General features: G+C 43.0%; 1 protein-coding gene across 1 annotated transcript; it reads right to left on the bottom strand.

Annotated features, from left to right (window-relative positions):
* Positions 1–20,531: 20,531 nt before the first annotated feature.
* On the bottom strand, positions 20,532–38,815 carry FOSL1 (FOS like 1, AP-1 transcription factor subunit). Its single transcript, XM_040328907.1, has 4 exons — positions 38,609–38,815; positions 26,760–26,954; positions 23,149–23,256; positions 20,532–21,489 (listed from the first exon to the last, which is right to left on the bottom strand). Exons 1-4 carry the CDS (start codon positions 38,762–38,764, stop codon positions 21,049–21,051), a joined length of 900 nt encoding a protein of 299 aa, XP_040184841.1. The 5' UTR covers positions 38,765–38,815; the 3' UTR covers positions 20,532–21,048.
* Between the last annotated feature and the right edge of the window lie 33,274 nt (positions 38,816–72,089).

Genomic DNA, 72,089 nt, shown 5'->3' on the forward strand with positions numbered 1-72,089 from the left:
AAGAGAGTTCATACCACCCAAGGGTAGCTTTTGTCTGCTCTTAATCAGCCTAAAAGTGATTCAGAGATTAAGTTTTAAGTCTACAAACTCCACCCAGTTTTGGAAGCAACAAATCCTTGAATATTTTATACAAGCACTGATTTTCAGAGTTGTAAACTGTAACAAGTTTTTATCTCTAAACTAAGTGCACTCCTGTGACTCACAGGGGAAGTGTGACCAAAAGACTTTTGGCCATACTTCTCCCTTAAAGGAGTTGTAAAGGAAACATTTTGTTTTGCTCAAATTACTGTTTACAGGGTATAGAGACATAATAGTTAACTGATTCCTTTAAAAACGATTAAAAATTGATAAAAAAAACAATCATATAATGTACCTTTAGTTTCAGTTTCGTTTTTGCATGTTATGCTGCCTCTGTGCTGTATAGAGCCATAGAGAAGTGAGGGTTTTGAAAACGAAACTAGAAGCTCCCAGTACTGTGGTCCAAAGGAAACAGACAACCAGGAAGTGTCCAGAACAGAGCAGAATTACAGCAACATCAGAGCAAAAACGAACAATGAGTACATGAAACCAGGACTGCAGTAGGGTAAAGGAAGCTATTTAGCTAAAAAAAAAATCCTTTAGTGACCCTTTAAGCTAAAACACACTTTACTACAGCTTAAAGATGTGAATTAGGCACACAAAAAAAAACCTGAAAATGTATTATTAGCACTTATGCCCTGTACACACGATCAGTTTGTCTGATGAAAACGGTCTGATGGATTTTTCCATCAGATATCCGATGAAGCTGACTGATGATCAGTCGTGCCTACACACCATCAGTTAAAAAACCGATCGTGTCAGAACGCGGTGACGTAAAACACAACGATGTGCTGAAAAAAATGAAGCTCAATGCTTCCAAGCATGCGTCGACTTGATTCTGAGCATGCATGGATTTTTAACAGATGGATTTTTTTTTCTATAGGTTTTTTATCCATCAGATAATTTTAAAACAAGTTCCTATTTTTTTGACTGATGGATAAAAAAACGATGGGGCCCACACACGATAGGTTAGTCTGATGAAAACAGTCCATCAGACCGTTTTCATCAGACGAACTGGTCGCGTGTACGCAGCATTAGACCCCATTCAGTTTTGCAGGCGGACCCGATGGGACCATCTATGGAGTGTGTCCGTTGACACCTGCTGACATCCGATCCTATCTGCTAAAAAGGAAAGATGGGGTTCTGTGAATTGTTCAGGCTCATGAGAAGTATGCCTAAACAGAAACTATTATTGCAAACAAGTGGCTCAGTAGTAAAATTGCCCAGATCCTTTTTCTAGTAGTTTTCTCGCTTGCAAACTCAGGCCTCGTACACACGACCGAGGAACTCGTTGTAAATGAAACATCGTTTTCCTCGACGAGTTTCTTGTCAGGCTTGTGGAGAAACTTGACAAGCTTTCTTTGCGTACACACTGTCAAGACCAAATCTCCCGTTCTCAAACGGGGTGACGTACAACACATACAACGGCAGGGGAAGTTCGATTCCACTGGCACAACCCTTGGGGCTGCTTTTGCTAATCTCATGTTACTGTGTGTTAAGTAAAAGTTTGGTAAGAGACAATTTGCACTTTTCAGACTGTTACAGCGTGACAAATGTGCTATCTCCATTACAAACGCTACTTTTACCGAAGGTGCGCTCCGGTCTCATACTTTATTCTGAGCATGAGTGAGTTTCTTAGCATACACACGATCGTGTTTCTCATCGAAAACCAGCCCGACGAGAAACACGACGAGGAAATTGAGACTCCCGTTGAGGAAAAAGAGAACTTGTTCTCTTTTTTTCTCGTCGAGTTCCTCAACAGTTTTCTTGATGAAAAACATACACACGACCATTTTCCTCGGCAAAAAAGCTCTGCCACCAAGTTTCTTGATAGATTCTGTCGAGGAAAACAGTCATGTGTACGAGGCCTTACAGTTCCAGTCATTCTTTAGGCTCATTGACAAGTCTAGAGGTATTTTTTTTATGCTTTATTAGGAATTTGGATAGGTAGTGTGTAATTGTAGGACACTCCAATAACCCGTAGTAACGATTAGAGGACACTGAACTTTCTCTTGTAGAACTCTGAGGCCTCGTACACACGACCGTTTTCCTCGACAGAATCCATCAAGAAACTTGGTGGCAGAGCGTTTTTGTCGAGGAAAATGGTCGTGTGTATGTTTTTCATCGAGAAAACTGCCGTGGAACTCGATGAGAAAAAAAAAAACAAGTTCTCTTTTTCCTCGTCGGGAGTCTTAATTCCCTCGTCGTGTTCCTCGTCGGGCTGGTTTTAGACAAGAAACACGTTCGTGTGTATGCTTAGAAACCTGCACATGATCTGAAGGGTGGTGCCAGTGGAATCAAACTTCCCCTTTTATAGTGCCGTCGTGCGTATTTTACGTCACCGCGCTTGAGAACGACGAGATTTTGTCTTGACAGTGTGTACGCAAAGAAAGCTTGTCAAGATTCTCGACAAGCCTAACAAGGAACTCGTCGAGGAAAACGATGTTTCATTTACGACGAGTTCCTCGGTCATGTGTACGAGGCCTGAGCCAAGTCCTTGCTCAAGAAAAGGATGGATTGAGCTTTGTAGTCGCAACTTGAGGAGACTTATCTTCCTCTCTGGACAATCCAAACATCACTTCCGCCCAATTCTTTTAAATGGACTTTTTTTTATTTATTCTTAAATTACATTAAATTATTATTATTATTATTATTATTATTATTATTATTATTTGCATTTTACTGTAAATATGAGATCTGAGGTCTTTTTGACCCCAGGACTCATATTTAAGAGGTCCTGTCATGCTTTTTTTCTATTGTAATAGGAATAAATGTGACCCAATTTTTTTTTTTAAAAGAACAGTGTAAAAATGTAAAATAAAAGGTAAAATAAATAAGAAAAACATTTTGTTTTTAGATTGCCCCGTCCTGCTTTCTAACTGTGTGTGGGATGCTTTGACTAAAGGAAAACAGTGATCCATGTTTCTGGCTTGTTTAGCAGAAACACAATATCTCCATTTTCCTCTCTGGCAGAACGGCGGTCTGCCTTGTTTATATAGGCAGACCACGTTCTGCCTCTGTACAAACAATCGCCGTGCTCCCCACGAACATCGCTGATTATGTCCAATCGCAGCGGGAGCAGTGTTCCGGGGGGGGGGGGGGTGCACACAGAGCTGAAGAAGTAGATCACATTGCAAGGATTTTAACAACCTTTATTACAGATTTCTACCTTTTGTTATTCTGAATAAATACTTGTATGTTCCTCTGTGCCTCTGTGCTAAGTGGGTCTAATGGGAATGGTTTCATAATTATCTAGGAGTAGGGATGGTTCCGATGTTCAAATGAAGCGTAAGTCCGACTTGAATATCAGGTGTTCGTTTGAGCACCGTGGAGCGCCCCATAATGCACTGTGAGATCGCAGTGCATTGACGGCTGCTGATTGGCTAAAACATGTACCTGACCTGCATACTTTGACCAATCACAGTGCGAACTGATGGGAAAACCATGATTGGCCAATCACGGCTCAGGGGGCTAAGTCCACGCCCCACACTATATAAGGCTGCGTACATGGCGGCCATATGTAGTGTGATAACATGGAGATATTGAGAGAACTTGAGCTAGATTAGGCAGGTTACTTAGTGACGTGCAGGCAGCTTAGTATATATATGGGGTAAAGGTGTAGCGTTAATAGTTGGTAATAATAAACAAAGTTCACGTAAACAAATTCGGTAGAGTAAACAATGCCAGAAAGTTCATAGCAGAATCCACATATGAAGAGATCCAGTGAAAAGAAAGGGATAAGAAGCCGTCACCACACCCGATATATATAACCCTTACCTAAGAAAATAAATCAAGGCAGCATCCACGATTCCTCCTGTTCAATAAGCAGACCAATCCAATGGAGAGAATCTTGGTGTCAATGGCCCAACAGATAAGCTTGGATGTAACCCCAGCAGACTTAAGCCCTATACACGATCGGTTTGTCCGATGAAAACAGACCAATGGATCGTGTGTGGGCCCCATCGGTTTGTTTTCCATCGGTGAAAAAAAATTAGATTATGTTTTAAATAAAAAAACGATAGAAAAAACGTTCGTCTGTGTGGAAGTCCATCGATCAAAAATCCACGCATGCTCAGAATCAAGTCGACACATGCTCGGAAGCTTAATTTTTTTTCAGCACGTCGTAGTGTTTTACATCACTGCGTTTTGACACGGTCGGATTTTTGACTGATGGTGTGTAGGCAAGACTGATGAAAGTCCGCTTCATCGGATACCTGACGAAAAAATCCATCGGATTAGATTCCATCAGATATCCGATCGTGTGTACGAGGCTTTAGGCTTAAACAGCATAGAGGGTTCTTTACTGTAAGAGCAGCAAGGATGTGGAATTCCCTTCCACAGGCAGTGGTTTCAGTGGGGAGCATCGATAGTTTAAAAAAACTTTTAGATAAGCACCCTACACAAGGAGTAGTAGCAGCAATGACCAGTCTTTTTTATAGGAATCCCCTGCACAGAGGCAACATTTCATGCTGGAGGGTTTGGCTCTAGCCATATAGTTACCACGCAACAAATCTGTCTTTTCATTTAGCTTAGTATATATATATATACAGTGCAGTCAGTGCAGAGTAAATAATACAGTGCATTGAACTGGTTAAGGGGAACCCTGTGACAGGATTAAGAAAAAAACGGCATGGGGGTCCTCCCCCCTAAAATCCATACTAGGCCCTTTGGGTCTGGAATGGATTTAAAGGGGAACTCCACGCTAAAATTTTAAAATAAAAACAGCGGTTGGTACCCCCCAAAATCCATACCAGGCCCTAAAAAAATTGGCATGGGGTTCCCCCAAAATCCATACCAGACCCTTGTCCGAGCAAGCAGCCTGGCAGGCCAGAAAAGGGGGGGACAAGTGAGTGCCCCCTCCCTCCTGAACCATACCAGGCCGCTTGTCCTCAACATTTGGAGGGTGCTTTGGGGTCCCCTCCAAAGCACCTTGTCCCTATGTTGATGGTGACAAGGGCCTCTTCCCGACAACCCTGGCCATTGGTTGTCGGGGTCTGCAGGCAGGGCCTTATTGGAATCTGGAAGCCCCCTTTAACAAGGGGTCCCCCAGATCCCGGCCCCCCTATGTGAATGGGTATCGGGTACATTGTACCCCTACCCATTCACCAAAAAAAGTGTCAATAAGTAAAAACCACAACAGACAGTTTTTAAAAACTCCTTTTAATAAAAAAAAGTGTCCCACAATGTCCATCCATCTTCAATCACGCCGCCCGATGGACCTGAAAAATAGAAGAAGAAAAAAAGCTCTGCCTCGATGGTAGGCCTCCCATGTGACATCAGATGGGGGCGGAGTTAACCCGGTTACATCAGCGGGTGGCCCCCCAAAGACAGCAGTCCATGGAGTCCACCATGGAGGCAGAGTTTTTTTGTCTTTTTTCCTATTTTTTCAAGTCCATCTGGCAGCTTGATTGGCGATGGATGTATATCGCACAACACTTTTTTTTTTTTTTTAATAAAGGAATAGTCAAAAACTGTCTATTTTGGTTTTTACCTTTTGACACTTTTTTGGCGAAATTTTCCGATACCCATTCACGGGGGGGGGGGGGGGCGGCGGGATCTGGGGGCCCCCTTATTAAACAGGGCTTCCAGATTCCGATAATCCCCCCACACACAGACCCCAACAACCAGAGACCAGGGTTGTTGGGACCCCAAAGCACCCTCCCCATGTTGAGGGCAACCTATTGTGGTTCAGGAGGGGGGCGCTCGCCCCCCCCTTTTCTGGCCTGCCAGGCTGCTTGCTCGGATAAGGATCTGGTATGGATTTTGGGGGGACCTCACGCAAATTTGTTTTAAAATTTTTTAAAATTATCCGAGCAAGCCAGGCTGCTTGCTCGGATAAGGGCCTGGTATGGAGTTTGGGGGGTACCCTGCACTGTTTTAAAAAAAAAATTGGTGTGGAATTCCCTTTAAAATTCATACCAGACCCAAAGAGCCTGGTATGGCCTTGGGGTAGGAACCCAGGCTAATTTATTCCTTGATTTTTCATCTACATTGTCAGCAGTCAGCAATACATTACAACCGCAAGAAGGTTTAAATGACATTTTGCTGCGGTACTGTACTACACATTGCACAGATGCGTCACTTTACAGGCAGACTAGGGGGACCCCCAGGCACGATATTTAAAGGAATCTTTCATTTTTATTGTTTCACGTTAAGCATTTTTAAAATCACTGCTCCTGCAAAAACAGTTCTTTTACAAACTTTGTTTGCATTGATACATGTCCCCTAGGGCAGTACAATTGTCCTCATACACTTTTTATGGCAATAACTTGCCTATAAGCCTTTAAAATTAGCACTTTTGTTTTTCTGCAATTGTCATCCATCACTAACCCCCCTCCTTGTGTGGGCCCCCCTGTGTGCTCAGGCCCCCTACAAGAGGACTGGTGGCCCCCCCTATTAGCAGCCCTGGGTGTGAACCTTACCTTAGTTTCCAGTTCCCACAAAGTTACAGAGTTGCAGTCTGATCACTTGAGAGTCTGAGAAAATGCTTTTTACGGCCTGAAGCCGACTGATGACATCAACTCAGCCTAGGTGTTGCTGTGTATAGTGACATGTCAAGACATATTTATACAGACTTGTCATATTTACTGAGAGGTCACATTAAAGAGCAATTTCATTTTCTTTCTTTTAAAAAATAGCCTTTTCAGGCTTTTTGGACATAAAAATGCATCTGTCACCTGGGTTTACAGAACAATACAGAGGGCCTTGACGTTAGAATGTGGTGCCACTCTACAGTATAGAAGACCATCCACCACCGATATCAGAAGAGAATCCAGGATGTCACATAACTGACCAAATGACTACTGAGAAAAATATATATTTAGGGTGAATTAAAAAAAAATCCACATAGGATACTTTGGAAAGTATACCTTTACTTTTTAACCACTTAAGCCCCGGACCATTTGGCTGGCCAAAGACCAGAGCACTTTTTGCAATTTGGCACTGTGTCGCTTTAACTGACAATTGCGCGGTTGTGTGACGTGGCTCCCAAACCAAATTGACGTCCTTTTTTTCCACAAATAGAACTTTCTTTTGGTGGTATTTGATCATCTCTGCAGTTTTTATTTTTTACGCTATAAACAAAAATAGAGCAACAATTTTGAAAAAAAATAAATAAATAATTTGTAATTTTCGAAATAATAAATATCCCCAATTTTATTTTATTTTTTGCAAATTTTTTCTCAGTTTAGGCCGATATGTATTCTTCTACATATTCCAGGTAAAAAATCGCAATAGGCGTATATTGATTGGTTTGTGCAAAAGTTATAGCGTCTACAAAATAGGGGATAGTTTTATGGCATTTTTAGTATATATTTTTCTTACTAGTGATGGCGGCGATCTGTGATCTTTATAGAGACTGCGACTTTGATGGCGGACACATCGGACACTTTTGACACATTTTTGGGACCATTGTCATTTTTACAGCGAACAGTGCTACAAAAATGCAATGATTACTGTGAAAATGACACTGGCAGTAAAGGGGTTAACCACTACGTGGCGCTGAAGGGGTTAAGAGTATCCTAGGAAGTAATTCTAACTGTTAGGGGGAGGAGCTACCAGTGACACGTTACTGATCATCGTTCCCAATCACAGGGAACATTTGATCAGTGACACGTCACTGGGCAGAACAGGGGAATGCCTTGTTTACAAAGGCATCCCCCTGTTCTGCTTTGCTGACCGCAATCACGGGCCGTCCAGAAACATCAGGTTCCCGGGACCCGTGAGCGCACTCATGAGGCAGGCGGCAAATTTAAGGGGACGTACAGGTACGCCCATTTGCCTGCCCGCGCCATTGTGTCGACGTATATCGTCGTGCGCCGGTCGCTTAGCGGTTAAAGTGTCCATTAATGAAACTGCGAACAGCAGTGATCCCGAGGATCTCAGCTCATAAACAGTTTATGAAACAGAGATGATCGGGGGAAAACATGTTCTCTGCCTATTATCTCCGCACACTGAGAATCTGTCATTGTCTGACACAGAAACAGACAGTTTATGAAGCTGCGATCTCAGCACTTCACTGGCGATCTGTGTCAGAATTAGGGTTGCCACCTCATCCCTTTACACCCGAACACATGAATTACACAGGTTCTGAGGCTAATTTAATGCAGATAAGGCACCAAGTGAGTTTAATTACCACCTTTATTAACCTGTGTAATTATTATGTGTTCGGTTTTCAAGGGATGAGGTGGCAACACTAGTCAGAATTCATCCTGCAGGATTTACCAGTTCAGAGGTGGTGAATCAGGAAGTGGAGAGAATCCCGGTGTAACTGAGGAGGAAGATTACTGACTTCCTTCTTCCTCGATCAGAACCCCAAGACAGTAATCATGTCCCCCTGTCATATTTATGTGTATAATGTATAATGTGTGTGTGTATATATATATATATATATAGTTAAAAAATGTGTGCTTGTGTATATATATATTAGGGCTGTTACTGATTAAAATTCTTGTGTTCGATTAATCGTTTTTTTTTTAATCGATTAATCGATTAATTATAATGCACATACAGATCCAACTACTTTTAGCTGATCTCCTTGCAGGCTGATTCCCAGTGCAGCTACCAACCACTGAAAAAATGGATAGCAGGATACAAAAAAAAACACACAAAGGCAGCGCTCAATGGCAATAGCATTACAACTTTTATAGTCTTCAAGTAGGTAACAAAATAAATATTGCACTGGAGATAAAATCGATGTAGCTACATAAACTGTAAAAATGGTTTGCATAATACCAAACGGTAGCAAAAGCAGTCATAAAAACATGTAGCTAAGTATGATACTGGTATAAAAATGTGTACAATGATACCACTGCTGAATCAAGATGAGGAGAGGTTAACATCAGATGTCCCGTGAAGGGAACTATCACAACTCCCAGTGGATGGCTATAGAATCCCAGGTTGATAGAGGGAAGTGATAGAGGGAAGTGTAACAGCCCTTGTGTGTGGCAGATAGTGAGGTCCCGCCGGCATTAAGATATGAAGGCACAGCAAAGGAGCCCTTCAGATGGACACGGCAAGCCCTGCTGGTGTCCGTGACGTCACCAGATCTCCGACGGAACTCCCTAAAGGCCCGGAAGCCGGCGGAGAGGTGAGTACCAATCAAAAGAATTTTGATCAATCAAAAAAATTAAAGATTAATCGAGGAATTAATAGTTAATTTCCACAGCCCTAATATATATATATATATATGTAAAGGGCAAATAACCAAAAAAAGAAGAAAAGGTTAATTAAATCCACAAGTTTTTTACCACTACTATTCCTTTTTATTGGCTTTTAAAATTGACAAATGCAGCAATTTAGGTTGAAAGACTTAGCACTCGGAAACACTTTTTGAAAGATAAAAAGTGCATTTTATTGTAGCACTACCCCCGGAGGAGCTGCTGGATTGTTTTGGGCGGCATATTACCTCGATTTCCTCGCCGTCTAGGGTATCAGATGAGAGTTAAGAAAAAGTTCAATGTCCACACTTTAGACTTCTTTTTCTTTGCTTTATTTGCTGAACTTGGTAAAATAATAAAATAAGTACCGTAGTTGAAGAGGTGGAAGGGTAACGGGTAAGAGGTTCAGGTGCACAACTTCTGCATGGAAACACTCCTGCTTCCAGCAACTCAGCCTTTCATCGCCACTCTAGCCAGAGTGGGTATTGCGCACCCGGATAGGCCTCTCTCACTAACCTAGTAGCCAAGATGGCGCACGGAAATTTGGTGAAGTCTCTGCCACAGGCCTTCTCACAGATGGAGGTATGTTCGGTCCAAAATCCTCTCAACACAGGATTAAGCACCCGGATCTCTCCTGATTACCTTCTTGTGAAACTTCTAATGAAAACCTAGGACTGACAGGCGACCATCATTCAGCTTTTCAGTAATGGTGCGTCCTTCGATGAAGTTCAGGGCCTCTCCTGAGATACCAGCCTTCTGCTTGGTGCTCTCCAAGATAGGTTCTTCATCAAGTGGCTTCCTTCCTCCAGGACAGACAGCGCAGGACCACTCTGCAAACGTAGACCCATTTTGACTACCGGGCCTACTTAGTAGATCACAACCCCGGACCAACGTGGTCCCGGAGCCAGGAACACTTGAACACGCACCCCCGGCCAGGAGGGCCACTCACGGGGGGTGTGGGGAAGACAGACCCAGGTTTGATGACCCTGGTCCAATGGCGTCTGTCCCTTAAGTACTCCTCCCCAGCATGCACAGTGGGATGATCAACTCCCACTGATTGGCTGCCAAAGGGGAACACCCAAACACATTGACTTGACTGCTGCCACCCTTGGCCTGGGGTGGTAATGGCACCCCAGACAACAATAGTGGTCACTCACAATACAGCCATGGCTGGAACAGAGGCCCAAATTTGGAAAAATCATGCGGTCTGAGTAAACTAACTCTCAGACTACCCTCTAAATTGAAAGCAGCGCCGGCTAAAAAGTGACATATATATATATATATATATATATATATATATATATAAATATACAATATATAGATCAGACCAAAATGAGGGACAAATGAGGAGGACAGAGGGACACCTAATATAGTTTGTAGATCGCTTCATTTCACAAAAGGAGAAGCTATCTACACCGCTTCATAAACTGGCACTTAGAGGAGAGAGATCTCCTCTGGGAATGGAGCAGTGAATATTTTCCACTGCTGCATAAACGGACAACTTAGCTTAGTAAATAAGGTGAAGCTGAATTCACTTTGAATAATAAATGATGTGAAAGGTATTAAAGTGGACTCAGCTTTATCAAATTGAGTAGGGTAGTAAATGTACACTTTTCAAAGGCTCATGCCAGTCTTCTGGAGAAAAAAGCTGACAAAGTTGCAATCCGAGGTGGATCACCTTTCAGAGGGCGGTAGAGCGACGGCATCAAGGCGTTCAGGAAGCATTACTCTCTCCTCCTGAACCCCTTTTGGCTTGTATTTCTTTTGCTGTAAGGGGATTTTACATGTGATGTAGGTGTCCCTCGTTCTCACCTCAAATAGTTGGGAGGTATGTGATTACCATGGATCAACCCCGAGCCAGGCGTTTGCAGCGCGGTCATCTTGACTTCAGTGGGCGTGTTTGAGAGACAGTGCCACATGTCAAACTCCACAGGCAGAGATTCATTTGCAACGGCCTCAAAACAAAGCATCAAGCCCCTCTGGCTGCATGTTATGTTTAACCTCCCTGGCGGTATGATTCTGTCAGAAAAAACATGCTAAAAGCGGTACCATTATTTGCAAGGAAATTTGGCGTTTTATATTGTAGGTCTGTAATTTTTAGAAATAACTCACTTAAATCTGACCAAACAAGAATCTAATAGGCATCCCGGGTATGACATTTTTTTAAAAACAAAATTATAAATTATAATATAATAAATAATTATAAATAATTATAACAAATAATAATATAATTATAATAAAAATTATTCAATAATGTAATCAAATCAAAATCACTGAAATTTGCTCAGTTGCAGAATTGTTGCTGTCATTATTTTTTTTTTTTTTTATGACGAATTTCCCCACAAATCGCTATCGCACAATTCTGCAAGTGATTATAATTTATTATCGCTGTTTTTTAGCTGATCTAAAACTATTTTTGACATAAAGGGACACTTTTGGTTGCTATGGACAATCTACAGTTTGCAGGGAGAAAGAAACGTTTTTATTATATAAAATGACATGCATGACACAGGACAGACCACTAGGGACAAGGGGGGGGTGTTTTTTTTACATACAGTACTGTAATCTATAAGATTACAGTATACTGTATGTAAAGTGTTTGTTTACTTTTTTGAATTTGGCGCCGTTCTCCGTCCCCGTGCGTCGTAACGTCGCAGGGAACGGAGATCGGCGTCACACGGAGGCACTGTGTGAATCGAGCGAGGTCCCACTCGCTCACACAGCGCGGTGGCATCGCTGGATCCAGGGACAAGGTAAGTAACTTGTGCCTGTGGATCTAGCGAGGCAAGCCCGAGTCTGACACGGGGTTTCCGCTCGCAGCAGGAAAATCTAACCCCGTGTCAGACTCGGGAAGACCGCCAGGCAGGTTAAGGTAGACTGTCAAGGAGTGATAAAACCGCTCCCCAACCACATGTTTTTTTTTGCATGAAACATTCTCCTTAGTGCTAGGTAGGGTTGCCACCTTTTCTTCAAGTCAAACCCGAACACTTTAGCAGCGCACAGCAATTTTTTTTTTATAGTATAAACTATACATATATTTTGATATTAAATAACATTTCTAATTATATGAAGTTAATAACAAGAGTTCCCCCTTTACATCTGGATCCACAGAGTTCCCCCCTTTACATCTGGATCCACAGAGTTCCCCCCTTTACATCTGGAGCCACAGAGTTCCCCCCTTTACATCTGGATCCACAGAGTTCTCCCTTTACATCTGGAGGGTTTCCCCTTTTACATCTGGGTCCGAAGAGTTCCCCTCTTTACATCTGGAGCCACAGAGTTTCCCCTTTTACATCTGGGTCCACAGAGTTCCCCCTTTACATCTGGGTCCACAGAGTTCCCCTTTTACATCTGGAGCCACAGAGTTTCCCCTTTTACATCTGGGTCCACATAGTTCCCCCTTTACATCTGGATCCACAGAGTTCCCCCTTTACATCTGGATCCACAGAGTTCCCCCTTTACATCTGGATCCACAGAGTTCCCCCTTTACATCTGGATCCACAGAGTTCTCCCTTTACATCTGGAGCCACAGAGTTTCCCCTTTTACATCTGGGTCCGAAGAGTTTCCCTCTTTACATCTGGAGCCACAGAGTTTCCCCTTTTACATCTGGGTCCACAGAGTTCCCCCTTTACATCTGGGTCCACAGAATTCCCCTTTTACATCTGGAGCCACAGAGTTTCCCCTTTTACATCTGGGTCCACAGAGTTCCCCCCTTTACATCTGGGTCCGAAGAGTTCCCCTCTTTCCATCTGGGTCTGCAGAGTTCCCCCCCTTTACATCTGGGTCCGCAAAGTTCCCCCCCTTTACATCTGGGTCTGCAGAGTTCCCCCCCCCATTACATCTGGGTCCACAGTGTTCCCTCCCTTTACATCTGGGTCCGCAGAGTTCCCCCCCTTAACTTCTGGGTCCGCAGAGTTCCCCCCCCCTTAACATCTGGGTCCTCGGAGTCCCCCCCTTTAACATCTGGATCTGCAGAGTTCCCCCCCTTTACATCTGGGTCTGCAGAGTTCCCCCCCCCCCATTACATCTGAGTCCACAGTGTTCCCTCCCTTTACATCTGGGTCCGCAGAGTTCCCCCCCTTAACATCTGGGTCCGCAGAGTTCCCCCCCTTAACATCTGGGTCCGCGGAGTTCTCCCCCATTAACATCTGGATCCTCGGAGTCCCCCCCCTTTAACATCTGGATCTGCAGAGTTCCCCCCTTTAACATCTGGATTCGCAGAGTAAAGGGGAACTCTGATGTAAGGGGTGCTCTGAGAACCCTGATGTGCCTTATTGTACTTACTCAGAGGCAGGAGAGAGAAGGGGTGGGGGAAAGAGGTGCAGATTGAGCCCTCTCTCCTCTCCTGTCTGTGTGTGTTTGGGGGGGGGGGGGTGTGTTAATGTTGGCTCTAGGCACTGTGAAAGAGCAACAGACACTCTCAGCTTAGACAACTGCAGCCAGCAACCCTGCTAGGAAGCCATAGTCCAGTCTAAATAATGTGTCCGGGTTTCAGGCAGTCTGAAACCTGGACACATTATTCCAAACCCGAACTGTCCAGGTGAATCCCAGACAGGTGACAACCCTAGTGCTAGGCCTAATTTATGTTGCAGGTTGAAACTAAGTTCAGACTTTCTAAATGACAGCACATGAATATGTCTCAGCATGATTGGAAGACACTATCTATGGAGCCATATAGTATTCATTCTGATTGCTATGTCTCATTTTGATGTGAGTGGCTGGGAAGGCAGCATTACAAATTCTGTACTTTGTACTTATTCCCAGTGCTGGAGTATCTCCAGTATTGTGAGTCATTAACGTTCACTGTACATTCATCTGCCACTTTACAACCACTTTTGGCATCTATTTGTTATAATGACAGTTTTTTTTTTAAACTTGACCAAGCTTCTTTAGAGATTACTTCAAAAAAAAAGTTCAGGTTTGTATTTGTAGTATTGATCAGTTTCTTTACTAATCCCTATTGTTTGTTGTAATATGCACATTCTGCACGGAAACAAGCTGTAACTGGCTACAAGAAGCAGAGACAGAAAGGTTGTGGTTTAGGGCCTGTTCCTACTACTCACATTTCCAAGCATTTTGCAGCTATTTGAAAATATGGCTTGTACATGTAGCACTCACCCCCACATGAAAGTCCAACACAGTGTTGCCAACCGTCCGTATTTTTATGTAAATGTCCGTGGTTACAGAAATGTGGCAGTAAAAATAGCTGAGATCGGTTCGGCTTGGAACTGCGCATGGAGATTGGAGGCAGGGGGTGATGGTGGCTGCAGTGGCACCGCAGAGGGGGATGGAGGCAGGGTGCAATGGAGGCAGGGGGAGATTGGAGGCAGGAGGTGTTAATGGCAGGGGGTGATTGGAGGCAGGGGGTGTAGGTGGCACCGCAGAGGGTGGGGGATGGAGACAGGGGTTGTTGGTGGCACCGCAGAGGGGGATGGAGGCAGAGGACGATGGAGGCAGGGGGTGATTGGAGGCAGGGGGCCTGGGGGAGATTGGAGGCAGATGAAGATTGGGGGCAGAGGGAGATTGGAGGCAGGGGGAGATTGTGGCACCGCAGAGGGGGGTAAGGGCAGGGGGTGTTGGTGGCAGAGGGGGATGGAGGCAGGGGGTGATGTGACTAAATAATTTGCCCTTATTATATCGAAAATAACAAAAATATATTTTTTACCTTAACCTCCCTGGCGGTATGATTCTTTCAGAAAAAAGATGCTGAAAGCGGTACCATTATTTGCAAGGAAATTTGGCGTTTTATACTGTAGGCTTGTAATTCTTAGGAATAACTCACTTAAATCTGACCAAACAAGAGTCTAGTAGGCATCCCGGGTATGACATTTTTTTTAAAACAAAATTATAAATTATAATATAATAAATAATTATAACAAATAATAATATAATTCTAATAAAAATTATTCAATAATGTAATCAACTCAAAATCACTGAAATTTGCTCAGTTGCAGAATTGTCGCTGTCATTATTTTTATTTTTTTTATGACGAATTTCCCCACAAATCGCTATCGCTCAATTCTGCAAGTGATTATAATTTATTATCGCTGTTTTCTAGCTGATCTAAAACCATTTTTGACATAAAAAGACACTTTTGGTTGCTATGGACAATCTACAGTTTGCAGTGAGAAAGAACCGTTTTTATTATATAAAAGAACATGCAGGGCACTGGGCAGACCACTAGGGACAAGGGGGGGGGGTGTATTTATTACATACAGTACTGTAATCTATAAGATTACAGTATACTGTATGTATAGTGTTTGTTTACCTTTTTGAATTTGGCGCCGATCTCCGCCCCCGTGCGTCGTAACGTCGCAGGGAACGGAGATCGGCGGCACAGGAGGACACTGTGTGAATCGAGCAAGGTCCCGCTCACTCACACAGCGCGGTGGCATCGCTGGATCCAGGAACAAGGTAAGCCAGCGCGCGCTGCAGGCTCTGCATAGCTACCCCGAGCGTGACTCGGGGTTACCGATTTTGGCACAAAAAATCAACCCCGAGTCACGCTCGGGGATACCGCCAGGAGGGTTAATACCTACCTTAAATCACATTGCTATTTGCCTAGCGTACTTGTTTGTAGCCTAAATACTGCAATTTGCACCTAAAAATGTAATTTAGTAACTATTGTCAAATGCCAGTAAAAACGTGGCTGCGCCAGTAAATTTCGGGTGTCGTGCCAGTAAATTTCAATCTGGTAGGTTGGCAACACTGGTCCAACATCAGGTCTTAGGCCCCTTTCAGACCTGCGGACCGTATGTCCGCTTTTTCATCCATCCGTGTACGGATGAAAAAGGGACATACATGTATCCCTATAGGATAGCGGGTGTCAGCGGATGAACATCAGTGACTTATTATAGACACCGGATTGTGGATATTATTGAAAATTCAATTTTTGTGGTTTCAAATTTATTTTATGCACTTTATATTTGTTATAATTTAATATTGATTATTTTGATTGAGACATTTATTTTTAAGAGAGTTGCGCTACACTATATTCTATTGGATTAAGCTGTTTCACACTGTAGATGAAATCACTGTTTAACGTTTTAGCGAACAACTTGGAGTAAGGATAATTTGTAGACAATAATTGCAGTATTTATCGGCGTATAACACGCACCCTAACTTTAAGAGGGAAGTTTCAGGAAAAAAAATTCCACAGCCCCCTGCATATAACACGCAGGTAAAGTTTACCCTCTATTTTCAGTGTAAAAAAGTGAGTGTTATACGCCAATAAATACAGTATTTACTTTGATTGCGCTGATTGATTCTGTTCACTTAAAACCTATAGATCACTGCTTCGTTCACTACAGTGAAGTCTAAATTTAGCCTTGCAGCTTGATTGGGGAGGGCGCTGCATACACAAGGAATCGTATTGTTTTTAATTGTGAGTCTTCACACTAGTGTGTTATACCTGATTGGGTTCATAAAAATCCTCTGCATGCAGCAATTTTCTAGCACAGTGTTTTCAGCTCCAGTAAAATGCTTCTTATATACCTATAAACTCTTGTTACAAGTGTTTTAATAAGGCAAAACACCATAATAAACTTCAAAATGCTTTGAAACATGCTTAATATGTTCCTTTGACTCTCATTAATGGCGCAAAAGCTCTAAAATATTCATACATGCCCTTAACTCAGTGTTAGTGTATATTTAGCATTTTCAAGTGTTGTTGCCTAAAAATGTTTCCTAAACTTACTATACCATTTTTTTTTAAATATAGGGACAGTTAAGAGGGACGGAAAAAAAAAAAAAAAAAAAAAAAAGAAAAAGAAAAGAAGAAAAAAAAAAAGAAAAAAAAAAAGAAAAAGAAAAGAACAGAAAAAATAAGAAAGAGAAAAAAAAGAAAAAAAGAAAAAGAAAAAAAAAAAAAAAAAAAAGAGGGACGGGATAAAGAAAAGGATTCTCAATTTTGATTGGCTGTCTCCATTTGTGGTGACAGAGAACTTTTAGGCTGCATTCACACCTGGGCATTTTGAATCGCAGGCAGAATCACCACGATATTCAAAACTAAAAAAGAAAAGTTTTGGTTATAAATACACTTTTAGGCTGGATTCACACCTGGGTGTTTTAAATCGTGGGCCTAATCACCGTGATTCTGCCCACAATTTCAAAACGCTCTGCTAAAATGACAAATCACACGATGAAAATTTAAAGCGGAGGTCCGGTGAAAAAAAAAAAGTCAGCAACTACTAACACTGTAGCTGCTGACTTTTACTAAGGAGACTTACCTGTCCAGGATGCCCGCGATGACGGTAGCCGAAGCCGAGCAAACGCTCGGGTCTCGGCTGCCCCGCCGCCATCCTCGGTCAGGGAATCAGGAAGTGAAGCCTTGCGGCTTCACCGCCCGATTCCCTACTGCGCATGCGCGAGCCGCGCGGCGCGCCGTGAATGGATGATGTCTCCTGGGACACAGAAGACACCGCTCCACCATTCCACAGGAGGCAGCTGAGGAACAGAAGACTGAAGACGGACCGCGGATCAGGAAGTGGCAGATTAGGACGATCTGCCTAGCAACAGGCACTCAGGTATGTATATAATTTTTATTTTTATTTTTAGCATTTAAAAAAAATAAGTTTTCCTTGGTGGAGCTCCGCTTTAATATGCAATTCATTTTATTGGCACCTAAAAAAAGCGGTGCGGTTCTGCCACGTGATAAATCGCACAAAAAACGCATTACGTAAAGCTTGTCGCCCGAAAGAAGCTTCTGATCCATTTTTGGGCTACAAACTCCACGCAATGCTGTTTACTGTGATTGCAGCGCGATTTATCCCACGACAATCACGGACGAACCGCCATTAAGGTGCCATTAAAATTAATAGCATCTCAAATTCGCATTGTGTAATTTGTCATTTTAGCAGAGCGTTTTGAAATTGTGGGCAGAATCACGGTGATTAAGCCCAGGATTTAAAACACCCAGGTGTGAATCCAGCCTAAAAGTGTATTTATAGCCAAAACTTTGTTTTTTAGTTTTGAATATAGAGGGGAAGGCTTAGCACCCTTGTCATGTTTTACTGCTGTCTAGGGCTCCATTAGAAAAATTTCCCAATTTCCCCAAATTTTCCCCAGATAGGAAGTGAAGGAAACTCTTCAATAGCAACGCAGGCAATTCAGCAAAATGTACCACTTTTAAAGTGTAAAACTAAGTTTATTGTTCAGTACAGCACGGACACTCCACCAAGGATCCTCACTTTAACGCATTTGACCCCTTACTTGTGCTTAATCTTAGTGCTCTAGGGATTCTCAAAAGTGTCTTTGGGCCGAATAACTCCACAAGTAATCCCCAGGCATACTGACCCGACCTAATAGCAGAGTCCTGTGCAAACTGGATGGAAGGGTTTGCCACCACCAACTGCAGGACCATTGCAGAGAGTACACCAGTATGCTTAATAAACTGGAAAAACCTGCACTTGTTGGCTGACTGGAGAGATTTCCAGGATTTTAGGGCCAGATTCACAGAAGAGATACGACGGCGTTTCTCTGAAACGCCGTCGTATCTCTCAGAGTATCTATGCGACTGATTCATAGAATCAGTTACGCATAGATATCCCTAAGATCCGACAGGTGTAATTGTTTTACACTGTCGGATCTTAGGATGCAATACCTCGGCCGCCGCTGGGTGGAGTTTGCGTCGTATTCCAGCGTCGGGTATGCAAATTAGCAGTTACGGCGATCCACAACGGTTTTCGCCGTCGTTACGTCAGCGCAAGTCTTAGTTACCCGTCACAAAGTTAAGCAATCTTTTTCATTGCTTAACTTTACACCAGCCATGTTAAAGTATGGCCGTCGTTCCCGCGTCGATTTTGAAAAAAATAATTTCCGGCGTAAGTAAGTTACGCACGTCGCGATTCACAAACACGTCGCGCCGCCGTAATTTCGCGCAAAGCACGTCGGAAAAATTGCGAACGGAGCATGCGCAGAACGTCCGGCGCGGGAGCGCGCCTAATTTAAATGGTACACGCCCCATTTGAATTGGGCGGGCTTGCGCCGGACGCGTTTACGATACACCGCCGCAAGTTTACAGGTAAGTGCTTTGTGGATCGGGCACTTACACTGAAAACTTGCGGCGGAGTAACGTAAACGGGTTACGTTACACGGACGCAATTCTACGTGAATCTGGCCCTTAGTATCTACCAGTAGCTGTTGATAGTGGAAGTTTTTTCCAAATGAACACAAAACCAGGACAGCTGAAGAAAACACATTCACACTTGTGAGGACGCTGAGCAGGTGCCAGATGGGAGGTGTTACATCCCTAAAGGGGCAAACCTTCAGTTTTCTATGTGCCTAGTACCCATTTCTCCTGTAGGTAGCATTAGAACTCTAGGTTTCTTGCTATTAAGCTGTATCCCTAAATAGATGATAGAGAAAAAAAGATTTGACTATATATACACTTTAAAGGGCTTGTAAAGGCTCGTGTTTTTTCACCTTAATGCATCCTATGCATTAAGGTGAAAAAACACCTGGCAGTCACCAGCCCCCCAGCCCCCCCCCCATTTTACTTACCTTAGCCCCGTCATCTCCTCTGCGCATCCCCGTCCTTCTCTCTATGGACACCATATTAATGACTCAGGAGCGCGCCCGCAAGGTAACCCCCTCGGGAGAACGCTTCTCCTAGGGGGTTATCTAATGCAGGAAGAGGGACCCCAGAAGAGGATGTTCGGGACCACTCTGTGCAAAACGAGCTGCACAGTGGAGATAAGTATGTTTTTTATAAAACAAAGCTTTAGTATGACATTAAGTTCCTTTATGAAATACATTTCAGTTGATGGCTTTTTACAAACATATGTTTTTTTTTGGGGGTGCTTTTTTTTTCTTTTAAAAGCTCTTTGGTGGGTGGTTACCTGGTTTTGACCCCTTCTTCCGCATTCTCGCCTCTTAGGCAACTCTTCCTCTTTACAGTTAGCATCTGCATTAAGTCTCATATCCTGGTTATTCCAGGAGTAATGGCTGCCTCACCCAAGAGTCAACGTATCATTGTATGTGATTACAAAATCACATTGAATGCTAATAATTTCCTGAGATCCAGCAGTACTCAATCTGTATGTCAATCTGTATGTTTATCAAAGGATGAAGTTCGAAACTTCAATATGGCTCTTTGGAAGTATAACCTTACATAAACCAATATTTTGTGTGTCGTTTTTCTGTATCCTGTCTTTCATTGTCCCAAAAACCCATGAAAACCATGCATTACTTTACTAAAATATGTATATTTATTTCCGATATGTGTTGATTATTTTATCCCTAACACATGCTGATTTGAGAATTTACCACCAACAGATTGTACACCAAGTCAAAAATATGAAATAAAAAATGAATTTATTTGGGATGTGCTTTATTACTATTTCATTATCAAAATGTATACACTTTACCCCAAACAATAATCATACAAAAATATACTTTAATAAATACAAAGTAGACCGGCTCTGCCGTTACTTTTTTCCCAAATGCTTACTACGCTGTAACATAGTATAATTTCGGCTCTGCCGCTAACTTTTCTATTGACCATACCACAGTGGACATGCAGTTTTATGTTGGCTCTGCCTTTAACTGTGACCCTGTGCTCTTATATAGCTCTATTTCGGACTAAACTTGTGACCTTATAAAAGAAGGCCACGCATCTAACAAATTATAATGAAACAAATATATTTATAACAAACAAATGTAGGGAAAAGTGATAGCATGCTTTACTGTCAAAGTGAATCTGATCCTATATAGGGGGTCTACAACAATTTTAAGACTGGCATAGGTCTATCTGAAATCAGTTTAGACATAATGTAATACTCCTGAAGGCACCCTTCTCTCTCCAAGATCATTTTAAAGAGTCAATAAAGTCGGCGAGCTAAGGGACCCTGGACTTTGATCCCCGCTGCTATTGCTACTGCTAGTGCTGAGCTTGCGATGAGCTGTGGAACAAGATTCCTGAGGTCCAGGATAAGTGAACATCAAGCTTGGCGTGAAGGGTGTAATTGATGGTGTCTTCATCAAGGTAGGAGTGTGGAGAGCCTCTGGTTCAAGAATCGTGTCGCTAATCTCTATTCTTGGAAGTTTAACTTTGGAACTTCGTGCTGGTTCTTCATGTGGCTCGTCTTTAACAAATTTAGGAGAGCCATCTAGCTGGCTATTTTGTTGAGAGTGGGCCACTTTGCAGATTGGGTGGTGGGCGTCAAGAATCAGTTCAAGCTTATCTTTCTGTTTCTGCAGCTCTGCTATATCCTTTTGTAGAGTTGACTTTTCTTCTTCCAGCTTGTCTGTTTCCTGAAAATGATGAAAAAAATATTGAGTTTGATTTTCTACAATTCCAATTTAAATATCTCTCTCTCTCTCTCTCTCTCTCTCTCTCTCTCTCTCTCTCTCTCTCTCTCTCTCTCTCTCTCTCTCTCTCTCTCTCTCTCTCTCTCTCTCTCTCATTGCTTGTGATGGAGAGTATGACAATTACATAAACTATTTTGCAATTCTGTGATTCTATGATTCTGTGTGTCCAAGACTATAATAATTAATTATATGTGCCAGCATAGGGAACTGGAATGAGTAGGAAGAAATTGCATTTCCAATCAGAGAAAATTTTATTTTTAATGTATTCCTAAATGCATTAGAAAAATCTATTATAATGTACAGTGGTACAGGACCGTAAAGTGAAATAAAGATGGGAGACTTAATTTGGACTTTAGAAACAGCATTTGTCATATCCATATAGGAAAACCACTGTGATACCAAGTCTAGCAGGACTGTAACTTCACCTGTGATTAGGTTTAGAAGAGAGCAAGTGCAAAATCATTTCTCTTACACCCCTAACTCACAGACTGTACTTAGCTTGGAATAACAACTCCACTTTCTGAGGCCTCGTACACACGACCGGGGAACTCGTCGGAAAAGACACATCGTTTTCCTCGACGAGTTCCTTGTTAGGCTTGTCGAGGAACTCAACAAGCTTGCTTTGCGTACACACGCTCAAGACAAAATCCCCTCGTTCTCAATTGTGGTGACAAACAACACATACAATGGCAGGGTAAGTTTGATTCCACTGGCACAACCCTGGGGGCTGCTTTTGCTAATTTCATGTTACTGAGTGTTAAGTAAAAGTTTGGTAAGAGACGATTTGCACTTTTCAGTCTGTTACAGCGTCAAAAATGTGTTATCTCCATTACAAATGCTACTTTTACAGAAGGTGCGCTCCCATCTCATACTTTATTCTGAGCATGCGCGGGTTTCTTAGCATACACACGATCATGTTTCTCATCAAAAACCAGCCCGACGAGGAACACGATGAGGAAATTGAGACTCTGTCCTTGTTCTCTTTTTTCCTCGTCGAGTTCCTTGACAGTTTCCTCGATGAAAAACGTACACACGACCGGTTTCCTCGGCAAAAAAGCTCTCCCACCAAGTCTCTTGATGGATTCTATTGAGGAAAACAGTCGTGTGTACGAGGCCTCATCCATAAGCCAGAGACCGGACAGAAAATAAACAATTTATAAAGCAGTGTTATGGCATAACTGTGGCTATACCAGTGCATTTCTAAAGCACGGATGTGCTTTTTGCTTTGCTTGCTTGAGCGCTCAAAGCAATCAAAGCCCTATGTATTCTTTTGAAAAGGTGGAAAAGTCTCAAGAGGAGGAAACCTGTCATAATACTTTAACAGGTTAGGTAACCAGGCGTTGTGTTTTCTGCCATGATATGCTGAGAACACACCACAGGGCATCAGAGGTACCACGCAGCTCTGCATTTTATAAGTAAAAATATAAAATGCCATCGCAGTATGGGGTAATTGGAGTGATGTCCTGCAGTGTGTGGAGAGCAGATACCAATCTTTGTTTTAAAGGTATGAGTATCTACAGTTCCTGAAAGATGGCTAAAGGGAAAAGAATGACCCAAATGCTGACCACATCGCATTGCCCCAGTCAGGCTCTCTTCGCTTACCGCTTGAAGATAGTCAGTTAGCTCTTTACGACGGTTTCTGCACTTGGCAGCTGCAACCTTATTCCTCTCTCTTCGTACTCTTCTCCTCGCCTCTTCCTCTGGTGATATCTGAATAAAATATCAGTAAAAAACAATGCTCGTGAGTAAAGCATGCACACCTAAAAGTAATTAGGAAAATCAACAAAAAGTAGATAGCTAATTGTCTGAGTAACATCTGATTCATGCATTTATAAAGATATCCTGTTGTGTTGCAATGAGACGATTACTCAGTTTAAATACCTATATTACAGCTGTCCCACTATATTGAAGTATAGTGGTGTCAGAAGCTGGCAGTGCCACTGCTTACCCTGTGCTTTTACTATGTACATAGGTCACAGAGTATTAAGGGATGAATGAAGTGTACTTTCTTTATGAATGGAAGGATTGGCAGTGTGTGTGACCCAATGACTCAGTCATTAATGTTTATCCCGCTCCAATCTGTGGTTTGACACTCACATCCCAGCTTTTTTTCCCCATGACTCACCCCCTACTTCGACTATGAGTCGCCCGTCAACTGTTTCCGCGACATGTGCAATGCTTCTTACTGCAGGCACACACACCATTTTTTAACTCTTCAAGGGCTCGCCCATAGACAACAATACCATCAACTTTGATAGTGAAAAAACCTTGTCAATTTAGCAAAATGGTGAACATTACAAAGGCATGGGCATTTAACAGAGGACTAGCTAAAATGTACCCATTTACTACACTAGAGAAATGTAAGCCGACCTCAATGCACTAATTGGACAACTATGTGGCAGATGAGGTTTTATGTTGATAAATGTAAAGTTATGTATTTGGGGGCTAATAATATGCATGCATCATACATACTAGGAGTACAACTGGGGGAATCCGTAGTGAAGAAGGATCTGAGGGTTTTGGTAGATCATAAGCTCAAAAATGGCATGCAATGCCAAGCTGCAGTTTCCAAAGTGAGCAAAGTCCTTTCTTGTATTAACCTGCCTGGTGGTATCCCCGAGCGTGACTCGGGGTGTTTTTTTCATGCTGCGATCGGTATCCCCGAGTCACGCTCAGGGTAGCTGTGCAGAGTGTGCAGTGGCGCGGCTTACCTGCTCGCAGCATCCACAGACAAGTTACTCACCTTGTCCCTGGATCCTGTGATGCCTCCCCGCTGTGTGAGCGAGCGGGTCCTCCTCGCTCGATTCACAGTGTCCCCGTGTGCCGCCGATCTCCGTTCCCTGCGACGTTACGACGCACAGGGGCGGAGAACGGCGCCAAATTCAAAAAAGTAAATAAACACAATACACACAGTATACTGTAATCTTATAGATTACAGTACTGTATGTAAAAAATACACACACCCCTTGTCCCTAGTGGTCTGCCCAGTGCCCTACATGTTATTTTGTATAATAAAAACGATTCTTTCTGCCTGAAAACTGTAAATTGTCCAAAAGTGTCCCTTTATGTCAAATATGGTTTTAGAGCAGCTAGAAAACAGCGATAATAAATTATAATCACTTGCAGAATTGTGCGATAGCGATTTGTGGGGAAATACGTCATAAGAAAAATAAAAGTAATGACAGCGACAATTCTGCAACCGAGCAAATTTCAGTGATTTTGAGTTGATTACATTATTGAATAATTTTTATTATAATTATATTATTATTTGTTATAATTATTTATAATTATTTAATATATTATAATTTATAATGTTGTTTTAAAAAAAAATCATACCCGGGATGCCTACAAGACTCTTGTTTGGTCAGATTTAAGTGAGTTATTCCTAAAAATTACAGACCTACAGTATAAAACGCCAAATTTCCTTGCAAAATAATTGTACTGCTTTTGGTACGTAATTCCAGACATAATCATACCGCCAGGGAGGTTAAGAGAGGTATGGACTCCAGAGAGAGAGATATAATTTTGCCCCTGTTCAAATCATTAGTAAGACTTCAGCTGGAATATGCAGTTCAGTTTTGGGCACCAGTTCTCAAAAAGGATATCAGGGGGATTGGAGAAAGTACAGAGAAGGGCAACCAAACCGATAAGAGGCACAGAGGAGCTCAGCTATGAGGAAAGATTAGAGGAACTGAATTTATTCTCTCTTGAGAAGAGGAGAATAAGGGGGGATATGATCAACATGAGGTGGTTCTGGCCAGCTCAGTAGATTGCTTTAAGAAAGGCCTGGATACTTTCCTAAATGTACATAACATAACTGAGTACTAACATTTATGGGTAAAGTTGATCCAGGGAAAATCCAATTGCCTCTCGGGGGATCAGGAAGGATTTTTTTCCCCTTCTGTAGCAAATTGGATCATGCTCTGTTGTTTTTTTTGCCTTCCTCTGGATCAACTGTGGGTATATGGGATTGTACGATATTTTTTATTTTATTTTAATTTTTTTATGGTTGAACTGGATGTACTTGTGTCTTTTTTCAACCTGACTAACTATGTAAGTATTCAACTATGTAACTATGTTAGTGAAATTCTATAAAGTACTCTATATAAAAAGGTAAGGCCAATTACAGTATTGCAGTATAAGGTAAGGCATATTACAATATTTTAAAAAAAAAATGTTTTTACAAAATAATCCTCATTTGTAAGTATATATGCATAAAGACTTGGCCTCTTACTTGGAAAAGCGTAACAGGCAAGTACTGACAGCATGTAGGGGGGGGGGGGTAAGCATAAGGGGAATAATGCGGGATAACAGGGTCCTAATATCCCCTCTAATTCAGTCGCACTATGCAATTTCTTGCAAAACCTGGGCACTTCAAGGTACATCTTTTTGTAAAATAGAGTGATTTATAGATGTTGAACTTTCCAGAAATTTTTCATCTGTCATGTTAAAAGTCCAAAACCTGACTCGGATCTTAGTCAACTCTACTCATGGGATTATCCCATATATCTGTACAAAAATGATAATATGCAAAGAATAGTACCCATACCAACAACTACTCAACAAATCAGCCTATAGCCGCTTTTCTCAACCTTTTTTTTTAACTATAGAGTACTTCCCACTCTTGTACTGAATTAATCTAATCAGGCAATTATGTTGTGCTCACATATGCCTAGTGAAGATTTGGCAGTGAAGATGGAGGCTATACCAATTAATGCCTAATTAATGCCCCATTGCAGAAGCACAGGAATGGAAATAGAAATGATACGACTCCAAAAACGCAGCTAAGATTTCAGCTAAACCATTCAGTCAAATGTGGTTTTCTCCAATTTATGCAGCTTCTCCTTAAAATATGCAAGATTGTGCAACCCTTTGAAAGACTGACATCTACACACACAAACCACATTCTGCTGCAATAAGTGATGTGTCAGTGCAAATTTACTATATGAAGATAACTGCACATTTTTAAGAATAATTTACATTTTGTTTTCAGTGCCGTAGAGCTTAACCAATTATATAGAGTTAGTACTTGTTTTGTTACAGCTATACCCACATTTTGCATGTGTCAAAGATGTCACAAGAACATATTACCATAGTGTTAATACAGGAACATATAGATAGAATACATATCTGGTTGTTCATTATCGCAGTGCTATTTTTATTAAGACCACCGTAGGCTTTGCGAAAAAGTTAACAAACAAGAGAATACTTACATGTTCACCGCCACGTCTTCTTGCCATATTCAAGACTCCGCTCATGCTTCTGATGACACCATGACGAGGGCTAGGGTATGGCGGTAAGGCTAATGATCGAACACTAGGCTGGACCATCCAGTTTAGATCTTGATTTGAGGTTATTGCATTTAATGTTGGGATGAAATGACTGGAAGATGTGTGCGTTGTGTATTTCTGTAAATGAGAAAGAAAATATATTATAATAATATATACTGTATATACACATAGAACAAATGCATCAATACAGCTTTGGTAGTGTGAATATAATTCTTAATATGTTGCCGCTACTGACAACCTGTGGCATTGTTAAAGAAACATGGAAGATACCACTGCTGACCATCTCCTTATGAACATGGTAGCTGCCTTGCTGCCAAGCTGATCAAGGGATTTAAAAAAAAATTTAAGTCCTTGTGCAGTTGCAAGTATGCAGACAAGGCATTCTAACTTTATTTGGAATATGCTTGTTCCAGGTCTCTCAGGCCTCGTACACACGGCCGAGGAACTCGACATGCCAAACACATCGAGTTCCTCGGCCAGTTCAGCACTGAAGCCGACGAGGAGCTCGGCGGGGCGAGAGCTCCCATAGAACAACGAGGAAATAGAGAACATGTTCTCTATTTCCTCGCCGAGCTCCTCGTCGGCTTCCTCGGCCGAAAGTGTACACACGGCCAGGTTTCTCGGCAGAATTCAGCCAGAAACTCGGTCGGAAGCTGAATTCTGCCGAGGAAACTGGTCGTGTGTACGAGGCCTCAGAGTACTGAAGCCAGCCAAGAAACTAGCATTTTCAGAATATCAGCAATGGCAACACCCATATTACTCCTTGTTCATGTTATGGAATGATTTAGGTTAATAAGTGGCCTGACTTACTAAAGGAGTTGAGCATCTTCACACAATAAACTGTGAAAATATTCACTTTAATGTTCCCGCAATGTAAAAAGCAAATTCCTGTCTGCTTTTAATAGCCAATCATGTGCAGATGCAAGCAAGAAATTGCTTTTTTTTACATAACTAGATAACTGAAGTGACCCCAAAATCAGTGATATATACTTGTAATCACAGATTTATTGGAAAATGGTCATCCATATTTAGATTTCTGGTCAATAAATCATTAATGAGGGTCCGTGTTTCTACTTTAGTCCTTTTCACAAAAAAATTTGACTATTTTTTCAAAGAAATTCACAATACTCCTCAATCCCCTGACATTTTACAGTTACACAAGAGGTTCACTATGCTGCTCAAATACTTTTCTTAACCTCTAAAACCCCTATTTCTTTTTTTCCTAAACTCCCCACATTTTCCCCTTCCCCTTCTACTAATGTATATCTAATTATTATTTAATGTTTAGGTAAATAGTAGTAATAGTGATTTAGACTTGATATTCGCTAGTAAATGATCCAGTTGTTTTAACATATTGCTATGATTTAGCATTACTTAGTAGCACTGGGCCAGATTCACAAACAGCGGGCGCAACATAACTTTTTCTATTTAAGTTACACCGCCGCAAATTGTCCAAGTTAGTGCCCGATCCACAAAGCACTTACCTGGAAATTTGCGGCGGTGTATCCTAAATCAGTCCGGCGCAAGGCGGGCCAATTCAAATGGGGCGAGTCCCATTTAAATTAGGCGCGCTCCCGCGCCGGACGTACTGCGCATGCTCCCGATGCTATTTTCCCGATGTGCTTTGCGTTACGTTACGTTGCGCCGAGTTTTGTGAATCGCGACGGGTAAAAAAGAGATGCGGCGGGAAAAAAAAAAAAATTTTAAAAAATTTGACAGCGACGCTGGAAAGACGGGTATACTTTTACATGGTGTACTAACTTTACACTTTGTAAAAGCAGCCCTATCTTTGCGACGGCAAACGAACACTTACGGCGACTTCACGAAGGGAAAAACCTTTGTGGATCTCCGTAAGTGCTAATTTGCATACCCGACGCTGGTTTACGACGAGAAATGCCCCCAGCGGCGGCCGCGGTACTGCATCCTAACATCCGACAGTGTAAAACAATTACACTTGTCGGATCTTAGGGATATCTATGCGTAACTGATTCTATGAATCAGCCGCATAGATAGAAACAGGGATACGACGGCGTATCAGCAGATACGCCGTCGTAACCCTTTTGTGGATCTGGCCCATAGTGCCTAAATATGTGACATCATTTTTAATGTGTGTATGGATGTTTGTATGTATGCGTACTTATATTTGTATGTATAAATGTAGATATGGATGTATATATTTTTATGAATCATTTATGAATACATATTATGGATTTATATATTTATATTTTATTATTACTACTAAATGTGTCTTGAATTAGTCCAGATGAATGAAACGCAGATTCCCGAAGCGTGTCGGCTCTTCTGGAACCTTCACTACATATTCCTGCTGTATAAAACTTGTTGTTGTATAGAACATTTCTTTGGACATGGGCATTGCCCATTTTTATGTCGTGGAGCCCTCACATTCCCATTGTATCTCTACATAGTGAGCAGCTTACTATTTCTACTCTAAATTGACTAAGCACCTCATATCATCAAGGTTTTACTATAAACAGTGTAGAAAATCAGAATCCTCACTCTAAACAGAGGGCCAGATTCACATAGAGATACGACGGTGTATCTCCTGATACACCGTCGGATCTCTGAGTTTCGTCGGTCGTATCTATGCGACTGATTCATAGAATCAGTTACGCATAGATATGCCTAAGATCCGACAGGTGTAACTGTGTTACACCGTCGGATCTTAGGCTGCAATTCCAGGCCGGCCGCTAGGTGGCGTTTCGGTTTATTTACGCAACGAATATGCAAATGAGGAGATAAGCCCATTCAGTTTGCGTTCGGCTTTTTCCGGGTCTATGAGGCGCAGCCAATGTTAAGTATGGCCGTCGTTCCCGCGTTGAGATTTATAAAATTTACGTTGTTTGCGTAACTCGTCCGTGAATGGGGCTGGATGCCATTTACGTTAACGTCTAAACCAATGACGTCCTTGCGACGTCATTTAGCGCAATGCACGCTGGGTAAATTTGCAGACGGCGCATGCGCTATTCGATCGGCACAGGAACGCGCCTGATTTGAATAGTACACTCCCCCTAGCCGCGGAATTTGAATAAAGCCGGGGGATTTACGATACGCCGCCGCAAGTTTTGAGGTAAGGGCTTTGTGAATTACCCACTTGCCTCAAAAACTTGCGGCGGCGGATCTTAAATCAGATAGGTTACGCGGATCTAAAGATCCTCTAACCTATGTGAATCTGGCCCAGAGAGTTTGCTATTCATTCTTTCCAATAAAAATGTATTTTCCAAGTTGCTAGGAAAAACGACCCTAAAATGAATCTACAATGATGTAAATGGCTCCTTATGTAATACAAATGTCAAACAGAAAAATGTCATAACTATAAATAGAGATAGAATGTTCTGGGTGAATTTTGCAGTTGTTATATAATGATATCCTTTTATTCTTAAAGTAAACCTTTTCTTTCATTGTACTATATCAGTCTAAATACAATGCCATACTTAGGTGCCTGCAGATACCCTTAAATAGCATATCAAAGGCCCCAGAAGCCTCTAAACCTGGGGCATTCTAACAAGCAAATCTTGACTTTTGCAAGGAAAGACTTTGGCTGCCTTTCCACTCTGACCTCTCATAGCATGTCGCTGAATATTGAGACCGTATATCACATTCAAGGGCCCATAAAGAGCTACTGAAGACTGGAGAGTAAAGACCAGCCGTCAACTTTTTTTAGTAAAGTCAACATTTACAAAGTAGAGTTCCTCTGGGTTGGAGGTTAGGGTGCCCAAAGTGCTGTTTAAAAGTATGTGTAGACACCTGAGGATTTATATTGCATTTCGGTCTCTACAGCAATGTTTCTCAACCTTTTTTCAGTCAAGGTACCCTATAAAATTCTGCACAATATCGAGGCACCCCATTCTAAAATTTTTAAAAACGTAACATTTTACATAATGCAGCAGCATTCACACACGTAGGACACCCAATGTTAGAGGTGATTTATTCTTCCAGAGTAAACACACCTTTGCACACTGGTACTGACTAGTATTCTCGTGTTTCTCTTCTTTTTCAGGCTCTCTCCCTCACTCACCTAATGTGACCATAGTGCTGATGGGGAGGGGCAAACAAGGTAATTGTGCAGGGAACCAACGTCTCCCGTACACACCAATGACATCATTGGTTGTTAGAACACCTGTGGCTAAAAGGTTGTAATGGTACACAATGAAAACCTGTGGCTTTGTGTAACTAACAGGCAGGCTTGATCCACCCACTGGCTCGAATACAATTTTTGGGCAATTTTTAGGCATTATTCCAAAGCACCCCTGTAGAAACCTGAAGGTACCCCAGGGTGCCTGGGCACCCTGATTGAAAAACATTGCTCTTTATTTAGATAAAGTAAAGTTTCATGCTAAACAAAATAAAAAAATTATTAATCTGAGTATATGTTTGTGTGCGTACACCCAAGCTACATTCAGTTTTAGGTCCATTCCCTTATGCTGGTCTTACTTAAAAAAAAAAGATTTGATAAGATAGTGAAACAAGGGTCAGCCTGATGCCTATGTTGCCAATCTGCAAAAAGTTTGGGTATGGTTAATAAAAAAATCATGATTGTACAGTGACCCTTAGTAAATAGGAGAGTTGCATGATTGCCAGAACAGGCCTGAGTATAAAGGCAGGCTTTTTAACGCACCAGATTATGTGTATTAATCTGATTGAGTACTGTGATGGACCCCCGTACTCAAGATGAGTCTGTCCACCGTATCGCTCCTCTGTCCAGTACCTCACAATCCAAGACCCCGTAGCTTTCCCATTCACTAGTCGTAGCTCAGTGTAGGGTCAGTGTAGGGCAAAACATCAGACAGTTTATTAGAACCAGAATACAAGTCTTATATACAGTTAAAGAGAAGGAGGTTCCTACCTCCTGCTCATATTACTCTAACAATACACAGAAACATAAATTAACATGAGCTAATTAACTAATCCATTAAAGCAGCCGATGTGACTCCCTAACTACAATACACAATATCAAACATATCTACACAGAACTCCTTCATACAATTGCAGGGTTAATTGGCACAAGCAACAATGGGTGAAAGACTCTTAGAAACTATCCTAGACTCATTTACATTATAACAGACAACAAACAGACAGGTGGCTGGTCTTGACATCTGCATATTGTAACAGTATGTGTCCCAACATTATGAATCAGTCACTATTTCTAATATGACATAAACATGGTTCCCAGAGTCTGTGTGTCTTGGGGGGACACGGACCTAAATCCAAAGTAACACCACCTCGAGGGTCCCCAGGCTTACAGCTCACAAAGAGCACTGTTCCCCCAAATGCCAGGGCCCATAATCGCAAGGAAAGAGGCTAGCAAGAGCCCCAAAAGCCTCTGTCCCAGGTGAGTCTATCACAAGTACTATATGGCAATCCTGTGTATTGATACTTGGGATGACACCTAAGATCAGCAACAGAAGACATATGGACAATTACTAAAACATACTGAAAATCAAGAACACGTCTTCTGATCGCGTTGTAAACTCTTATTTTGTGAGTCGCATATGTACGCAAATATTGTATTTAGGACATTCTGTACAAAATGTTTATTACGTAAGGAATGAGTCATGAACAGTATCTATCACCTTGGGCTGGGAGGAAGACCCTAGTAATAAGAACATTACACATGAAAGTAATATAGAATCAAGTATTGATCCACCAAATTTATTACAGACCATATTCCAATCAACAATAAAAAAAAAAACAGAAGTATGGCCAAAGCTTTTTTAGCCATACTTCTCCTGTGGGTCACAGGAGTGCACCTAGTTCTGCACTCATGTGACCCAGATTAAGCCAACAGCTGTCTGCTGACTTCACAGAGACAGTCTAAGCTCTGCAGGGATTCCGACAATAATGTCCGGATCCACCCGGTTTCCTGACCAGAATCTATCTCAGCCTCTCAGGTAGCCTCTGGGAACCTGAGCAAGCCATTGCCATTCCCTCAACACAGTGCCGATCCTGACCTCCCTGGGGCCCTAAGCAAAATGACATGGCACATTAAAAATGAGAAGCGGGGGCGCTGACGACAGTGACATGTGACATTAAAGAAAGTTGAGAAGCGGGGGGAGGGGGTGTTCTGCTGTCGGAAATTACATCTTACATTAAATTGAGAATAAGGGGGTGCTGACTTATTACCTCTACTCCCATGCAGCCAGCGAGTTGAGAAGCAGGGTGAGGGGGCGAAAATGACTTCTCACCAGGCGGGGCCTCTAGTAATTTGGGGGGCAGCTATGCGGGGCCCTTAGGCGGATTGCATAGTTAGCCTATAGGGCGGATCGGCCCTGCCTCCACAGCTAGGCACTCCAGTGAGCGCTGGAAAGGGAGGAGTAAAGAGCCAGTGACTGAGGCCCCGTACACACGACCGAGTTTCTCGGCAGAATTCAGCCAGAAACTCGATCGGAGCTGAATTCTGCCAAGAAACCCGGCCGTGTGTACACTTTCGGCCGAGGAAGCCGACGAGTTCCTTGTCAAGCCAAATAGAGAACATGTTCTCTATTTACTCGTTGTTCAATGAGGAAAGTTGGTCGCCGAGATCCTTGGCGGCTTCACACAGAACTCGACGAGCAAAACGATGAATTTTGCCCGTCGAGTTCCTCGGACGTGTGTACGGGGCCTGACAATCACTGCTCTTTGGTCACTGAAGGACAAGAACTGAGTAGTGATAAGCGATCTTTGATTGGGTGGTTCTCAGTCTTAGCCCACTTTCACATTGGGCTGATTTGGAATGCGATTTATGTCAAATAGCATGCCAAATCGGCGGCTATTGCTGGCAATGGCACCAACCAAACACTGACTTTTTAGCGCTGCAGCAATTCACAACAGTAGTTCCTGTACTACTTTTGGTGACTTCGAGGGCAATTTGAATAGATATCTGTGCATGAACCTGCACAGATGTCTGTCAAATCGTACCCAAAGTCAGACTGTGTTGTCGGTCTGAAATCGTGCGAGTTCAGCTGAACTTGCACGATTTCTACCCTGCATCAGTGGGAACCTGAGCTCAGAGGTGGCGGGGGACAAATGCAGCATGGGTCTGAAGCTGCATCTGTCCCCCGCCGCCTCCAAAGCCTCATACACACGGTTCGATTGTTGGAAGAGTATCGTCTGCTTACAGACTGTTGTCCTAAATTCTTACTGTTAGTACGCTCCTTTTGACACACGATCGGTTCATCCGATGAAAACGGACTGATGGATTTTTTCATCAGATATCCGATGAAGCTGACTTTCATCAGTCGTACCTACACACCATCAGTTAAAAAAACGATCGTGTCAAAACGTGGTGACGTAAAACACAACGACCTGCTGAGAAAAATGAAGTTCAATGCTTCCAAGCATGCGTCGACTTGATTCTGAAAATGCGTGGATTTTTAACCGATGGACGTGCCCACAGACGATCGTTTTTTTCTATCGGTTTTTTAACCATCAGATAATTTTAAAACAAGTTCCTAGTTTTTTCACCGATGGATAAAAAACCGATGGGGCCCACACACGATCGGTTTGTCTGACGACAACCGATCGTGTGTACGCGCCATTACACTGTGGAATGATAACAACTTTGTATTAGGAGGGAAGACTTCCTTAAAGAAAATCTGTTCTGTCTAGTAGCAAATGTATCAAGGGTTTAATGGAAGCAGTCGTTATTTATCTACAGTAAAACCTTGGTTTGCAAGCATAATTCGATCCAGAAACATGCTTGTAATCCAAAGCACTTGTATATCAAAGATTTTTTTTTTACAGGGTATAAAAGAGAAGAGAGGCACCTATAAGTGTAGCAATATGTTGCTAAATGTTGTACCTTCATTAAATGTAACCATATTGCTACACTTATGCTGGCCATACACGGGTCGAGTTTCAAAAGAACTTTCTTTCAAAAATCTTATCTAAGAATTTTTGTTCATTTTTCGCATCATCAGTGGGCTGCAGCAACAGCCGATTTTCGGGTGCCCATCGAATTTTAATAATCCAACATGTTGGATATTTTTTTTAAAAACTAATGGTTTTCTAATCAATGATGGGAGAATCGTGCGAGAAATGTAATAAAAAAAAAGATGCGCATGGGCAAGAAACGAGGGTTCCTGGAAAGAAACGAGGGTTCCTGGAAAGAAACGAGGGTTCCCAGACACAAAAAATTTTTTCTGTAGGAACATGAGGTGAAATTGAAGGTTTGGTCGGTCGAATTTAGAAATCAATGGTGGCATCATCGGATCAGAAAAACGTAAAAAATTTCTGTTTTTTAAAAGAAAGTTCTTTCGAAATTCGACCTGTGTATGGCCAGCATTAGAGGTTCCTCTCTTATTTTTTATACTCAGTTGTGACATGACTCTACTCTTATATCAAGACATTGCTTGTATATCAAGGCAAAATGTATTAAAACATTTTTCTTGTCTTCCAAAACGCTCTCAAACCAAGTTACTCTCAAATTGATATGAATGATTTTTATAGTTAAAGTGGAGGTCCGGGAAAAAAAAAATTAAAAGCCAGTAGCTGAACACTTACCTGTCCTGCTGTCCCTCGATGTCGGCACCGCAGCTGATGTTTTCATCAGCTGTCGGGTGCTGCCACCACCATTGCGGGTGAGGGAACCCGTCAGTGTAGCCTTTCGGCTTCACGCTAGAAACCCTACTGCGCATGCTCGAGGCCCCGCTCCTCTCTCCTATTAGCCCGACTTCCAGGGGAGGAGGAGGAGGAGGGAGCCCAGCGGTGAATTCACTGCCGCGTCTCGGCCGAGGCTGGACTCCCCGAAGTGGGAAAGGATACCTGTCAAAGATGCCTGTCAAAAGGTGCCAATTGTGGCACCGGAGGGGGGGAGGAATCCGATGAGCGGAAGTTCCACTTTAGGGTGGAGCTACGCTTTAAGAATGTCTCTATTTATTTCTGTCTAGATGACTGTGACCCAATGGGATTTATTCTGTGGGCCTTAGCTATAATTTAAAGGACAGGTGCAGCTTGATTCTCACTGTATATATACATTTATAATCCCTTACCAATCATAATTAAGTGGCTAACCACATATGTAAATGAGTAACAGTGTTCAGGCGATTGGAGTGTGCATTGTTAATGACACTTCCTTTAGCACTACACAATTATAAGTATACAGATGCTTTTTTATTAGCAAGGCCACCCCACCAACAGCATATTTACAAATTAATTGACTGTAGGAATTAATAAAGGTCAACTCCAACCCCCCCACTTTTTTTGTATTTTGTCATTCACAAAAAAACATGCTCACACACCCAGTGATCCAGAGGTATTCTGTAGATATCTGATATGTTGCTCACACTAATTCTAACAATCTCTTCTCCTTCTGTGATGTCATCAGAGGGCGAGCTGTCTATTCCGGGTTCTTGCAGCTGGCCTCCTGATGACGGGCAAAGGGAAGTTGGCCTTCGGATGACACAGAACATGTGCAGTAGAATAACCTGTGACCTCCTGGGCTGTGTGGATATCCCAAGATGCTGTGCCAGAGAAACTTCATTCTTGCACATGTGAAGCCTCGTACACACGACCGAGTTTCTCGGCAAGAACCAGCAAGAAACTTGCTGGGATTTTTTTTTTGCCGAGGAAACCGGTCGTGTGTAAATTTTTCGACGAGGAAACTATCGAGGATCCCGTCGAGCCAAAAAGAGAGCATGTCTTATTTTCCTCGACGGGAATGGAGCAACTTGCCTTGTCGAGTTCCTCGACAGCCTAATAAGGAACTCGATGAGGAAAATGATGTGTTTCGCCCGTCGAGTTCCTCGGTCGTGTGTACGAGGCTTGAGAATCAAAAATGTTGGGTGAGAGAATAAAAAAATAAAAAAAATGTGATTTTGATTTTGAGAGGAGACGTCGGAAGATATCCCAATTTTAGTTATATTTCTGTAAATTATATCATTCACCATCTTCTTCTGGGTCTCCCACTGGATGCAGGCATCACAGGGGGTTCTCCCTTTCCCTACTTTTTCCTTTTTGTTAATTGTATCAATAGGAGTAAGGCTGCATTCACACCTGAGCGACAAAACGCCGAACGCTTCTGCCGCTAGAGGGGAGAATTCCCATTGCTGTCTATGGAGATGGTTCACATCTCATAGACGCCGAACGCCTGTCGCCTGAAAAAAAGTCCCGGACCCTTTTTTTCAGGCGACAGTGGCGTTTTCCCATTGACAGCAATGGGAAGACTTTTGAAAGAAAAAAAAAAAATGAAAGTTTCATAATCGCGGCAAAATACGCCGCTACCGCCGAACGCGCCTGTCGCTCAGGTGTGAATGGACTCTAAATAACAAGAGAAGCTAGATCAGGCTTTCTCATCCAGGGTTCCTTCAGAGTTTTCTAGGGGTTCCTTGAGTAATTTTTTCTCCTCAAATAACCACAAGTAACCACCGACACCAATTATCTTTTTATCTATGGCCCCGTACACACGTCCGAGGAACTTGACGGGCAAAACACATCGTTTTGCCCGTCGAGTTCCTTGTGAAGCCGCCGAGGATCTCGGCGAGCCGAAATTTGCCATTGAACAACGAGGAAATAGAGAACATGTTCTCTATTTCCTCGCCGAGGTCCTCGTCGGCTTCCTCGGCCGAAAGTGTACACACGGCCGGGTTTCTCGGCAGAATTCAGCTCTGAACCGAGTTTCTGGCTGAATTCTGCCGAGAAACTCGGTCGTGTGTACGGGGCCTCACTGTAAGGTGGAATTCTTCCCAATGACCACCAATGTAAGGAGTTTTCTCCCCTGTAACTATTACACTAATATACTGTGAGCTTTAGATATAACAATTAATAGCAGGGGCTCCCTGATCGCAGGAAAGTTAGTTCAAGGGTTCCTCCATGTAATAAAGTTTAGGAAAGGCGGAGCTAGACCCTTCTGCTGGATGAGGACTGAGGCTCCAAAATGTGTCAGGGTGGGGTCACAAGAAAAGGGGGCTGGACTAAGAAATACAACCGGGAGAACAAACTGGTGGATGAATGAAGTTTTAGGAATCTGGCAAAAACTTGGGTGGAGTGATCACTTACGTGCAAGTCATTCCTCGTCAGTGCAACAAAACTATTAGACTGGAAACTACATATAGTATATAAACTAGATAGACTATAAAACACACACAATGTATAAACTATAATATATAGACTATATACAGTATGTAAATGATAATATTTAGACTATAGACTATATATAGTATATAAACTATAATTTATAGACTATATATAGTATGTAAACGATAATATTCAGACTATAGACTATATATATAGTATATAAAATATAAAATATAGATTATATATAATGTATAAACTATATTATATAGAGTATAGACCTTAATATATAAGCTATAATATGTAGACTACAATATAGACTATATATAATGTATAAACTATAATGTATAGACTAGAAACTAAATAGATTTCAACTATAATATCCTACAGACAACAGACTATAAATCATATATAAACTACAATATATAGACTCTAAACTAAATATGATATATAATCTACAATATATATATAGACTATAAACTAAATATAATAGACTCTAAACTGTATATATATATATATATATATATACACAGTAGTATCATATAAAAGTGTAAAAAAGGGTAACAATATCTTAGTAAAGTATAATAAATGTGTAGGTAGCCATGATCAGTTCATTATAATAGTGACAGCTTACAATCATCACCATCATTTACTATAATCATCTAAATGACTCTAAACCCAAGCACATAGAATTTCCTGAGCTAGAATACATGTGTATATAATTCTGCACCCATTGTACATATGAAGGTAGAAGTAGTAGTCACCTGCTGGTGCTGGTGGTGGTCCTGTGGAGGTGTGTCTCTCATGCTGTGCCCCATACTGGCAGCCCCGTAGTGTGAGCTCCCGGAGTCCGGGCTGTGACTGCCGCTGCTGCACCCTAAGTCCTGCTGAGGGTAAGTCCCGGAGAAATCCCTGTACATGGTCCGCACACCCAGACTTCTCCTGATCACACTGACTCAGACATCAGCACAGCTTCATTTTATCAATGGGAACCTGGAAATCACAAGCCATAGGGGAGCCTTTCACCCCCAACACTTTCACACTTGTGTATTATGGCAGCGACAAGCCCCTGTTTATGACAGCGACCATTACTGTAATAATCGATCCAGTTTTAAGTTTTATTGGTCTGAAAGTTTTCTTTTATTTTTGTTAAAAGCAAAGGAAGAATAAAGCAACCCCCCCTTGTACTGGTGTCTTAGTTGGTACGATCCGGGTTTACCATCAGATGCATGACGCAGATGCCCTTATATGGCTCGTGTACTTCCTCCGAGAGGAAAGCCCTGTACAGCGCTGAGTGTTTTTTTTTTAACTCTGCTCTTTCCAGTGTGGAACGGAAAGTCGAGGTGACCTGATACAGGAGACACCGAGACACACCGACTTCGGGGAAATGATGCTTGTTTACTTATCAATCAGCCTGTTTATCTTCTTTATTATTTCTAACCTGTCGGTTTATGGGAAACATGTCTCCGTCCTATAGAGAGTATTGATACAGTTCTGGTATAGAACATTCAGTCATTCCACTGTTCAGGGATGGTGCTTGTTTATCTTTGTTACATCTATTTCTCTTACATTTATTATATCATTTACTGTTACATGTATTATTGTTACATTTATGATTATTATATCATTTACTGTTACATTTATTATTGTTACATATATTACTGTTACATTTATTATTGTTACATATATTACTGTTACATTTATTATTGTTACATATATTACTGTTACATTTATTATTATTATATCGTTTACTGTTACATTTATTATTGTTACATCTATATTACTGTTACATGTATGATTGTTACATCTATTACTGTTAGGCTTCTTTCACACTATGGATTGTATGTCCGTTTTATAATATCCGTATTACACCTATTAACGCACGTTTATTAATGGATTTAATAACGGATACATACGGATAAATATTTTACCATTCTTCCTTTATTGAAAACGGATAATGTTTATCCGTATATATCCGTATACATCCGTTATATCATTCCTTTCTAACGTCCGTTAATAAAAACCATTTCACCTTTTCTTTTTCTTTCAATAAATTTTTATTGGTATATAATAATACATGAATAACAATCACAAGTAACTATCTGTTTAGTTCAATAAACATGTAAATAATAAGCATACATAAGATTAGACAAATTCAGTAAGTAGTCAAGATGTATGATCAGACGAGTATGTAAGTAATTAATTAATTAAGTAGAATAGACATTTCACCCTTTCTTGAAGTCCAGCTCCAGAAGTCTTTACTGAGCATGCTCAGTAAAATTAACGTCCGTTAACATAACGGACATTTACGGAGACATTTACTAACGTCCGTGCGCCATAGACTTCAATGTTAAAATGTAACGGACGTTAATATATCCGTTACTTGCAACGGACAAAAAATGGACAAAAAATAGTGCAAGACCCGTCACATATTCCGTTATAACTAACGTCCGTACGTTATAACGGACTATTACGGAACATAAAAAAATCCCATAGACTTTAATGATATTTTATAAAGGACGTATAACTTCAGTTTTTTAACATCTGACGGATTTTAATACGGATTATTAAAACGGATTTATTTTGTAGTGTGAAAAGGGCCTTACATGTATGAGTGTTATATATATTGCTATTACATTTATTATTGTGACATCTATATTACTGTTACATGTATTATTGTTATATCTATAATGCCCTGTACACACGATCAGTCCATCCGATGAGAACTGTCTGAAGGACCGTTGTCATCGGTTAACCGATGAAGCTGACTGATGATCAGTCGCGCCTACACACCATCAGTTAAAAAAACAATCGTGTCAGAACGCAGTGACGTAAAACACAACGACGTGCTGAAAAAAAACTAGTTCAATGCTTCCAAGCATGCGTCGACTAGATTCTGACCATGCGTGGATTTTTTAACCGATGGACGTGCCTACAAACAATAATTTTTTTTCGTTAGGTATCCATCGGTAATTTTAACCACTTAAGGACCGCCTCTTGCAGATATACTTTGGCAGAATGGCACGGCTGGGCACAAGCACATACCTGTACGTCCTCTTTAAGTGCCCAGCCGTGGGTCGCGGGCGCGTGTCCGCGACCCGGCCCAAAGCTCGGTTAAATTTAAAATAAGATTGTTTTTTTTTAACCTATGGATAAATAACCGATGGGTCATACACACGATCGGTTTGGTCCGATGAAACGATCCATCATACCGTTCTCATCGGTTTGACCGATCGTGTGTACGCGGCAATACTGTTACATGTATGATTGTTATATCTATTACTGTTACATGTATGATTGTTATATCTATTACTGTTACATGTATGATTGTTATATCTATTACTGTTACATGTATGATTGTTACATCTATTACTGTTACATTTATTATTGTTACATCTATATTAGGCCCCTTTTACACTAAGGAGTTTTTTAGGCGGTTTAGCGCTAAAAATATCGCCTAAATACCGCCTGAAAAACTCCTACACTGCGGGCACCGAGGGATTTCACACTGAGGTGATGCACTGGCGGGAGAGAAAAAAATCTCCTGCAAGCAGCATCTTTGGAGCGGTGAGAGGAGCGGTATGTATACCACTCCTTCACCGCTTCTTCCCATTGAAAACAATGGGACACCACGGTAATAACTCCCGCAATGCGCCTCTGCAGAGGCGCATTGCCGGCGGTATTATACCTTTTTCGGCCGCTAGTGGGGGTTAACACTGCACCACTAGCGGCAATTCTGATGGTATAGCACCACTATTTTTAGCAGCGCCATACCGCCGCCGCACGTCCTGCCCCAGTGTGAAAGGGGCCTAACTGTTACATTTCTGATTGTTATTATTCCTAGCTTTGTTTTGGGTTAAAGTGTAACTAAAGGCAAAACATTTTTATTTTGGTTTGGTAAAGAGCGGAGGGGGTTCGAAAATCGGACGTAAAATAGCGCTTTCTCAGCGATCTTCCAATAATCTGATCATTAGTACGCAGCTTTCGAGAGCCGCTCATGACAGTTCATGCGAAATTATCCGAAGGGACAAACACAAAAAAAATTCTCCTATGATAACAAAGTTACAATTTTAGTTTAATCAGTACAGTATTCATCAAAAAAAAAAAAAAAATCAGAAGACCGAGACCACGCATGCTAAAAAACATCAGAATACATTACAATACAATACAATACAACGCATTACATCACTTTTGAAGTTTTATTCTGTCCTACGTGAATTCTTGTATCTTTAGTAATCTCTTCATTTTCGATATGCCACTAGCCTGGTCTCAATGTACTAACCAAATTGTTCTCTTTGCTCCTCCCAAGACCTCCTGCTCTCTAGCTCCCTTGTCACCTAATTCCAAGATCGCTTCCAGGACTTCTCCAGAGCCTCTCTCATCCTCTGGAATGCTCTATCCTTATCTCTCCGACTTTTTCCTACTTTGTCCACTTCAGACGATCCCTGAAAATTCATCTCTTCAGAGAAGCCTATCTGGCTCCCACCTAACCAATGCACATTTATTTTCTCCATCAGCACATCTGCTACAGTTATTATCGCTTCAATCTCTTGACCTTCCCTCTTAGATTGTAAGCTCTAACGAGCAGGGCCCTTTGATTCCTACTGTACTAAAGTGTATTGTATTTGTACTGTCTACCCTCAAGTTGTAAAGCGCTGCGGAAACTGTTGGCGCTGTATAAATCCAGAATAATAATATTATGAGACTAGCATGCAAGATCATTCATCTAATATTCTCATTGTGTGTACGAGACTTAAGGCCCTATTACCTCGTACTGCATGGCCGGCAACTGAACAATGCAGCAGCTGGTGTGAACGAGCCCCTAATTGCTGCGTCCTTAGACCCCTTTCACACTGAGGAGTTTTTCAGGCGTTTTAGCGCTAAAAATAGTGTCTAAATACCGCCTGAAAAACTCCTGGCCTGCAGTCTCAGTGTAAACGCCCGAGGGCTTTCACACTGGAGCGGTGCGCTAGCAGGACCGCTCCAAAAGTCCTGCTAGCAGCATCTTTGGAGCGGTGAAGGATCGGTGTGTTTACCGCTCGTCCACCGCTCCTTCCCATTGAACGCAATGGGAAACCCTGGTAAATGGGACACAGTTAGCACAAAAAAAACTGACGCAAGTTATAACCCTCCCTTAAACCTTTTTGACACAGGCAGTTGGGGGCAGTTAAAACAAGCAATTGCGGTGCAGTTTTACTGCCTCCTGACCACCCTTTACTACAGCCAAATGGGGCTGTTCACATGCTGTTGCAGCAATCCTTCACGTCACGACTACAGAAAAGTTTACACAGCAAGTCAAGTTGACAGACGGTACAACTTGTTGAGTCCTCATACACACCTGAAGCTCTGTACACACAACCGGTTTTCCCGCCAGGAAAACCACCGGGAAAGCCGAGAACCCGTCAGGAAAACTGCCATGAGAGCTTTGACCGGGAATCCCGGCCGTGTGCATGTCCGTCAGCACTGCCTCACAGTGTTTCCCATAGGAAAGTATTAGTAAATCTGTCGAAAAAAAAAAAGCCGGGAATCCCGACGGGAAAATAGAGAGCAGATTCTCTATTTTCCCGACGGGATTCCCAGCAGTGTTTTCCTGTCGGGATAACTGCGAGGAAGCATACACATGTCCGGTTTTCCCGGCCAAAAGCTCTCTTGGCAGTTCTCCTGGAAGGAAAATCGGTCGTGTGTACGGTGGCAGTTCTTCTGGCAGGAAAATCGGTCGTGTGTACGGTGACAGTTCTCCTGGCAGGAAAATCGGTCGTGTGTACGGTGGCAGTTCTTCTGGCAGGATATCGGTCGTGTGTACAGTGGCAGTTCTCCTGGCAGGAAAATCGGTCGTGTGTACGGTGGCAGTTCTTCTGGCAGGATATCGGTCGTGTGTACAGTGGCAGTTCTCCTGGCAGGAAAATCGGTCGTCTGTACGGTGGCAGTTCTTCTGGCAGGAAAATCGGTCGTGTGTACGGTGGCAGTTCTCCTGGCAGGAAAATCGGTCGTGTGTACGGTGGCAGTTCTCCTGGCAGGAAAATCGGTCGTGTGTACGGTGGCAGTTCTCCTGGCAGGAAAATCGGTCGTGTGTACGGTGGCAGTTCTCCTAGCAGGAAAATCGGTCGTGTGTACGGTGGCAGTTCTCCTGGCAGGAAAATCGGTCGTGTGTACGGGGCTTCAGTATTTTGTAGCTCGAAAACTCCAAAATGCTCAAGGCGAAGAAATCAATGATTCTCTATGGAGATGGTTCACGTCTCCACTTCAAGTCCCCTGCATTCAAATGCTTGAAGCTCAAAACGTTTTTGGATCTACTCTTGTAGTTTAATTTGGGCAGATTGGTACATTTTTAAGTTTTTTTTCTGAATAGAAATGCTTTTGAAAACGTGTGATTCACATGTTTTTGAGCGTTTTAGTGCATTTTGTTGCACATTTTTGGAGTGTTTTCTGCTGGTTCTTATGAGCTGGCACCCTGGTATAGATTTTGTGAGGGACCCCATGCCATTTCTTTGGTTTGGGGTTCCCCGTAAAATCCATACCAAACCTAAGGACCTGGTATATATTTTAGGGGGAACCCCACACATTTTGGTGTGGGGTGCCTCTTAAAATCCATACCAGACTTGAACACTGTTTTTTAAATTTTTCAATGCCGGCTCTCTTGTTTGTATTCGGCTGAAATCTCTGCTGGCACCAGGGATGACTCATCATTGTTATTTATTGGCGTATAACACGCACCTTCACTTTAAGAGGGAAGTTTCAGGAAAAAACGTACATTTTAAATAAAGAACTGTGAAGCAAAATAAGGGTCAGTGTCCATCAATGCAGCCCAATCAGTGCCCATCTGCAGCCTCACCATTGCCATGAATGCAGCCTCGTCATTGCCATGAATACAACCTCAGCATTGCCATGAATGCAGCCATACCATTGCCATGAATGCAGCCTCTGAATGCAGCCTCACTATTGCCATCAGTGCAGCCTGATCAATGCCCATCTGCAGCCTCGGAGGGGACAGGGAGGGGGGTGGGACGAGCGCCAACAGATTACATACAGGAGAATCTCCTGTTTACTCAGCGGCCTCTTTAATACAAAGTCCCGTCTCCTCTGATAGACAGAACAGTCGTCCAATGGCAGCCCAGGAGACAGGACTTCCTATTACAGAGTTCGCCGAAAAAAACGGAGATTCTACTGTATGTAATCTGATGGCACTCGTCCTGCCCCCTTCCTGTCCCCATTTGTTGGGGGCCACAAAAGATATATATATGCAAATTACCAGTGGGGCCACATTAAACCAGAACACAGGCTGCAATTGGCCCGTGGGCCGGACTTTGGACATGCCTGGCTTAGCAGCACTGTGAAAAGGATACATTTTCAGAGCATGAACAAATGTGAACTTAGCCTTATGGTGGCAATACACGCTTCAATTTTATTATCCAATTGATCTGCACTTCGATCAAATTAATCAAATTGGCAAACAATCAAATAGCCATAACTTCCCTTCTAAGTGACTTAGACTTGATTTAGATCGAATTCATCAAACTGAGTCAATCAGCAAGGGCAGGAAAATTATCGATCGGTTTGCATCAATCACCATCACCGAGATACTTTGTTCAGATTATGAGATTACATTGTGGATACAGAGATGTGATCAATAATTTATGATCATATTGCAACTGTCTATCTATCAAAATCCATCTCAGTGTGTAGCATATTGATTGAATAGGTTGTCAACTACAGATCGATTATTCCTATTTGAAAAAGCAATCAGAAAAGAAACTGATTGTTTATCAAAGTGTGTATGGCCACAATTACTTCATCCAATTTGAAAAACAAGTTTGCCTTAGTTATCCTTTAGACCCCTTTCACACTGGGGCTTTTTTTTTAGGCACTTTAGCGTTAAAAAAGCGCCTGTAAAGCACAAGCTGCATCTGCAATCCCAATGTGAAAGCCAGAGGCGCTGTGCTGGCGCTGTGCTGGCAGGGCGTTAAAAAAAAAGTCCTGCAAGCAGCTTCTTTGCAGCGCTTTAGGAGCGTTGAATACACCGCTTCTAAAGCCCCCTTCCCATTGAGGGAGCTTTTTTTAACGCCAAAGCACCTGAAAAACGGCCAGTGTGAAGGGGTCTTAGCCGTGCTTTACCAGCGTTTTTCGGGCTCTGGCAGTGTGAAAGGGCTCTGAAAGCACGCAGGCTTTCACATTGGGATTGCAGATGAGGCTTTTTTCAGGCACTTTACAGGCTTTTTTTTAACACCAAAGCGCCTGAAAAACGCCCGAAAAACACCCCAGAGTGAAAGGGGTCTTATTTAGCGTACACTGATATATGACTTTTTTTCTTATAGTGTTTGATATGAATTTATTTACTAAGCCACCCACAGGCTGTAGAACTCATTCAGCAGATACACGGTATTTATGTAAACTTATGCTTTGCTATATACAAGTTGTGTTGTATAGTGGTCTTGAGAATAGAGACTGATTTATTAGGGGTCCATTTACATTTTTGTGTTGCAGGAACACTTGTGTTAAACATACCGCACGTTTCATGTATTGTTGTCCCATTCAATGTGCCGCAGCATGATGCAATGTACAGCAGAGTGTGTATGGGTTTTTTGCTTTAAAACTTTTGTGGATGTTTTTTGCGGCTTTTGCAACATTTAATTTTAAGGGGCTGTTTAACACAATGCATGTTAATGATGTGTATCATGACATGTATTAGGGCTCACTCACACCAGAACACCTGCGTTTTGTGTACGTTTCCCACACTGCATTCAAAACGCACTTGTGATCTGCAGATCTAACAACACCCCAAATGCAGGTTGCAAAACGCAGTGCGTTTGCCTGCAACGGATCGCATGGTACAGAAGCGTACCATGTGATCTGGTTGTGGTGCATTTTTTTTAAGTATTGCACGCACTGCTTATGGTGCATGGCAGTGTGATTTTAGCCAATGAGAATGTACTGCACTCAAATTGCACAGGAGTTGCATAGGAACACAAGAGTGTTCCTGTGCAATTCCTGGTGTGAACCAGTCCTTAAAGCGGAGTTCCACCCAAAAGTGGAACTTCCGCTTAATCCACTCCTCGCCCCCTTACATGCCACATTTGGCATGTCATTTTTTGGGGGGGGGAGTGGGGGCTTCAGGAGGAGTGGGACTTCCTGTCCCACTTTCTCCTTCTGCCGAGGGGCTGCTAAGGCAAATAGTCATATCGCCTTTTGGCAGCCCCTCCCTGTAGGCGATCGCCTGGGACACGTGACAGGTCCCAGGCGATCGCCTGTCCAATCGGATGGCGCAGCGCCGCCACTGCATGCGCAGTGGGTGCCCGGCCGTGAAGCCGAAAGCAGTCACGGCCGGGTGCCCACACTTAGAATGAAGACGCCGGCCGGAGAGGGGGAGAGAGAAGCGGAGCCCCGGCCGGCGCGTCACTGGAACGTGGAGCAGGTGAGTGTATGTTTATTAAAAGCCAAATCAGGGACAGTCCCTCAAAATCAGGGACAGTTGGGAGGTATGGGTGTAACCAGCACATCGCTGGAACATGGAGGTGAGCACTGTATATTCCAGAGTTTAGTTCTGCTTTAATGCACCACACAAATATAAATGGGCCCTAAAAAAAGTAAAGGCTGTTCACTTAGTAAAGTCAATGTTCACAGCTGAGTGAATGTAAGTAAATAAGGCAAACCTGTATTCAATTTCAATATCCAATCATGTGCAAGGATTAACAACACTGGATTATTGCTATTACATGATTGGTTGAAGTGAATACAACATCACCTTATTTACTAAGCTCAGTGAATATTCATTTTGCTAAGTGAACAGTCAGTATTTCTGTACTAAATCAACCTTTGTCCCAGAGCATCTCCTTCCCCAATGCAAAGGTCATGTAAATCAGGACAAGATAACATAATGGGAAGGTGGAGGAAAGTGGATTAATTTTCTGTAGTCACCAGTTGGAATCATTATTTCCATTACAGCATTTCAGGGTTCATGTAGACGGCCTGCTTATCAAACATAGCCTTTTCCATTGGAATGCAGTGCTCCTCAAATGCATGTGTTCAAATGGGACTTCAATAGGATATGCTGGGTTTGAAGAAAGCAGGTGAAAAGCAGCCTCTGATTTGTTATTGACGCCACTGTTTAAAGTGGAAGTCCATGCTAAAACTAAAATCCCTGCATCTATAGACACCCACCATCTAACACTAATCTATTTAGCCCTGTAAAAAAAAAAATGGGTATACATACCTTTTCTGAAGTCGGTCCAACCTAATCTCCAGTGGCGGAAGCTCTGCAGAGGACACGTCTGACAACGGCTGTGAAATGAATGGGGAGTAACATAACCCATAGAGTTACTATGGGGCGTCCGTTGTCGAACGTGTCCTCTGCACCCGTCTCTACAGCGAAGCCGCAGCTGACAGCTGAGCGTTGGATCGGGTCCGATCAGTTTCAGAAAAGGTATGTATACTCTTTTTCTTTACAGGGCTAGATAGGTTAGTGTTAGATCCGTGTTGTCTATAGATGCCGGGATTTTAGTTTTAACATGGACTTCCACTTTAAGTCAAGAGGTATCTGCTGACCTGTGTCTGACATGCATTTCAAAAACAGGAAAGCAACGCCCATCTACATGAGCCCTAATGCCGCGTACACATGATCGGTCAAACCGATAGTGTCAGAACGCAGTGACGTAAAACACAACGACGTGATGAAAAAAACGAAGCATGTGTCGACTTGATTCTAAGCATGCCTGGATTTTTAACCGATGGACGTGCCTACAAACTATCGGTTTTGTTCTATCGGTTAGGTATCCATCGGTTAAATTTAAAACAAGATTGCTTTTTTTTACCTATGGATAAATAACCGATGGGGCCCACACACGATCAGTTTGGTCCGATGAAAACGGTCCATCAGACCGTTCTCATCGGTTTGACCGATCGTGTGTACGCGGGATTAGGGTAACGTTGCCAACATATAGCACAATCTGATTGTGCCAATTTAGCAACATCTTTGTAGCATAAATTCCTGCATGATTTGATATACATGTACCGCCCTGCTCCCATTGAGTGGGCGCTATGTGGTAAATTATAGTTGCCTGAGCAGTAGTTTTGGCTCAGAATGATTATTCTAAATTGTTGGTTCTGTTCAGTTCAGCTGGGTTGCACAGGTTTCCCCCTGACAGTGGGTGTCGCTGTCACCGCAGGTCACGGTTGGAAAGGCAACAAGCTGGATGTATTGGGCATTTCTCTCTCAGAAGAGGCTCAGGGGGCGTGGTCAACCCGCTGTTTGTTCTGGGGAGGGGTACTTATGGGACAGCCGCCATTTAGCGGAGTTTGTCTTCCGATCCCAACCTGAGGGCCCTCCTGGCCTCAGGCATGTTGAGCTGTTTTGTAGCGTCAGGGCCGGCTGGCCCGTGGCCTAGCAACTGAGAGTAGGCCCAGGAGTTTCTGGGGCCTACTGATCCAGGGATGGTCCTTTGCTACCTTGTCTATGGAAGGAAGCTGAACAAGTGGGATTCAATTGATGGACGTACCCTGGCGGTTTTACCTCACTGCGCTGCCGGTCCGGCTGAAAGATTCTTGGCATCGTGAGTAGTGTAACTTTTGTTGGAACTGTATCGAGTGTGCAGTCGGTTACATGATCTTGTGGCAGAAGATCATAGGATGGCCTGATGACACTTGTCAAGTCTGTGGCAGAGACTTTGTCGAGCTTCGCATCAGCTGCTAGGCCGGTGAGAGTAGGCCTATCTGGTGGTTGCTACAATCCAGTGTGGAGCTGAGTTAATCCACTGGATCTAAGTGGTACCTGTGATCCGCAAAGCAAAAGTGTCTGAGTCTTTCCCTGTCACTCTACCCCTGGTAATAAAACCCTTGAAAGAGATTTTGTGTTGGTGCGTACATTCTTATGGACAACTCTTCAAGGACAACCCCTGAAACGAGCGTATGGAACAGTAAGGTAACGGCAGGCCCAAATCTAAACCAGCAGCTCCTTCTGGGGTAGTGCTACATATAGTAAAACCTTGGTTTGCAAGCATTATTCGTTCTAGAAACATGCTTGTAAGCCAAAGCACTTGTATATCAAAGCATTTTTTTACAGGGTATAAAAGAGAAGAGAGGCACCTCTAAGTGTAGCAATAAGTTGCAGATGCCAGACCTTGCCGGAAAGAAGTCTCCCACGCGTGGGAGTGACGACATCGCGGCTCCAGCCACTCACAGTGCTGGAGCCGCGATATCCGTAAGACACGCAACATGTCATCTCCCTCGGCATGGACCAGGTAAGTTACCAACGCCTCGTTCTAAGGTAAGTATTTCATAATGAGCTAGTAAAAAAAAAAAAAGTTCAGCGGGTATACAAACGCTTTAACCCATAATCCTAACCCTAACCCAACCCTAACTCTAAACCCTTAAGCCCTGTGCACACGATCTGATGGAATCTAATCCCATGGACTTTCATCAGTCTTGCCTACACACCATCAGTCAAAAATCCGTTCTTGCCAAAACGCAGTGACGTATAACACTACAACGAGACGAAAAAAATAAAGTTTAATGCTTCCAAGAATGCGTCGACTTGATTCTGCACATGCGTGGATTTTTGACTGATGGAGTTCCATACAGACGATCTGATTTTTCTACCGTTTTTTTATCCATAGGAAAATTTTAAAACATGTTCTATTTTTTTACACCGATGGCAATAAAACCGATGGGGCCCACACACGATCGGTTTGTGGCGACAATTGATGGGCGACAATTGATGGGCACAGTGGCGAAAATTGATGGACACAGTGGCTGCATTTGATGGCACAGTGGTGACAATTGATGACACAGTGGCGACAATTGATGGGCACCGTGGCTGCTTTGATGGCACAGTGGCGACAATTGATGGCGCAGTGGCGACAATTGATGGGCACAGTGGCTGCATTTGATGGCACAATGGCGACAATTGATGGCAGTGGCTGCGTTTGATGGCACAGTGGCGACAATTGATGGGGGTTTTTTTTTCGCTTGTTTGCGCCCCACCAAAAATTTTGAGCACCAGCGGCCACTGGCTCTAAATATTGGGCAGCACAGTAGCTTAGCAGTTAGTACTTGTTCCTTACAGCACTGGGGTCCCCGGTTTTTATCCCAGTCAGAACACTATCTGCATGGAGTTTGCATGTTCTTGTTTGTGTGGGTTTCCTCCTGCACTCCAGAAATATGTTGGTAGGTTAATTGATGCTAGTGTGTATGTTAGATAGGGACCTCAGATTGTAAGCTCCTAGAGCCCAGACATATCAGTAGCATAACCACTTACAATAGTAAATACACCAGTGGTTCTCGGTTGCCCTCCTATGACCAAAAATGTTCTCAGTTACAGGGATCTGCAATTAAATTGCTTGTGAACAACCGGGGCCCCAAACGATTGCATAACCAATTCATAGCTAGTCTGATTACACAACAGCCCTTCCTAAGTTCATGTGTGTAGTCAGGTTCTAGGAGGTAACCGATGCTTCACGGCAAGCGACGCATGACAGACAGCACATGTTAGAACAGGACCCTGTGTCCGCAATCATCATACAATCCAACAATTCTACATCAGAGTGGAGACAATCACACCATCCACCAAGGACGGCACCATCCCTGCTGCTTTATACACAATGAGGGCAATTTACTAAAACTGGAGCAGAAAGAATCTGGCAACCAATCAGCTTCAAGCTTTCATTTTCAAAGTTAAACTTAACCCCTTCAAGCCCAACCTCTGTGTTCTTTTAACATGGACACCAGAAAGGATTGGCCGATTGCCCATGACCACTGTGATTGGCTGTCACATTATCAGGAGTCGATCGCTGCTGCCTATCGATCAGTTGTCTGTGACAGCTGACAGCTCAGAAAGCTCTGCCACCCGTGGACACATATGTGAGGCCGTTGGGCATTAACCCTTTCGCTGCTACAGACTTTCTTGTGTTTTTTGATAGGCACTGATAAGGCAGCACTAAAGGGCGCTGATAGGTGGCACTGATGAAATGGCACTGATAGGAACTGATTGGTGGCACTGATGGGCGGCACTGAAGAGCACTGATGGGTGGCACTGGTTGGTGACACTGATAGGCAGCACTGATCGGTTGCACTGATGGGCATTAATTGGCAGCACTGGTAGGCATTAATAGGTGGCACTGGTGGGAAAATGTAGGTGGCACTGTGGGCACTGGTATGTGGCACTAGTGGGTACTGAAAGGTTGCCCCTACAGGTGGCATTGGTGGGCACAGATGAAGCAGCCACGGCTCTCTGTGTGAGGAAACGAAGTCCCTCTGACAGAAGCCGGTAAACTGCTTTTTTTCAACATTTTGAATTTTAAGTGTTTGTGTGTAACTTACAAGTTTTTTTTGTTCATCACATAGGTGACAAAAAGTCCCCTATGTGATACATTTTTTTGTGACAGGTTCTCTCTAATGACACATCAGGGATCTTTTGTCTCACCTGTGCTCCAATGAAGCCCACGGAACACAGATCACAGTCCATTAGCTTTTCCCCCTGGCCTTACTGGCTGCGGAAAGTGACATGGGGACCCGGAAGTGACGTTTTACAAGTCACTTCTGGCATAGTAACAGGAAGGGGAGATCAGTGAATGGATGTTCGTTGCTCTCCCTTCCATCTACCTGGCAGCATGCTTGTCCTGGGTCTGCTGATGGGCTCAGGGAAATGATTGCAGGTTTGGCGGTTACTGGGGGGATCAGGAAGGAATTTTTTTCCCCTGCTGGAGCAAATTGGATCATGCTTTGCCTTCCTCTGGATCCACTGTGGGTATAGGATTGTGTATATGCGATTGTATTATTTGTTTCCTCTTTTATAGGTTAAACTAGATGGACTTGTGTATTTCTTTTCACTCAGACTATGTCACCTCCCCTTTGCCGTCACACATATGCTTTACACCAGGGGTCCTCAAGCTATGGCCCACGGGCCAGATACGGCCTGCCGAGGTCTTTTGCCCGGCCCTCCTGGCCTTACGGGCACAGGAGCCCCCACAGGAGCCCAGAAGCGATTCAGTTCGCATGCGCCGCGCTTTATAAGTTTTTTCATTCATTCATTCATTCATTCATTCATTTCATTCATTCATTCAACATGTGGTTCACCCGGAGAGATCCATTCCCCACAGACCCCGCTTCATAGAGGGAAACGGCACCAATCTTGGGCACTGTCCAGGGTGGGGGCGGAGACACAGAGAGCCCATTTCAGCACAGGAAAGCTTCACAAGGATTCTCTGCATGGTTGCCTGTTTATAGCGTTAAGTCCGGTGGCGCTCCTCTCACTAATCCCTGTGCACTGGACAGGCTGGCTGCATTCCTGGGCACAGGACAGGCAACATTACTGGGCACAGATCACGCTGCATTACTGGGCACAGGTCAGGCTGCATAACTGAGCACAGGTCAGGCTGCATTACTGGGCACAGGTCAGGCTGCATTACTGGGCACAGATCAGGCTGTATTACTGGGCACAGGTCTGGCTGCATTACTGGGCACAGATCACGCTGCATTACTGGGCACAGGTCAGGCTGCATAACTGAGCACAGGTCAGGCTACATTACTGGGCACAGGTCTGACTGCATTACTGGGCACAGGTCTGGCTGCATTACTGGGCACAGGTCTGGCTGCATTACTGGGCACAGGTCTGGCTGCATAACTGAGCACAGGTCAGGCTGCATTACTGGGCACAGGTCTGACTGCATTACTGGGCACAGGTCTGGCTGCATTACTGGGCACAGATCACGCTGCATTACTGGGCACAGGTCTGGCTGCATTACTGGGCACAGATCACGCTGCATTACTGGGCACAGGTCTGGCTGCATTACTGGGCACAGGTCTTGCTGCATTACTGGGCACAGGTCTGGCTGCACTACTGGGCACAGATCACGCTGCATTACTGGGCACAGGTCAGGCTGCATAACTGGGCATAGGTCAGGCTGCATTACTGGGCACAGATCAGGCTGTCTTACTGGGCACAGGTCAGGCTGCATTACTGGGCAATGGAGAGGCTGGATGCATTACTGGGCACTGGAGAGTCTGGTTGCATTACTGGGCACAGGGCAGGCTGCATTACTGGGTGCTGGAGAGACTGGTTGCATTACTGGAAACAGGTCAGGCTGTATAGATGGGCACTGATCAGGCTGCCTTGATGGGCACTGGTAAGGCTGCATTGCTGGGCACAGGTCAGGCTGCATTGCTGGGCACTAGTAAAGCTGAATTACTGGGAACTGGTCAGGTTACATTGCTGGGCACTGGGGAGGCTAGCTGTGCTGCTGGGCACTGGTGAGGCTGTGTTGCTGGGCACTGGTCAGGCTGTGTTGCTGGGCACTGGTCAGGCTGGCTGGGCACTAGTCAGGCTGCATTGTTGAGCACTGGTCAGGCTGTGTTGCTGGGCACTGGTCAGGCTGTGTTGCTGGGCACTGGTCAGGCTGCATTGTTGGGCACTGGTAAGGCTGTGTTGCTGGGCACTGGACCGGCTGGCTGGGCACTGGTCAGGCTGGCTGGGCACTGGTCAGGCTGTGTTGCTGGGCACTGGTGAGGCTGTGTTGATAGGCACGGGTGAGGCTGCATTGCTGGGCATTTATGAGGCTGTATTGATCCGGCCCCCCAACAATCTGAGGGACAGTGAACTGGCCCCCTGTTTACAAAGTTTGAAGAGCCCTGCTTTACACGGACGGCTGAGGACAGAAGATGACTAGGCACAGCTCTCCCAGTTTCAGTAAACTCCTCTCATGCTGTCTAGACGGGTTGCTGGTTCTTGGTGTATAAAGAGTTAACAAAGCACGGTGCCGCAGCACGAGGTCAATGCCGTCTTTATGGAACGTTAATGATTCGGTGTTTTCCCGTAAAGTCTTCCCTCTTCCAGAAAAGTCTTCTCTGCCCGGAGCTGGGAGAGCCCCGCCCCTTTTCCCATTCTGCCCTCAGGCCCCGCCCTCACCCTCCGTGCTTTCCCTCACACGGAGCCCGCCGCTCCCAGCTGCCTGCTTGTGCTGTGTCACCGTCACGTGCGTCTATCTCGTTTCCCGTAAACGATGAGTCAGCTCTCTGTCACCTCACTCGGCTCTTTGTCTTAAAGCGGCAGAGAGGTGACCCGCTACGGGAGGGGGAGGGGGCGGCTGCTCTGTGGAGTGAAAGAGAAACTCGGGGTGGAGACTGGAGAGGAGAGGTCACGTGGCGTTCTGTATACAATTATAGAGAATCAGAGTGACGTCTGTTCCCATGAAATGACGTAAGAGCCAGGAAAGGCAAGCAGAGCTTTGAATGCAGAAGAGAACTGACTTTAAAGTGGAGGAACCTGCAAATCAATGAGGGAATCCCTCCTAGGAACATATGACATGAGAGGACCATAATGTACAAGGCTATCTAGTGAACGTGACACCCATGGAGGATCGTTTCTAACAATCCCCTTCCATCTAAAATGAAACATAATAAGACAATGACAAGTATAATGTCCCCTCACATTGGTGTCAGTGGAGGAGCTCCCCCTTTATACTGGGGACCAGTGCAAGTGTCCCCCCTAGACTGATAGAGGAGAAATATCCCCTTTGCATTCGTACTCAAGAGAAGTACAGCGCCCCAAAGTAAAGGTCAGAGGAGAAAGACCCCTCCCCCTTTCATTGGTGATCAGAAGAAGTGTGACCCCTTGAATGATGATCAGAGGAGAAAGGTCCCCACTCCTTCATATTGATGATCAATAGAAGTGGCCCCCCCTAGAATGATAATCAGAGGAGAAAGGCCCCCTAGAATAATGATCAGAGGAGAAAGGCCCCCACTCCTTTACATTGATGGTCAATAGAAGTGCCCCCCCTAGAATGATGATCAGAGGAGAAAGACCCCTCCCCTTTCATTGGTGATCAGAAGAAGTGTGACCGCTAGAATGATGATCAGAGGAGAAAGGTCCCCCAGAATGATAATCGTAGGAAAAAGGCCCCCCACTCCTTTTCATTGATGGTCAATAAAAGTGGCCCCCCTAGAATGATGATCAGAGGAGAAAGGCCCCCCACTCCTTTACATTGATGGTCAATAGAAATAGCCCCCCTAGAATGCTGATCAGAGGAGAAAGGCCCCCCAGAATGATAATCGAAGGAGAAAGGCCCCCCACTCCTTTACATTGATGGTCAATAGAAGTGCCCCCCCTAGAATGATGATCAGAATAGAAAGGCCCCCCCCACACTCCTTTACATTGATGGTCAATAGAAGTGGCCCCCCTAGAATGATGATCAGAGGAGAAAGCCCCCCCCCCCACTCCTTTACATTGATGGTCAATAGAAGTGGCCCCCCTAGAATGATGATCAGAGTAGAAAGCCCCCTCCCCACTCCTTTACATTGATGGTCAATAAAGTGTGCCCCCTAGAATGATGATCAGAGGAGAAAGCCCCCCCCCCCACTCTTTTACATTGATGGTCAATAGAAGTGCCCCCCCCCTAGAATTATGATCAGAGGAGAAAGGCCCCCCCCACTCCTTTACATTGATGGTCAATAGAAGTGGCCCCCCTAGAATGATGATCAGAGGAGAAAGACCCCTCCCCCCACACTCCTTTACATTGATGGTCAATAGAAGTGGCCCCCTAGAATGATGATCAGAGTAGAAAGCCCCCCCCCCCCCCACACTCCTTTACATTGATGGTCAATAGAAGTGGCCCCCCTAGAATGATGATCAGAGGAGAAAGCCCCCCCCCCCCCCCTTTACATTGATGGTCAATAGAAGTGGCCCCCTAGAATGATGATCAGAGTAGAAAGCCCCCCCCCCCCACACTCCTTTACATTGATGGTCAATAGAAGTGGCCCCCCTAGAATGATGATCAGAGGAGAAAGACCCCTCCCCCCACACTCCTTTACATTGATGGTCAATAGAAGTGGCCCCCTAGAATGATGATCAGAGTAGAAAGCCCCCCCCCCCACTCTTTTACATTGATGGTCAATAGAAGTGTGCTTTAGCAAACATCATGTCGATCAGGGTTTAGATTCATTGTAATGACTTAAACATTTGCTTAGCCAAGACTTCACAACTAGAGCCCTAGAAGAATCTAAGCAGCCAGTATGTGACGTAATACAGATTATCCATTCAGAAAAAAAAACTGCAACTCAGTATCAACTTTTTAAAATAGAAAGACGGTAGGGATACTGTCCAGAGTCCAGCCCTCTGTTAAAAATGATCCATTCTCAAAAAAGGGGCCTTCGTATCATCTTGGCTGCAGTACTAAGTGTAATCTATATGAGCATGCCAAGAATGCAGAAAACCAGCATTGCAAACATTCCTAATCCTACATGTGCAAGGAGCAGGGCTTGCCACAAACAACAATTAATGTATAGTTATTTTCTGCAGCTGCACGTGTACAAAGCAAATAGTAAATATTATTTCCCTGTTTTTTCTGAATCAAGGATGAGAACAGGTATTGCATCATATGGAGTTTCACTAATGGGTTTCTGAAATGGAATACATATTATGATTTCAGCAAATAGTAAGTGAAACCATGAATGTTTGGTGTGTCATATAAACCGAAAGTATTATATTGTATAAGGAAAGTATCTTGACACCATATCGCTACGGGATTCCAGAAATGGGACAGACTGCCACAAGTAGAATCGGGGAATCTTACAACTGTATAAACATAGTAGAACAAAAGGGCGCAAACGCCTAGTGCATTATCCACAGCACTTTATTATAGGATTAAAAGAATACATATACAGTAAAACCTTGGTTTGAGAGTAACTTGGTTTGAGAGCGTTTTGCAAGACAAACAAAATGTTTTAATAAATTTTGCTTTGATATACAAGTGATGTCTTGCTATAAGAGTAGCGTCATGTCACAACTGAGTATAAAAGAGAAGAGAGGAGCCTCTAAGTGTAGCAATATGGTTACATTTAATGAAGGTACAACATTTAGAAACTTATTGCTACACTTAGAGGTGCCTTTCTTCTCTTTTATATCATGTAAAAACAATGCTTTGATATACAAGTGCTTTGGATTGCAGGCATGTTTCTGGAACAAATTATGCTCGCAAACCAAGGTTTTACTGTATACAAAACAGGTAGTAAGGTAGTAACAACATTGTACATCAACCAAGGAACCAAAGCATCAACCTTGCGAAGGAACTCTTCTGATTCAAATGAGATGTCATGATAACAGCTGACAAATTTCAAGGGACATGCCCCCTTCTTCTGAGCAAAGCTCAGAAGAAGAAGAAAAAGGAATACTAAATGTTGGGACTTAAAATGAAGCACACTGCTGAACTCGATGAATCAACTGAAGTAAATAGATTTATTAGTTACAGATAGGGTATGACAAACCCCACTAAGGAGTAAGTAGGTAAAATAGTAATGAGTTACAAAAACTAAAGTCTAAACAGTGCATGGTAGTACCTAATAGTTAAAAGCATACATGGTAATGCATAGCAATTGTAGGTTACACTGAATACATATTAGACAATACATAATTGTAAAAATATATCTCATAATGACAAAGCATGACAATAAACCTGGCATGTGAAAACCGAAGCTGTATTGGTAACACATAGATAAATAATATGGTAGTTGATCCATAGAGATGATTGGTAAGGTAAAAGATAGGCCTATACTGTGACATATCATTGTGTAGAAGCTCTACGCGTTTCGTGGTTTGTACCACTCGTCAGGAGCAGATATGCAGTATGGGGGTATCTACAATAGAAAGAAAATGCCAAAATAATATAATGGTAATAAAAGAACTCTAAAACATATATAATGCATAAAAGAAAGAGGGGGAGCAAACAAGGTCCCAAACACTCTTACCTATTGGTAGCATATTAATATGATGATAGAACAGTATCAATGGTAGGGGACGGCTATGAACAGCATCTTCCCCGGGAGCTGAGATGGTTAAACCCAAGGGTCCAGCGGCTGCACCAGCAGAAAGTGAATAAAAGGTAAATGATCGGTCATCATCTGAGATGTATCTAATAGTATAAACCATTCCCAGAGGTATCTGTGGAGATGGGTAGATAAAATCAGTTGGTAATATAGCTTGTGTTTTGGAAGAGAAATTCCATGTGTAAGAGTAGAGATGGTGCATAAAATAAAATAAAAAGGCGTAAAAAACAAGAAAAAGTGCCAGGGTAGAGGTGTAGGAATGTGGAAATGGTGACATAAAAGTAAGCAACAAATACCTGGTAGGGTATATGAAAGGGAATAATCCAAATAGGTGCGATCGTGTCATAGAAGGAAAAAATCCTAGAGTGTGTGAGCGGTGCAGCTGGAGAATATGTATTGGCCGCGGACCAATGGTAACCATCAACGCCACGCAGCGTCATCACAGAGGAGGGGGCGGCATGACGCGCTCGGCGCCCAAACCTCCCCCATGACAGACGCAGATGGTCAGACGTGGGAGCCATCACAGGTGACGTCGCACGCTAGCCATGTGGGCGTGGTGTCGACCCGCAGTGTGTGTCCGCCCCAACCCCCACGTGGGGAGGGGAGTGGGAGGTCTCAAGGCGGGTCAGAAAGCTCAGAAGAAGGGGGCATGTCCCCTGAAACTCATCAACTGTTATCATGAAGTCCTTTTGAACCAGAAGATTTCCTTTGCATGTTAGACACTTCAGTTCCTTGGTTGACGTACAAAGTTGTTACATAGTTACATAGTTACATAGTTACATAGTTAGTCAGGTTGAAAAAAGACACAAGTCCATCCAGTTCAACCACAAAAAAAAAAAAAAAAAAAAAAAAAAACACAGTAAAATCCTATACACCCAACTCCATACCCACAGTTGATCCAGAGGAAGGCAAAAAAACCCCAGCGGAGCATGATCCAATTTGCTACAGCAGGGGAAAAAAATTCCTTCCTGATCCCCCGAGAGGCAATCGGATTTACCCTGGATCAACTATACCTACAAATCTTAGTACTCAGTTATATTCTGTACATTTAGGAAAGAATCCAGACCTTTCTTAAAGCAATCTACTGAGCTGGCCAGAACCACCTCTGGAGGGAGTCTGTTCCACATTTTCACAGCTCTTACTGTGAAAAAACCTTTCCGTATTTGGAGGTGAAATCTCTTTTCCTCTAGACGTAAAGAGTGCCCCCTTGTCCTCAGTGATGACCGTAAAGTGAATAACTCAACACCAAGTTCACTGTATGGACCTCTTATATATTTGTACATGTTGATCATATCCCCCCGTATTCTCCTCTTCTCAAGAGTGAATAAATTTAGTTCCTCTAATCTTTCCTCATAGCTGAGCTCCTCCATGCCTCTTATCAGTTTGGTTGCCCTTCTCTGCACTTTCTCCAGTTCTCCGATATCCTTTTTGAGAACTGGTGCCCAAAACTGAACTGCATATTCCAGATGAGGTCTTACTAATGATTTGTACAGGGGCAAAATTATATCTCTGTCTCTGGAGTCCATACCTCTCTTAATACAAGAAAGGACTTTGCTCGCTTTGGAAACCGCAGCTTGGCATTGCATGCCATTATTGAGCTTATGATCAACTAAAACCCCCAGATCCTTCTCCACTACAGACCCCCCCAGTTGTACTCCCCCTAGTATGTATGATGCATGCATATTCTTAGCCCCCAAGTGCATAACTTTACATTTATCTACATTAAACCTCATCTGCCACTTAGTCGCCCAATCAGACAGAGCATTGAGGTCGGCTTGTAAATTGGAGACATCCTGTAAGGACGTTATTCCACTGCATAGCTTGGTGTCATCTGCAAAGACAGAAATGTTACTTTTGATCTCAGACCCAATATCATTTATAAATATATTGAAAAGTAAGGGTCCCAGCACTGAACCTTGGGGTACACCACTGATAACCTTGGACCATTCAGAGTAAGAATCATTAACCACGACTCTCTGAATTCTGTCTTCCAGCCAGTTTTCTATCCATTTACAAACTGATATATCCAATCCTGTAGACCTTACCTTACACATGAGCCGTGTGTGCGGAACTGTATCGAACGCTTTTGCAAAATCCAAATATATCACGTCCACAGCCACGCCTCTGTCCAGGGTTTTACTTACCTCTTCATAAAAGGAAATCAGGTTTGTCTGACAACTTCTGTCTTTCATGAATCCATGTTGTCTGCTGCTTAAATAGTTTTTTTCCAGCAAGAACTCATCCATGTGGTCTTTTATTAAACGTTCCAGTATCTTCCCAACTATAGAAGTTAAACTAACAGGTCTATAGTTACTTGGTAAAGACTTTGTTCCCTTTTTAAATATGGGCACCACATTGGCCCTGCGCCAATCCAGTGGTACTATTCCTGTCTTTAATGAGTCCCTAAATATTAGATACAGTGGCTTTGAAATGACAGAGCTCAACTCACCTAGGATCCGTGGATGGATGCCATCAGGTCCAGGTGCTTTATCCACCTTTATTCTGTCTAAATATTTCTGGACCATATCATTTTTGAGCCATTGTGGATTTGGGGCTGTGTCACTCCCACCCCCATTTTGGACATGAGCTCCCCCATGCTCCATTGTAAACACAGAGCTGAAGAAAACATTTAATAAATTTGCCTTCTCTTTGTCCCCAGTCACCCACTCTAGATTATTTTGTAAGGGGCCTACATGCTCAGACTTCACCTTTTTACTATTAATATATTTAAAGAATTTTTTGGGGTTTGTCCTACTATCTTTTGCAATCTGTCGTTCGTTTTGAATTTTTGCATCCTTGATTTCCTTTTTGCATATCCTGTTATATTCTTTGTAACATTTAAACAACACTAGTGTTCCTTCATTTTTATATTTTTTAAAAGCTACTTTCTTATTGTTTATAGCTTTTTTAACTTTGACCGTGAGCCACATAGGTTTTATTTTTAGCCTTTTAAACTTATTGCCCATGGGAACATACTTTGCAGTGAGGTTCCACACAGTCTTTTTGAAAAATTCCCATTTCTGTTCTGTGTTCATCTGTGTCAATAGTCCCTCCCAGTCCAAGTCCTGGAGAGCAGCCCTCATCCTTGGAAAATTTGTTCTCTTAAAATTTAGTGTTTTAATATTTCCTGTATGTATTTCTTGCTTATAGTTAACATTAAATGAAATCATGTTATGATCACTGCTACCCAGGTGTTCCTTTATCTGAACATTAGTAATAAGCTCTGCATGGTTTGAAATTATTAGGTCCAACAGGGCATCATTCCTAGTTGGGGCCTCAATAAACTGCACCATAAAATTGTCCTGCAATAGGTTTTTAAAATTTTGTCCTTTAACTGTCCCAGAAGTGCCATTAATCCAGTCAATTTCTGGGTAGTTAAAATCCCCCATTATTATCACCGTCCCAGACCTTGCAGCCCTTTCCATCTGTGCAAGGAGCTGAGTCTCCACCTCCTCATTAACATTGGGTGGTTTATAACAAACTACCCTTTGTTACTACCCTTTGTTTTGTGAGTATGTACTGAATTCTTTTAATCCTATAATAAAGTGTTGTGGATAATGCACTAGGCGTTTGCGCCCTTTTGTTTTACTCAAATTATAATGTATATAATAACAAAAGGTGATCTCCCCATTATATACACAGACCACAATGAAAACCACACAGAGGTTCTAACCCTTCCCCACATTATACAAAATAAAAGTAACATTTCTTTAGATACACTTAAAGGGTCACTAAAGGAATTTTTTTTTTGCTGAAATGACTGTTTACAGGGTATAGAGACATAATAGTTAACTGATTCCTTTTAAAAATATTTAAAAATTGATAAAAAACAATCATATAATGTACCTACAGTTTAGTTTTGTTTTTGCTGTTGTTTCCGGGTTCTCTGATGTACAGAGCCAGAGAGCGAATAGAGGGCAGTGAAGGTTTTGCAAAACGAAACTGGATTGGTGCTGAAGGGTTGTAGACACACAGCAATCACACCTCCTTGATTAGTCACCACAGTGAAGCCTCGTACACACGACCGAGGAACTCGACGGGCGAAACACATCGTTTTCCTCGTCGAGTTCCTTGTTAGGCTGTCGAGGAACTCGACAAGGCAAGTTTCTCCACTCCCGTCGAGGAAATAGAGAACTTGCTCTCTTTTTGGCTTGTCGAGTTTCTCGACAGTTTCCTCTACGAAAATGTACACACGACCGGTTTTCCTCAGCAAAAAAATATCTCCCAGCAAGTTCCTTGCTGGTTTTTGCCGAGAAACTCGGTCGTGTGTACGAGGCCTGAGAAATCTCCCAGTACTGTGGTGATCAGGAAACAGACAACCAGGAAATGTCCAGAACAGAGAGGAATTACAGCAACATCAAAGCAAAAACTAACAATGAGGACAAAACCAGGACTGCAGTAAGGTAAAGGAAGCTATTTAGCTAAAAAAAATGTTTCCTTTAGTGACCCTTTAAACTCTAAAATACATGATCACCCTGCCTATGCCAGACAAAGTGAAAATATCTCTGGAATGGGCATCCCCTGAAGCCCATATATTGCATTCCTTTACAGCTACTCCACAGCAGCAGACACCACCTTCAGAAACTTCACGGTATGAAGGAGTATGTTACCTGCTTCCCTATGGCAGTGCTGGGGCTAGTCAGCCAATTGCTATGCCTGAGTACTGTCATAATACTGCCACAAGTGATCTCAACGTTCCTCTGTGTCACCAGCAATGTCAGCGCCAACAGCACTGCAAGGGATCGCAGGTAAGAAAAGTATTTGGGGTCAGGAAATGCCTCTTCCTGAGACAATGGGGGGTTATTTCCGAAAGGCAAATCCACTTTGCACTACAAGTGCAAACTACAAGTGCAAAGTGCACTTGAAAATGCACTGAAAGTCCACTTGGAAGTGCAGTCGTTGTTGATCCGAGGGGGACATTCAAGGAAGATGAAAAACAGCATTTTAGCATACACGTGATTGGATGATAAAATCAGCAGAGCTTCCCCTCATTTCAGATCTTCCCCTCAGATTTACAGCAATTGCACTTCCAAGTGCACTTTCGGTGCAATTTCAAGTGCACTTTGTACTTGTAGTTTGTACTTGTAGTGCAAAGTGGATTTCCCTTTAGTAAATAACCCCCATTGTCATCTTACCCTGCATGAGCATGATGACAGGGTCTCTTTCAATGCTGTATCCTGGCCTAGGCCAACAAGGCCCAGGCCTAGGGCAGCACTTTGCAGGGGGGCAGCACGGAAAGAGTCCCGGCTGGCTTGCGCTACACTATTAGTGTAGTGCCAGTTTTATGGGGCGGACTGGACTGAGAGGCAAAATAGTCTAGCGCCACCCATAATTGCTTTCGATATGCGGGCGGGAGGCATTCCGCAACTGTAAGGGGGGACGGGGGACGCTGCTTCTAATTTTAAATGTTTTATCATCCTGGTCCTGGATCACAAACCGTCATCACTGTGCTACTGTATATGTTTTCTGCTGCACCTTTGACATGGTTATATCTTCTTAGTCCTCTCCATAAAATTATCAGAAATTTGTGCTTAAAGTAGAACTATAGGCAACACTTTTTTTTCCATTTTGGATAGAGTAAGGGAGGGTTATAGCCCCTGTCAGTTTATTTTTTACCATCCCTGTCCCATTGCAGAGATTTCCCTTCACTTCCTGCCCCATAGCCAAACAGGAAGTGAAGAAAGCTATGCAAATTAAGGGAATCCATTGCCCACCCCCCCCCCCCCACCCCCCGCAGGCCTGTCCCAACTCGAAAATGTCAGAGCAGGTCTTAAACAGAAAGGGGTGTGGCCTTGACAGGAAGGGTTGGGTCATATTTAAGTTAGGGAGTCATGAGTTTAGTCAGGCCTAGGGCAGCACAAAACCTAAATACACTACTGGTCTCTTTATTAAAAGGGTTGAAATATATTTCCAGAAGAAAATGTTACTTTGGGCTCCATCCTGTGCTGGCCACTTCATCAGATGCCTATGCATTTAGTCACATGATTTTTGTAAAAGGGAAGGATCTGCAAATTTCGACCCTACACTTCCCTTCAGCAGAGATCACATAACCAATCGTGTAGGCGTATAGCCTACCGTATAACTGGCATAGGAGAGATTTCTCCCGGGGAAATAAAGATTTTATTCCCAAAAATTTGGCTTACCTAAGTCACCATGACTTGCTAATAAAGTTTTAACATTTTTATTAATGCGCTAATTACAGCCACCCTTGTTTATAACAGGCAAAGAAATTACTCAGTACACTCAGGTGTTATGGAGATCCAAAATGTATGAGTCAGTGACTGACTCACCTGTTTCACCATAGAGATCCTTATGTTAGGACTTGCCTGGTGGGTACACTAGGTAGACTTTGATGTCTCTGGGACAAGTTTATGATTACACACCCTCTGCATAGATTATATGCAGAATAATACACATAAACTATTGTGAACAGTTCTTTCTAGAGTACTCTAAAAACGGTTTTGTTACCAGCACAATTATTGTTGAGATTAAAGTAAAGTAAAACCACTTGCAGTTTTTCAATGATATAACTGACTTGTGGTTTCTATATTAACACTGTTACCTCGTCCTGTGGTCTGTCACAGATTCCAGTGGTGTTTTTATAGGCCAGTGTAAAAATCCCCTTTGCTCTCCTGGATAAGAAGCACATTCCAGTTTGATGAGGGTACCCCGTCCCTCACAGGAGTGGAATCATTTGTATCCTCTTGACGTTTTAATCTTCTGCCAACATGGATGAGTAACCTAAAGGAAAACCAAGGAAAGGAAGAGAGATCTGGCAGCAGTAGCATACATGACTGTTATATATATAACTGCTTCTTTTACTACATTTTGTCACTGTAAAGCTTCAGTGTTAATGAGATTTCAGGGGTGAGCAAACCCTGTGTTTCTATTGAAGAAACACAGTTAACAACAGATTTAATTTCGCCCTCTGAGGTATAAAAGAGCAGAACATTGTCCCCCATCAGGGCTTCCCTGATATCAGAGCACACAGCAGGGATATCCACTTGCACAGCTCTCACATGCAAGGGCTCCGAGATCAGTTGAGAAGCCAGGATATAATAGGGTGACCAGACATCCCCGGTTTCAGGGGACAGTACCCGGATTGAGGACACTGTCCCCGGACAAAGTCTGTCCCCGGTTTCATCCCCGGATTGGATTTGAACAGGGGCTGGGGCAGTTTCAAGGAAAGTCAGTGCAGAATAAAAAAATAAAAAAATTTTGAATTACACACCCCCACTCCGCCTCTCCTACTAGCTTGGGGGGGTGTATTTTTTTCCATTATCTGTGCACCTTTCTGATGATCATGTGCTAGTCAGAGCGGAGGGAATATTTCTTCAGCTCTGCTCGCATGTTCTTCTGCCTTGGCTCAAGTCCCGGCCATCCATCTGCCTATGTCGTTGCCTTCCCTGGCAGAGTGATCTTCCTCCGCTCCCCACCCAGTAGTAGCCAGGGCCCAGAGAGTAAGACTTGACAGGCTGTGAGGCGGGCAGTGACGGAATCAAAAAAAGGGGGAGAGGGGAACAAAAAGGCACTCACATTTGCCAACATCCGTAAATATGAATAGAAGAAAATTACTGCTGGGGGGCAGTGATTGGGCGGACTTTATAGGCAAGACGGGAACAACAAAATTTAGAAAAAAAATATATATGTAGCGTCCCCTTACTTTCAGTATGGGAACTACGCTAAAGTTAGTGGGGAATGGGAGAGTTATTTTTTTTTGCTCCCATTCATAATTTGCTAAATTTGGGCTGCTGTCATTCCTGAACTGTCCTGTAGGTCAGTCTGCGCTCCAGGGGTGCCGATCCCACCCCTGGGCGACAGTTGGCGCTAGAGGGGTTCTGGCAGAGCCGCTTTTCCCCAGCAGCCAATGAGAGGGGTTTTCCCTCGCGGGGCATGCTGGGGGAGAGTATATCTGTGGCAGATGCCATTTTTGATGGTTCTTCGCGGGTTCCAGGTGCGGCACCCACCTTTAGGGTGTACGCATCCAACAGACCCCGGCGATAGTGCCTACCAGGCCGGGGTCGCATGCTACGCGGAACTCCATGTTGCTGAAAGGTGCCCCAGTGACTCGCTGGGTCCCCGGCTCTATTGAAGAGATCCCAAGCTATGTGCTGAACGGTGGGGGATTGGCTCAAGGAGAACCCAGAGGCAGGTTATCTGAGGGGCTTGAACGAACCATCGGGGATTAGGTGACCGGGACATTGACAGGTACACTTCAACTGTCACCCGGTGACCCTGACTTAATTTACTGGGAGGATTCGCTCGATCCATTCAGCTCATCCAAGTACTAGGTCTGTGGCAGAGGCCTGTTCCTCCCAGCAACCCTAAAGTAGCGCTTCGGCTGCCAAACTTATGGCAGGAGTTTGTCCGGGGGCACTTCACCCACTCTGGCTAGAGTGGCGACGAACTGTATCTACTACTACTAAGAGCAGGATTGCTTGCTTCATATCCAGGCCTGATACTGCAAAGTTCTCTATTGCTTCATCAACCTTTCCTCTCTACCTCATGTTGATGTTGGTCATGTTGGGCCGAGAATAAAAAATTCAGAAAACCTTTATTTATTGTCTGGACATTCGCTCACTAATCTACTCATCAACTTCACCCCTAGACAACGGTAAGAGGCAACTTAATATGCTGATCCCAACAACAACCAGCGGCTCCTGAGGGGGTAGCGCTACATATATTTATTACAAAAAGTACAATTGATATATAAAAAAACATATAGAATATGCAATAGGGTTGAAAATAGGAGAGGATATTTTCAACCCTATTGCATATTCTATATGGTTTTATAAATATAAATTGTACTTTTTGTAATACATATATATATTTTTTCTAAATTTTGTTGTTCCCGTCTTGCCTATTAAGTCTGCCCAATCACTGCCCCCCAGCAGTAATTTTCTTCTAATCGCGGGCAGTGATGGGTAGAGAGTTGCTGATTGCCGCCATTACTAGTAAAACAAAATGTCCCCAGATTTCATTTAAAAAATCTGGTCACCTTAGGATATGAGTTATCTCTAAATTTAGTATTCTTGTGTGGTGCATACACTAGGAGGTTCATGCATGGAAAGCAGAAACACCCTTGTCCTTAAAGTGTTTGTAACCCTAAAAAAAAAAATTGGATCCTGTTATACAGTACAGTGCTTGTGCTGTGTAATTTGTCCCCCTGTGTCACCGAAAATACCTGGATGATCCTGCCTGGGCTGGTTCTGCCCTCTCCCCTGTAAACTGACCATGGTTTATCATGGCTGCTGAGCCCTGACAGTGTGGCCAGTTTATATGCCATGTCATCCGCAGCTCTCCTCTGTCCTCTCCCCCATCCTCTCCCTCCTCCCATGCCTGTCTGTCAGCTTTTACCAGTGCCCACCCCCCTCCCTCCTGCTGCTGAAATAACTGTAAAAAATACATACAATCCCCCCTGTTACAAAGTGTCCTATGCTTCAGTGTCTGTTCTTTGTGAAAAATATGCTAATTATTAAATACCTAATTTCAAAGCGCCGTCGGTGCTCATGTAACTCCTCGCTGCTCCCCTCCTCCCGGCTCACATCTCAGCTCTCTCCTTGGTCCTCCCCTCCTCCCGACTGACGTCAGCAGCGGGGAATCTTGGCCCCTCCTGCTCTAGCTTTCAGATTGGAAGCAGCAAGAAGTCACGTGCGTGCCGAGCGGGCTGTGAAATCAAGTAGCAGAGGATGCTTTCTAACAGAGAGGTTAGTGTGTAGTTTACAAAGTGGCTTAACAACCACTTTAAAGGAGAAGCTTGGGGATTAAAAAAAACAAACATCTATACTCACCTCTATGTTGCATCATCGGTGTAATGCTGCAGCTGTCGTTTTTAAAAATGTCATTTTTTTTCATCACAAAAAACGACCGTGTGTACGTTGCATTAACAAATGTTGAGCCATATAAAAATTTCTGTCACAATACAGACCAACAGTACAATTTTTCAACAAAGTTTTTTGTGGAAAATGGGGTGGTGGGAACATTTCACATGAGGGCAAATTTACCTCTGTCTTTTTCCTGATTGGGATGACAGTTCTGCACTCTTCCTCACTGATCCACAGCCATCAGTGGCATCTTTTTAACCCCCCTGGCGGTATCCCCGAGCGTGACTCGGGGTGGTTTTTCCATGCTAGGATCGGTATCCCAGAGTCACGCTCGGGGTAGATGTGCAGAGTGTGCAGCGGCGCGGCTTACCTGCTCGCAGCATCCACAGACAAGTTACTAACCTTGTCCCTGGATCCTGCGATGCATCCCCGCTGTGTGAGCGAGCAGGTCCTCGCTCGATTCACAGTGTCCCTGTGTGCCCTGCGACGTTACGACGCACGGGAGCGGAGAACGGCGCCAAATTCAAAAAAGTAAACAAACAAAATACATACAGTATACTGTAATCTTATAGATTACAGTACTGTATGTAAAAAATACACACCCCCTTGTCCCTAGTGGTCTGCCCAGTGCCCTACATGTTCTTTTATATAATAAAAACGGTTCTTTCTGCCTGCAAACTGTAGATTGTCCAAAAGTGTCCCTTTATGTCAAAAATGGTTTTAGAGCAGCTAGAAAACAGCGATAATAAATTATAATCACTTGCAGAATTGTGCGATAGCAATTTGTGGGGAAATTCGTCATAAAAAAATAAAAGTAATGACAGCGACAATTCTGCAACTGAGCAAATTTCAGTGATTTTGAGTTGATTACATTATTGAATAATTTTTATTATAATTATATTATTATTTGTTATAATTATTTATAATTATTTATTAGATTATAATTTTTTTTTTTTTTAAAAATCATACCCGGGATGCCTACTACACTCTTGTTTGGTCAGATTTAAATGAGTTATTCCTAAGAATTGCAGGCCTACAGTATAAAACGCCAAATTTCCTTGCAAAATAATTGTACCGCTTTTGGTACGTAATTCCAGACAGAATCATACCGCCAGGGAGGTTAAAAGCAGCTCCTGTTGCCATCATCTCCATCTATATGGTGGACAGTGATGATGTAACTTACAAATACATATGACAAGTTTGCACCATCCCAGCACTGGACTCCACTCAGTATTACAAAGTGTGTAGAGTGCACTGTGCATGTGCAGCAGATCTATGCTAGCTAAAAGGGTAAGTCTCTTCTCCCCAAAAAACTGTATAGATTAGAAATTATTGTTGGGTTAAGTTCTGCTTGAAAAAAAACAGGCCTTGAGCTCCAGTCCAATGATTTTGTTTAGGCTGAGATGTCATCAATCTGCTGCTGACAGGAGAAAAAGTCCTTTCCTCAATTCCTCTGATGAGAAAAGCAGATGAAAGGAATTCTCAAGGGAAGTACCCTGATCTTTTTATGGTTATACATACCTCTAATGCCGCGTACACGCGGTCGTTTTTCGGCATGAAAAAAAACAACGTTTTTAAAAACGTCATTTAAAATCATCGTGTATGGGCTTCACATAGTTTTTCGGCTTCTGAAAAACGAAAAAAAAAATTCCGAACATGCTGCATTTTTTAATGTCGTTTTTTAAATGTCGGTTTTCGGGTTGTAAAAAATGATCGTGTGTGGGCTAAAACAACGTTTTACTAACAAGGAACCAGCTAAAAGCAGCCCAAAGGCAAATAGAACTTCCCCTTCAGAGTGCCGTCGTACGTGTTGTACGTTACCGCGCTTTGTTCATCATTTTTTAAAAACGATGGTGTGTGGGCAACATCGTTTTTAATGATGAAGTTGGAAAAACGTCGTTTTTTGGACATGCAGAAACATTTCGTTTTTTTTCATGCCGAAACGGCATAAGTGTTACATATTATTCGGAATGTGTGCAGTTAAAGTATACTATTCCCCTCGCTCACTAAAAATCACATCAGCGTACAGTTCGACATGAAATCATCTTACATTAAATTAGGTAAACAAAAAATGTTTATGTTACAACTACTGTTTTTCCACTTCCTGGTTGAGTGAGGCACTGGTGATATAACCATGGCAATCACAGATACTTCCTGGAAAGTTCCTGTCACATGTTCTAGAAGGCAGTCTCAGAGTTCCAGGAAGTAAAGATAGATGGATTCATCTGCCCTTAGTGAAAATGATTACCAGATGGTAGTTTCAATGACAGAATGAAGAAATCAAACATAATTTGTCAGTGGCAGTATAGTACAGACAACCTAGTTTTATAAATACTGTACATAAGACGTTTTATTCATCCATCCTAAAACCCTCATGATTGTCAAAACGTATTGTATAGAAGGACAATTTACTATGCATAATATATGATTTCTTCTTATATTGCATCCAAAATCTAAGGCCCCATACACACCATAGAATCTATCCGCAGATAAATCCCATCAAATGGGTTTCTGCGGATAGATCCTATGGTGTGTACACGCCAACGGATATTTATCCGCAGATAAATCTCCCCTGGAATGGATTTCCAGCAGATAAATATTTGTCGACATGCACAGAATATCTATCTGCTGGAATCCATTCCAACGGATGGATCCGCTCGTCTGTACAGACTTACCGGATCCATCCGTCCAAAGGGATTCCCCGCACGCGCCGTAATGAATAGACGCATGCGTGGAATTCCTTATATGACAGCGTCGCGCCCGTCGCCGCGTCATAATAGCGGCGACGGCGTGACACGTCATCGGCAGAGGATTTCAGCGCGGATTTCAATGCGATGGTGTGTACACGCCATCGCATAGAAATCCTCTGAAATCTTAGAGAGGATTTATCCGCGGATACGGTCCGCTGAACCGTATTCGCGGATAAATTCTATCGTGTGTATGGGGCCTATGACTAACCTATCTAGCCCTGTAAAGAAGAAATCAGTATACATTTAAAGCCGCTCCGGCCTGGTCTTTATCAGCAGAAGCTCTGTGAGCCAAAGCCAAAGGTTTCTCCACCAATAACAAAAAAGTCATGTTTTGATTGAGGATCAAATACTTATTTTATGGAGTTGGCCTTGAGGCTGTGCAGTAAGTTTCCCAATTTGTCTCCACCTTGTTGGGACACAGTCTCTCTGTCCTCCCTTATTCTAAGGCCATTGTCATTAACCACTGTCCATTTTCCTTTCCAGTATATTACTTCACAACACTCCTCATGAATGGCTGTAATGCCAAGAAACGTGTTGAGTGCCACTAGATGCCAACAGTTACTTGTCTCTATTACATATGTTTTTTTAATCGATTTATTTTACCATATATATTTGCCATGTCTATTTTCTATTTATATTGCATGCTATGAGCAGCATATTTGGTGTAAGTCTTGTGACTACCTATCTACAGTGGGTACGGAAAGTATTCAGACCCCCTTAAATTTTTCACTCTTTGTTATATTGCAGCCATTTGCTATAATCATTTAAGTTCATTTTGTTCTTATTAATGTACACACAGCACCTCATATTGACAGAAAAACACAGAATTGTTGACATTTTTGCAGATTTATTAAAAAAGAAAAACTGAA

Source organism: Rana temporaria, chromosome 11 (genome assembly GCF_905171775.1).
Source record: "Rana temporaria chromosome 11, aRanTem1.1, whole genome shotgun sequence".
In the NCBI taxonomy this organism is placed as follows: Eukaryota; Metazoa; Chordata; class Amphibia; order Anura; family Ranidae; genus Rana; species Rana temporaria.

What these genes read in the sequence shown, in the direction of transcription:
- FOSL1 (XM_040328907.1), bottom strand. Translation starts at nt 38,764, where the DNA reads ATGTACAGGGATTTCTCCGGGACTTACCCTCAGCAGGACTTAGGGTGC. An exon ending in ACCACCACCAGCACCAGCAG is followed by an intron (nt 26,955 to 38,608) that starts GTGACTACTACT and finishes TCTCATTTACAG; the next exon opens with AAATACACAACGCACACATC. An exon ending in TAACTGACTATCTTCAAGCG is followed by an intron (nt 21,490 to 23,148) that starts GTAAGCGAAGAG and finishes CATCATTTTCAG; the next exon opens with GAAACAGACAAGCTGGAAGA.